Here is a 72,089-nt window from a genome sequence, read left to right on the forward strand (position 1 = left end):
TTTTATTTTTTGTTACAAGCCGTGTTTCGTTAAAGCCTATTTATTTTTGTTACTAGTCGTGTTTCGTTAAAGCCTATTTATTTTTGTTACAAGCCATGTTTCGTTAAAGCCTGTGTAAAGTTCATTTGTTTTAATGTACCGGTAGGCACCTGCGGCTTATAGACATGTGCGGCTTATTTATGTTCAAAATAATACTTTAAAAAAAATTCTGTGGGTGCGGCTTATATTCAGGTGCGCTTAATAGTCCGGAAATTATGGTAGTTAAAGAGACAGTGTTCAACAGGAATCTGTGTGTGGCCTCACCTGGTGTCCACACTAAGTGAGTACTTCATGCTGAAAAACATGCACAGACACACAAGGACAAACAATATAACATAGTTATAGAAATAATGAAGTGTCTTACTATTCTTGAAACTAATCCTTGAAACATCCTGCAGAGCGGCAGACTTCTCCTCTGGCACACAGCGGCGAGCTGCAGATCCAAGTTATGAAGGACACAGGTTAAACAAAAATTCAATATGGGTGACTTAAAATAGCCTGTTTTGTTTTTCTACAGACATCACACCCTTACCTGAACAGCACCCTCACCTGAGAGGTAAAAATTAAAGGGAGAGAAACTAGGTATTGAATAACTGCAGTTAACATAGCTCAGTAAATGGAAAAATACGCTTATTGCAATGTGAATGGCTCTTAAAAGAGCCTTTGGTTGTGTATAGTGTAGTCTATGGTGTTGCCAGGGAACAGCACCCTCTTCGAAGAAGTAGGAGGTGAAGATCTCCCGCACACAGATTGCCTCTCTTGCTGCGTTGTTGGACCCCGTCCTTGAAACATCCTGCAGAGCAGCAGACTCCTCCTCTGGCACACGGCGGCGAGCTGCAGATCTCCTCCTGGTCCTCGTGTCCATCCTCATGAAGTTATGAAGGACACAGGTAGCCTTCACACACCTGAATTCCTCCAGGAGGCAGTCCCAGACGGCCCTGGTCAACCAAACCTTGCAGTGCCCTACACGGTAACTAGGTAATCGTTTTGAAAGAATCTCCATTTACAAGGTATATGTAGGAATATGGAAGATAATGTCATTATTAGACTTTTACATCACCAGGTCATTGTGGATTACTAAAGTATAATATCCCTGATAACAAATCATGATAACATTGGAGTGATAGATGCATGTGGACACACATGTGGATGTGTAGCATGTGACAATAGCAGGATCATATCAAGGATAGCATCACAAATGAATACATAAATACCACTTGAAGCTTGAATCAGCTGTGCAGTCCTAAGGTAAAAACAAAAATGTGCACCCCTTTGAGTCCCCAGGACCAGGACTGAGAACCACTGCTCTTCATTGGGTCCTCTTCATCTGTAGACAGGCTTTCATAGCTCTCTGTATCTGAGGACAGAAAACCTCACAAGAAACAGACTTCCTTATACACCGCACTGAATATTATGTTACTATTATCTCCGTCCTCACTTCTAGGGACTGGAACTACACAAGTACCTGCCCTATACAGAATAGCCTCCTCTCTTACAGTTGGGGGTGCTATCCGTTCACCCTTCTCCATGGCTGTTAGCTACCTGGAAATGCATTTGAAGTTTGTTTTTTACAGAGATAAATACATCAAGATAGCTAGCTAATATGAAGTTAGGTATCTGGTGATATGTAATTAACTTAGCTAGCTTTCTTTCCACAAGTTTCCTGGGGAGGTTACTGGGGAAACGATTATGGGTGGTACTTCCGGAGGAATTAGCGAAGTACTGGGTTGACTGGTGGTATTTTTTGGTTTTAGAAGCTAGCCAACGGGGATAAGCAATAATGAGATATTCACTCGTTAGATGTTAAAATGTTACGGAGCTCGGGGACAACATGTGATGTTCGTGGTTGTACATACAACCAAACAAAACGTAATGATTGGCTTAAATTGCTTCGACCATAAACCTAAAACTAAATCAGAATGTTCCTCAAAGATGGTCGTTTCCATCACCTCCCAAATGACAACGAAGCTTAAAGAAATTGCCTCAAAAACTTAAACAAGCCCCCCCAAAAAGTTTGTTTCACTTTGATGATAAGACACCAACGCAGGATAACCCATACGCCATACCCAACATAGCACAGTGATTACCCTACATTTTAGCCCATTGTTAAGAATGAGAATTGTTCCACTGATCAGACTAAATAAACTATACTGAACAAAAATATGAATGCAACAATTTCAACGATTTTACTGAGTTACAGTTCATAGAAGGAAACCAGTCAAATGAAATAAATCCATTAGACCCTAATAGATGGATTTCACATGACTGAGCAGGGGTGCAGCCATAGGTGGGCCTGGGAGGGCATAGGCCCACCCACTTGGCAGCCAGGCCCACCCACTGGGGAGCCAGGCCCACCCAATCAGAATGAGTTTTTCCCCACAAAAGGGCTTTATTTTACAGACAAAAATACTCAGCCCCTGTGCATGAAACATGGATCAATACTGCATTTATATTTATAGATGTACTATTGTAAAATGGTTGTTCCACTGGATATCATAAGGTGAATGCACCAATTTGTAAGTCTCTCTGGATAAGAGCGTCTGCTAAATGGCGTAAGTGTAAATATGGCTGCAGTCCGGTGCCTTATTGCCAAAAGCAACACAGTCATAACACAGTCACCTGGGGCAGGCAGGCAGTCAATGGCTCAGTGTTCCATAACTGTTCACCTGTTTCTGCATCAAGCCTGGACAATGTTCCATCTATTTTTTGTTGTTGTGTTTTATGGTGTACAGCAGCATATCATGGATTTCATCTTAAATTTCCTACTTGTATGTGCATTTATTGAATTCTAATTCCAGCAGGTTTGGTCCTCCATATGCAGTTACCCATGACCACTTACTGGGAGGGGAAGTTGGGTAGAGAAGAGGGGAGCAGGAAGACCTTTTCTACAGGGTTTAACTAAGGTACAGCCCAGTGATAATGGATAACTACAATGAGGGGAAATAGTTGTAATGAGTAACAGGGTGGTGATATAGGATCATTTAATAAAAAGACAGAACTAATTGTAAGATAGGTGACTTGACAGCTGCTACGGCTTGGGACTGATGTGACAGCGTGCACTAAACCAGAGAATGCAGTTAAAGAGAGAAAGAATGTTGTTGAATTGGGGCTGGAAGAACACTGTAGTTCACTTAAAACAGAGTTTACACTTATACAAAATACACTTATCAGGAGTCGACTGTATATCATTACTTCCTGAAAGATGAAATCAATATAATTTATTAGCAGTATTAGGACAATCTATGATAAATACTCTTGGACAGATGGAAGGAGATATTTTCATAGATTTATTTTTATGAATCAATAACACCAGGTCAGACTTTTCTCGTCACATTTCAAAACAAACAATCAGGAATTTCTCTTTCTAAATGACGTGAAAACATCAAGAGACTTTGAACAGGGAACCTGTGAGTGTTGCAGAGATGGTTGTCCTTCTGGAAGGATCTCTCATCTCCACAGAGGAACTCTGGAGCGCTGTCAGAGTGAGCATCAGGTTGTTGGCCACCTCCTTGACCAAGGAGTCAATGTGTCTTAACTCACCTGTTTAAGCTTTGTCATTATGGAGTATAATGTATAGATAGATTTTTAGAATAAGGCTGTAACATAACAAAATGTGAAAAAGTTTAGGGGTCTGAATACTTTCTGAATGCACTGTATGTGTCTCTTTCAGAGGGGTGGGGATAAAAGGGGAAGTCTGCAATGTTTGATCATTAGTATCATTCAAACCAAATAAATGTGTTTGACAAAAGTAAATCCAGGGCCGGCTCTAGTCTTTTGGGGCCCTAAGAGATTTGGTTGGGGTGCCCCCACCATTTTGCCATGGGGTGGAGATTTTCTTTTGCAGTTTTAAAGCTAATTTCCTACAATTCTACACATTTTGTAATAACTTATTTAATGTTAATGACATCTGAGTGAGAATGACAAACAAAATCAACGTGCCTTGCCCGGTCGCTATTTGGCCATGATTACTACTAAGGTTAGCTGGCTAGACTAACTTCCAATCTAAAAATTGTTAGCTGACATCGCTAACTGAGTGACTGTCACTGACAAACAAACTGCTGATGCACAACCAAATGTCTAAATTGGACCTGGTGTATTCTACTATTCTGAGTCTAAATAGTAAGTTGAGACCCAGACTGAGCTCCTAAGATATTGTCAAACCACGTCAAGAGGCAGTAAATTAACTGGGAGTAGCTGGAGATGGACTTGACCTCCAGGCAAGTAACCAGAGCCATGTCGTCTGCATATTTGATGAGGGCCATATCACTGTTGCTTCCTAAGCCATTAGTCCACATCCTTTACTCACTTAACAGACAATCTCTTTGTCCTAATGCTCTTTCCTCTTTCAGTTTCTGTCCTGTTTTATTCCTTTGTGGACTTTATCCACATGCCTCAGCAGATTATTCTTCTGAGAGAATCTTTTACCAGACTGAGCAGCCATGTTGTTTATCTCTAGTGTGAATCAGTTTGTGCCTCCTTAGGTCCACCGTCTGATTGAAGCTTTTCCCACAGTCACCACAGATAAAAGATTTCTCTCCTGTGTGAGTCATTTTGTGCCTGGTTAGGCTACCCTTCAGATAAAAGTTTTTCCCGCAGTCACCACAGCTAAAAGGTTTCTCTCCTGTGTGAGTCAGTTTGTGCCTGGTTAGGTTACCCTTCAGATTAAAGCTTTTCCCGCAGTCACCACAGCTAAAAGGTTTCTCTCCTGTGTGAGTCAGTTTGTGCTTGGTTAGGTTACCCTTCAGATTAAAGCTTTTCCCGCAGTCACCACAGCAAAAAGGTTTCTCTCCTGTGTGAGTCAGTTTGTGCCTCCTTAGGTTCGCCATCCGATCGAAGCCTTTCCCACAATCACCACAGCTAAATGATTTCTCTCTTGTGTGAATAAGTTTGTGCATGTTTAGGTGCCCCTTCCGATTGAAATTTGTCCCGCAGTCGCCACAGCTAAATGGTTTCTCTCCTGTGTGAATTCTCATGTGCCTGGACAGAACTCCTTTGTGTTTGAAGGTCTTTCCACAAACAGGGCAGGGTTTCCCACCGTGACAGAGTCGGACATGGGCCTTCAGTTTACAGGTGGAGTTGTAGCGTTTTTTGCAGAAGCTGCATTCACTGGGTATCTTCTTGGTGGGAGTCACATGCCTCTGCAGGTCAGCTTTCAGAGCAAATGTTTCACCACAGTCACCGCAGCAGTGAGTTTTTCTAGAGCTGGTGCTGGGTTTGGTCAGGTGTTTCTCCAATGGTGGGCTGGGATCCAATGGTTGGCTGGGATGCAATGGTGGGCTGGGATCCAATGGTTGGCTGGGATGCAATGGTGGGCTGGGATCCAATGGTTGGCTGGGATGCAATGGTGGGCTGGGATCCAATGGTGGGCTGCTATCAAGTCCTACTGTGTCGCTGCTTACAGCTGAGCTGTGGCTGGAGGCATTGTTTTGATTATCTGGAGGGTCACAGGGAATGTAGAGACCCTTAATGTGGGTCACAGTGACAAAAGGTTTGAGATCCACTGGTTTAGAGTCACTCTCTCTGTTCTCCACAGTCTGGGTTTGGGGAAGAGTCAAGAACTGAAGTGGGTCCTCCTGATCACATTCACTTTTTACACAGGAAGTAGTGAATATGGAGTCTTTGGTATCAAAGAGCCCTTGAAGCTGCTCTTCCTCCTGATTGGTCCTGACTTCCTCTTGTTCCTCTTTAATCTGTGTGGTCTCTGGGTCCTCCTGCCCCAGACTGGGGCTCCACTCCTGCTCACAGTGCTGCTGCTCAGGGGGAACTTCCTCTTCAGAGAGAGAAAGAGAGAACTGCAGGGAGTCTGGAGGGAAGGAGAGGAGGAACAGATGTTATTTATATACTACAGAATTAAACAGAACACTTAAATCATACAGGTGAATAAAACATCTCTATGATTTTTTAAATTGCTTTATTGGCTCTCCATGATCTACACCAAGGGTGTCCAAGTCATTTAGTCCCGGGGCCTCATTCGGTCTTCAACGAGGTCCGCAGGGAAAATGTGTTATATTTCCTCGCTGTCAAAATGAGCCAAAAATAGTCTTTGATGCATGTTTTTTTATTTATGTTCGATGTTCCCTGACTGTCTAGCTTTAATTTCGGTGATTAATAGCGAGAGTCAAGAAACTGTACGAATACAAGATATAGGACTGCTTGATGTATGGCACAACTTCCACATGTCAGATAGAGAATATACTTTTTACTCAGGCCCCCCCCCTCACTGAATACCCCAGGTTAGATGACTTTTTCCATGTAAAGTGCAGAAAGGAACAGGCTTAAGGATTGTAGGATCCGGCAGAGCGACTTAATTATAATAGAGTTTACCTAACTCTACACCTCAAATCACAAACCAAGAAATACTATATGGAGGATTAATTCAAGCATGCTGAATGATCCAGCATTCAAGGAATCAATAAAAGACAGAAATGAACGTCTGGAGAAATATCCCCTGCTACATTGTGGGATGCAGCTAATGCGGTTATTAGAGGGAAGAAGATCACAGCCACATCATCTCAAGAAAAATATTAAAGCACAGAAACTGCTTAAATTACAGGAAACATTAGGAAGTTTAGAACGATCTCACAGTCATCTCAAAGACCCTCCTTATATTTATGTGAGAATCAAAAAGGTAAAACAGGAAATTGACCAGATGTGAAGAAGTAGAGAAGAAGCTCAGGTTCCTGAAACTCAGTCAGTAAGACAGCATTGAATGAGCTGTATTCCTCCATAAGCAAACAACAAAACGCTCACCCAGAGGCGGCGCTCCTAGTAGCCGGGGACTTTAATGCAGAGAAACTTAAATCCGTTTTACCAAATTTCTATCAGCATGTCACATGTGCAACCAGAGGGAAAATAATTCTGGACCATCTATACTCCACACACAGAAACGCACACAAAGCTCTCCCTCGCCCTCCATTTGGCAAATCTGACCATAATTCTATCCTTCCGATTCCTGCTTACAAGCAAAAAATAAACTAGGAAGCACCAGTGACTCAGGTACAGGATGGCAACAACAACTGCCTGAGTTACACCAGGAATGCACAATCCCTCCATCAGTGCTCAGACTGTCTTCAATAGGCTGAGAGAGGCTGGACTGAGGGCTTGTAGGCCTGTTGTAAGGCAGGTCCTCACCAGACATCACCGGCAGCAACGTCGCCTATGAACACAAACCCACCGTAACTGGACCAGACAGGACTTGCAAAAGGTGCTCTTCACTGACAAGTCGCGGTTTTGTCTCACCAGGGGTGATGGTCAGATTTGCATTTATCATCTAAGGAATGAGTGTTACACCGAGGCCTGTACTCTGGAGCGGGATCGATTTGGAGTTGGAGGGTCCGTCATGGTCTGGGGCGGTGTGTCACAGCATCATCGGACTGAGCTTGTTGTCACTGCAGGCAATCTCAAATCTGTGCGTTACAGGGAAGACATCCTCCTCCCTCATGTGGTACCCTTCCTGCAGGCTCATCATGACATGACCCTCCAACATGACAATGCCACCAGCCATACTGCTCGTTCTGGGCGTGATTTCCTGCAAGACAGGAATGTCAGTGTTCTGCCATGGCCAGCGAAGAGCCCGGATCTCAATCCCATTGAGCACGTCTGGGACCTGTTGGATCGGAGGGTGAGGGCTAGGTCCATTCCCCCCAGAAATATCCGGGAACTTGCAGGTGCCTTGGTGAAAGAGTGGGGTAACATCTCACAGCAAGAACTGGCAAATCTGGTGCAGTCCATGTGGAGGAGACACACTGCAGTAACTGAACAAGTTCCACAGACATGTGACTAACAGAAATGGAATAATGTTTCCCTGAACAAAGGGGGGGTCAAAATCAAAAGTAACAGTCAGTATCTTGACGTTACCCTAGGATAGGGGGGGCCACAGCGCATTTTGGAAAAAATTCGTGCCCATTTTCAACGGCCTACTAATCAAACTCAGAAGCTAGGATATGCATATAATTAATACCTGTGGATAGAAAACACCCTAAAGTTTCTAAAACTGTTTTAATGGTGTCTGTGAGTATAACAGAACTCATATGGCAGTCAAAACCCCGAGACCGATTGAAACAGGAAGTGGAATTCTGAATTCTGGACTCAACTTCACGTCGTTGCCTATTATTCACACCGTGAACTATCGTTATTTGAGCACATCCTATTGCTTCCACAAGATGTCGCCAGTCTTTACAAAGTGTTTTGAGCCTTCTACTGTCGAAACTCAGTGAATGAGACGCGTTGGAAATTGGTCACAGCGGGAGGGCCATCACCATTATGACGCCGGCGGCCCTGTCTACCCCCACCTTTGGAAACGTTTTGAAACACATTGAAATCGTCCCCGTCGAATCTTATTGGCTCTCTTGTTGAAACAGGCCCTGAAGATTTATGTTATACAACGTTTGACATGTTTGAACGAACCTAAATGGGAAAAAATTGTTTTTTTCTGACACGGCTGTCCCGCGGCCGGCAGAGCTTTTGGATACTGCCTTCAGACGCGCTAACAACAGCAAGCTAATGGAACATAAAGGATGGACTTTTTCGACCGAAAATACATCTGTTGTGGACCTGGGATTCCTGGAAGTGCTTTCTGATGAAGACAACTAAAGGTAAGGGATTATTGACAATATTATACAACATTAGATGTGATATGCGATTGTTCCAAGATGGCGCCGAGCTGTATTTACTAGCTCATTTTCTGAGTATCGCATCCCCTTTTATCGCTAAGTGTGATTACCCAGTAAAGTTATTTTTAAATCTGGTATGACAGGTGCTTTCAAGAGATATTCATCTATAAATCTTAGATTGACAATATTACATTTTAAACATGTTTTCGAATAGTAATTCAGTAAATTGTAGCACTGTTTCATCGGATGCTTTTGACGGGAAAATAGTTAGTCAACGTCAGACGCCGATGTAAAATGCTGTTTTCATATATAAATATGAACTTTATTGAACAAAAGAATGCATGCATTGTGTAACATGATGTCCTAGGTGTGTCATCTGATGAAGTTTGTAAAAGGTTAGTGCTGCATTTAGCTGTTTTTTGGTTATTTGTGATGCTTGTGGTTGGTCGGAAAATGGCTATGTTGCTGCTTTTTACGATGGACTCCTCTAACATAATCTAATGATTTGCTTTTCCTGTAAAACCTTTTTGAAATCGGACGACGTGGGTCGATTCAGGAGAGGTGTATCTATAAAATGAATTTTTTATTTTTATTTTTATTTTTCAAATTATTAAATTTTGTTATGCTAATGGCGATATGATTTTTCGCTGGATTTTGATCCCGCTGACGGGATGAGACGCTGAAGAGGGTTTAATGTCTCAGTTGTTGAATCTTGTTATGTTCATACAAATATTTACACATGTTAAGTTTACTGAAAATAAACGCAGTTGACAGTGAGAGGACGTTTCTTTTTTTGCTGAGTTTATATTAAACAGAAATGGAGGAGGAACTTAACATTAACACCCATTTACGGTAAAAATTCTAAACAACTTCTTAAAAAAGCCTAAGCAGTTTATTAATTGAGTAGAACTATAGCTAACAATCAGTAGATATACGTACTAACCTATTCTACATAGTTTTATCTCCGGTGTGATCCGCAGCAGTCTCCGTAGCAGATCATTCTCTTCCTGGTACTCTACTACAGTTTCCTCAACCGCACCAAGAATCTCCACAGCAGCAGATGCCGTTAAACATTCATTTAACAACACACGAAACAACTGTAGTTTAGACGTTTTCAGTGGACTGAGAGTTGGGTGTTCAGCTAGTATGGCTTCTTGATGTGGGTCCATCTGATCACATTCACTTTTCACACAGGAAGGAGTGAATATGGAGTCTTTGGTATCAAAGAACCCTTGAAGCTGCTCTTCCTGCTGACTGGTCCTGACTTCCTCCTGTTCCTCTTTAATCTGTGTGGTCTCTGCGTCCTTCTGCCCCAGACTGGGACTCCACTCCTGCTGCTCAGGGGGAACCTCCTCTTCAGAGACAGAGAGCTGCAGGGAGTCTGGAGGGAAGGAGAGGATGAGCAGAGGTTACCTATACAGCATAGAATTAAATAGAACACTTGAATGATACTAATATAAAATATCATACTAATGATACTAATACTAATGATAGAATTCTAGATCTCTGTGATCTATATAGTGAAGGAGGAGTCGAACCTCCAGCGCCATAGTTAAAGCCTGTGTCTGAGGTTGAGGGTCCATTGAAAATACGGTAAACAACTTTCAACCAACCTTCGAATTTAGAAGGCACCTGTGTCTTAAAAATCACTTCTTTTTTTTTTATACCCCTTGTTTGCTGCCGGACCTCTCACATTTCCCAGCATCTTTTCTGGTACTAGTCATTCGTTCATCTCGGTTACCCAGAATTAAAATTCTCTAGCGAAAGTTAGTCATTTCGTGTTTTAAGTCTCCTCCCTCGTAAATGTAAACTCTTTTTGCTGTGGAATCCATTTATCATCCACACACACAGCCTTGAAAAATCACAGCATCAGGTTAAGATTTTGCCTCACTGGAACTAAGGGGCCTAGCCCGAACCATGAAAAACAGCCCCAGACCGTTATTCCTCTTCCACCAAACTTTACAGTTGACAGTATGCACTGGGGCAGGTAGCGTTCCCCTGGCATCCGCCAAATGCAGATTTGTCCGTTGGAGTGCTTGATGGTAAAGTGTGATTCATTACTCCAGAGTCCAATTGCGGCGAGATTTACATCACTCCAGCCAACGCTTGGCATTGTGTATGGTGATCTTAGGTTTGTATGCGGCTGCTCGGCCACGGAAACCCATTTCATGAAGCTCCCGACTAACAGTTATTGTGCTGAACTTGCTTCCAGCTTCAGTTTGGAACTCGTAGTGAGTATTGCAACCAACGATTTTTACGCGTTACACACTTCAGCACTCGGAAGTCCCGTTCTGTGAGCTTGTGTGTCCTACCACTTCGAGGCTGAGCCGTTGTTGCTCCTAGAAGTTTTCACTTCACAATAACAGCACTTACACTTGACGCAGGCTAGCAATGTGTTGGCGTCCTATGATGGCGCTACATTGAAAGTCACTGAGCTCTTCAGTAAGGCCATTCTACTGCCAATGTTTGACTATGGAGATTGCTTGATTTTATACACCTGGCAGCAACAGGTGTGCTGAAATAACCAAATCCACTAATTTGAAGGGGTAGGGAAAGGGGATACCTAGTCAGTTGTACAACTGAATGCCTTCAACTGAAATGTGTCTTCCGCATTTAACCCAACCCCTCTGAATCAGAGAGGTGCGGAGGGGCTGCCATAATCGACATCCACGTCTTCGGAGCCCGGGGAACAGTGGGGTTAATTGCCTTACTCAGGGCTAGAAAGACAGATTTTTACCTTGTCAGCTGGGGGATTCGATCCAGCAACCTTTCGGGTTACTGGCCCAACGTTCTAACCACTAGGCTACCTGCCGCCTGTGTCCGCATACTGCTGTATTCATAGTGTACCTTCAGCAATAGACGCTGAAGGTAATTATGGTTTATAACCCTTAGACCCTTATTTAATAAATGACATAACAAAGGTGTCTAGATTTGGGCTAAGCTATGATCTAATACAGCCTGCAGATGACTGTCTGCCATTTCAAATAGTCTTGTGACAAAAACAACTTTTTAAATCCATTCACGGTCAAAATGTTACAGTAGATGGGCTCTCGAGAGGCGTCACTACAGACCCTGGTTCGATCCTGGGCTGTATCACAACCGGCCGTGATTGGGAGTCCCATAGGGCAGCGCACAATTGGCCCAGTGTCGTCGGCGTTAGGCCGTCATTGTAAATAATGATTTGTTCTTAACTGAATTACCTAGTTAAATAAATAAAATAAACTTAACTGTTTTTAAGAAATGGTGATCACTGTTAGCCTAAACGGTATTCATTCAGTATAACTATAGCTAACTATCAGTAGATATTCATACGAACCTGTTCTACATAGTTGAACCTCTGATGTGATCTCCAGCAGTCTCCGTAGCCGATCATTCTCCTCCTGGTATTTCACTACCGTTTTCTCAACTTCCCCGAAAATCTCCACAGCAGCCGCCGTTAAACGCTCATTTAAAAACATATGAAACGACTGTAGATGGGACATGTTTCAGTCGAATGAGAGTTGGGTATTCGGCTAGTATGGTTTCGTCCAAGTGGAAATAATAGTGGCCACAAACAAAAGAAACCCGCTGCTGTTGCATTAGTGGCAAGTAGTTTCACTTCCGCATTGTCTTCTTTTTCTGTAATATCAGCGGGATGAGATCCCATAAGTACAACACAGTGCCCCATGTGGATGGGGTTTTATTACAAGCTACAGACCAGTGAGAGTGGAACGAAATAACTACAATATGGGGAAAACGTTATATTAAGTAATAGGGAGATCTAGGATGATCATTAATTGTATGAACCGAATTAAAAGACAAAACATTGCAACACAGGTGATTCCTGACAACTGCATCCACTTGGGACTGATGTGACAGCTTGCACTAAACCAGAGAAAATTAATAGCAATCATCAATTTCTTGAGGAACAGAATCAGAACCGCAAATAAAAGTGATCGATAATGTTCCGGAACAGAAGCATTATTTTAAAAGCTAGGGAACCGGTTGATAACATTATTTTACATTTTTTCCAGTCCCACACAAAATGCAACAAAGTGCCTATGCAAAGCTCTCACTCTGTCACTCAAAAACGTATTCCAGTGTCTGCCTGCCAGCTGAAAATCTTTGCCAGTGTGTGTCTCAGTGGGGCATGTGTATGTGTAGGTTACCTGCCCCTCCCTTTCCGGAGCATAGGTTACTGCGCCTGCCGTACTGACGTTACAAGCGTGACTAAGAAATTAGGGAGAAAGATTTTTCATTAGAGAATAAAGGATTCCCTTTTTCGATGCTAGTTAAGGATACTATAGTTAACACATTTCACAATGGATTTATTAACTACAAAAGGGTAAGACGTATTTAAATGTTTATTCTGGTGCCGCTCTGCACACACAAGGTCGATAGATAGCTAGCTCTGGTCCAATGCTAAGCCAACTCTCGGAAGATTAATTACATTCAAAGCTCCTTCATAGATGCTGTTCCTCATAGGTATATTTCTGTGGGCTTATTTCAGATAAGCAAGATGCCCAGCACCAGTGGTGGAATAAGTATCCAATTGAGTAAAAGTAAAGATACCTTAATACAAAATGACTGAAGTAAAAGTGAAAGTCACCCAGCATTATACAACTTCAGTAAAAGTCTAAAAGTATTTGGTTTTAAATATACTTAAGTATATTATGAGCATCCTTTCAATCACACCCTTCTCATTAACCTGTGGTGAGTTATTCACCATTTTTGATGAATAAAGAGAAAAATTATTGATTATTATTATATTATTATTTGTGCCCTGGTCCTATAAGAGCTCTTTGTCACTTCCCACGAGCCGGGTTGTGACAAAAACACACTCATTATTGTGTTTAATGAATGTATTGTATAGTGTGTGTGTGTGTGGCAGGCTTACAATGATGGCAAAAAAAAACATTTGAGAGTGCACTGATCCTGGTGCTAGAGGGGGTACGCAGCTGGAGGTTGAATGTTTGAAGCTGTATGGGACTATAAAAAGTTTGGGAACCACTGGATTAGACCATTGATCGAAAATTCAAGCCTGATGCAACCTAAGCCTGATGAGCCATACATTAAATACATCTTGTTTGGACTTGGATTGATAACGTTATATAGGGGTTCTGTCCACCACCACGGGTCATCTCAATTTACAGGTAGTGAGGCATTGAGAGGAGGACCATTCAAAAGGAGAAACCAGAGAACTCTCTGTACAGAGAGACTTGAAGAAACCAGAGAACTCTCAGAGACGGGGAGACTTGGAGAAACCAGAGGACTCTCAGTACAGACAGACTTGAAGAAACCAGAGAACTCTCAGTACAGAGAGACTTGGAGAAACCAGAGGACTCTCAGTACAGAGAGACTTGGAGAAACCAGAGGACTCTCAGTACAGAGAGACTTGAAGAAACCAGAGGTCTCACGGTACAGAGAGACTTGGAGGAACCAGAGAACTCTCAGTAAAGAGAGACTTGGAGAAACCAGAGAACAGCTGGAAGAGGCAGAGAAGAGATAGAAGAAAATAAAAGTTAAATGGGATGATTTCTGAAAATGGGAAAGAGAAGCGGATGTATTGAAGGGCAGAACAGTGACATGATTAATGGTGAAGAAAGTCGACAAAGGAAAGGAAACAGAAGACAAAGGAAAGGAAACAGATGACAAAGGAAAGGAGACAGTAGACAAAGGAAAGGAGACAGTAGACAAAGGAAACAGAAGACAAAGGAAACAGAAGACAAAGGAAAGGAGACAGTAGACAAAGGAAAAGGAGACAGTAGACAAAGGAAAGGAGACAGTAGACAAAGGAAAGGAGACAGTAGACAAAGGAAAGGAGACAGTAGACAAAGGAAAGGAGACAGTAGATAAAGGAAAGGAAACAGTAGAAAGTGAGAGAAGCCCCAAACACTGCAGCCACATCAGGGGCACAGCCTTTACTGCAGCCACATCGGGAGCACAGCCTTTACTGCAGCCCCATCGGGAGCACAGCCTTTACTGCAGCCACATCCACTTGACCGGTGTAGTATGACTCGATCTTAGTCCTGTATTGATGCTTTGCCTGTTTGATGGTTCGTCGGAGGGCATAGCAGGATTTCTTATAAGCTTCCGGGTTAGAGTCCCACTCCTTGAAAGCGGCAGCTCTAGCCTTTAGCTCAGTGCGGATGCTGCCTGTAATCCATGGCTTCTGGTTGGGGTGTGTACGTACGCTCACTGTGAGGACGACGTCATCGATGCACTTATTGATGAAGCCAATGACGGATGTGGTGCACTCCTCAATGCCATCGGAGGAATCCCAGAACATATTCCAGTCTGTACTAGTAAAATAGTCCTGTAGCTTAGCATCTGCTTCATCTGACCACTTTTTTTTATTGATCTAGTCACTGCTGATTCTGGTTTAATTTTTGCTTGTAAGCAGGAATCAGGAGGATGGAATTATGGTCAGAGTTGCCAAATGGAGAGCGAGGGAGAGCTTTGTATGCGTCTCTGTGTGTGGAGTACAGGTGGTCCAGAATTATTTTCCCTCTGGTTGCACATTTAACATGCTGATAGAAATTTGGTTAAACTGATTTAAGTTTCCCTGCATTAAAGTCCCCGGCTACTAGGAGCGCCGCCTCTGGGTGAGCGTTTTGTTGTTTGCTTATGGAGGAATACAACTCATTCAATGCTATCTTAGTGCCAACCTCTGACTGAGTTGATATGTAAACAGCTACGAAGAATACAGATGAGAACTCTCTCAGTAGGCAGTTGTAACGGCCGTCGTTCAAATGAGACCAAGGTGCAGCGGAGGATGTGTTCATCTTCAGGAATTTATTAAAGAAAGAACACGTTAGACAAAAACAAGAAACCGACAGCCAAACAGTCCTGTCAGGTTCAAACACTAAACAGAAACAATTACCCACAAAACCCAAAGGAAAAACATGCTCCTTATGTGTGACTCCCAATCAGCAACAACGAGCTTCAGCTGTGCCTGATTGGGAGCCACACACGGCCCAAAACAAAGAAATACAAAAACATAGAGAAAGGAACATAGAATGCCCACCCAATGTAACACCCTGGCCTAACCAAAATAAAGAACAAAAAACCCCTCTCTATGGCCAGGGCGTTACAGTACCCCCCCCAAAGGTGCGGACTCTGGCCGCAAAACCTGACTCAGAAGGGGAGGGTCCGGGTGGGCCTTCTTACGGGCGCGGGACGTGGCCTCTGCTCCACCCTTGGCGTCGCCCTCTTAGGTGGCGCACCTGGCCGCGCCGAAGGTATGGTGGGCGACCCTGACTGCGCCCGGCTGGCGGGCGGCGATGGCTGCGCCCGGCTGGCGGGCGACCCTGGTTGCGCCCGGCTGATGGGCGGTGATGGTTGCGCCTGGCTGGCGGGCGACCCTGGTTGCGCCCGGCTGGCGACGTTGGCTGCGCCTGGCTGGCGGGCGACCCTGGTTGCGCCCGGCTGGCGACGTTGGCTGCGCCCGGCTGGCGGGCGTCCCTGGCTGCTCCGGCGGCACTGACCCAGGATTCACCAGGCTGGGGAGATATGAAGGAGGCCTGGCCCTGGGCACAGGCACAGGACTCACCAGTCTGTCGGGCGGCTCTGGCGGCTTCGGCGGCTCCGGGCTGGCGGGCGGCTCTGACTGCTCTGGACAGGCGGGCGGCTCTGGCGGCTCCGGACAGGCGGGCGGCTCTGGCGGCTCCTGACTAGCGGGCGGCTCTGACGGCTCCTGACTGGTGGGCAGCTCTGGCGGTTCCTGACTGGCGGGCAGCTCTGGCGGCTCCGGACTGGCGGGCAGCTCTGGCGGCTCCGGACTGGCGGGCAGCTCTGGCGGCTCCGGACTGGCGGGCAGCTCTGGCGGCTCCGGACTGGTGGGCAGCTCTGGCGGCTCTGGCCCCGGATTCACCAGGCTGGGGAGACATGAAGGAGGCCTAGCCCTTGGCACAGGCACAGGACTCACCAGGCTGGGGAGACATGAAGGAGGCCTGGCCCTGGGCGCAGGCACAGGACTCACCAGGCTGGCGGCTCTGGCGGCTCTGGACAGGCGGGCGGCTCTGGCGGCTCCTGACTGGCGGGCGGCTCTGACGGCTCCTGACTGGCGGGCAGTTTTGGCGGCTCCTGACTGGTGGGCAGCTCTGGCGGCTCCGGACTGGCGGGCAGCTCTGGCGGCTCCGGACTGGCGGGCAGCTCTGGCGGCTCCGGACTGGCGGGCAGCTCTGGCGGCTCCGGACTGGTGGGCAGCTCTGGCGGCTCTGGCCCAGGATTCACCAGGCTGGGGAGACATGAAGGAGGCCTGGCCCTGGGCACAGGCACAGGACTCACCAGGATGGGGAGACCCACTGGAGGCCTGGTCCTGGGAGGTGGCACAGGACGGACAAGGATGGGGAGACCCACTGGAGGTCTGGTCCGAGGAGGAGGCACAGGATAAACCGGGCTGTGGGGGAGCACTGGAGTTCTGGTACGGACGCTCTTTACCCACACTCCAGGCTGAATGCCCACTTTGGCCCGGCACGGGCGGAGAGCAGGCATTGGGCAAACTGGACCCTCCCAGCGCTCTGGAGACACAGTGCGCAACGCCGGCGCAGGATAACCTGGACCGAGGAGGCGCACTGGAGACCAGACGCGCTGAGCTGGCACCATCCGCCCTGGCTCGATGCCTGCACTCGCATGGGACTTGCGGGGGGCTAGTATGTAGCGCACCGGGCTTTGAACGCGCACTGGGGACACCGTGCACTCCACAGCTTAACACAGTGTCTTACCAGTACCACGCTGCTTCCGGTAAGCGCGGGGAGTTGGCTCAGGTCTACTGCCTGACTTCGCCAATCTCCCCGTGTGCCCCCCCCCCCCAAAAAATGTGGGGGTTGCCTCTCGTGTCTGCTGTGCTCCCTTTCCTCATACCAATGCCTCTCAGCTCTCGCCGCCTCGATCTCCCACTGCGGGCGGCGATAATCCCCAGCTTGAGCCCATGGTCCTTTCCCGTCCAGGATTTCCTCCCAAGTCCACGAATCCTGAACGCTCCTCTCCTGGCGCTTCTCCTTCCTCCGCTGCTTGGTCCGTTGTTGGTGGGTAATTCTGTAATGGCCGTCGTTCAAATGAGACCAAGGTGCAGCGGAGGATGTGTTCATCTTCAGGAATTTATTAAAGAAAGAACACGTTAGACAAAAACAAGAAACTGACAGCCAAACAGTCCTGTCAGGTTCAAACACTAAACAGAAACAATTACCCACAAAACCCAAAGGAAAAACATGCTCCTTATGTGTGACTCCCAATCAGCAATAACGAGCTTCAGCTGTGCCTGATTGGGAGCCACACACGGCCCAAAACAAAGAAATACAAAAACATAGAGAAAGGAACATAGAACGCCCACCCAATGTAACACCCTGGCCTAACCAAAATAAAGAACAAAAAAACCCTCTCTATGGCCAGGGCGTTACAGCAGTGTGGTCTACAGCTTATCATGATATACTCTACCTCAGGCGAGCAATAGCTCGAGACTTCCTTAGATATAGTGCACCATCTGTTATTTACAAAAATACATAGTCCGCTGCCCCTTGTCTTACCAGACGCAGCTGTTGTATCCTGCCGGTACATCGTATAACCAGCCAGCTGTATGTTGATATTGTCATCATTCAGCCATGACTCCGTGAAGCATAAGATATTACAGTTTTTAATGTCCCGTTGGTAGTTTAATCTTTCATGTAACTCGTCGATTTTATTGTCCAATGATTGCAAGTTTGCTAGCAGAATTGAGGGAAGTGGGGGTTTATTCGATCGCCTACGAATTCTCAGAAGGCAGCCCGCTCACCGGCCCCTCTTTCTCCGTCTCCTCTTCATGCAGATCACGGGGGTTGGGGCCTGTTCCCGAGGGAGCCGTATATCCTCCGCCTCGGGTTCGTCAGAGTCGGGAAAGAAGAAAAAGGATTCTGTTAGTCCGTGGTGTCCTGATGTCCTGATGTCCTGACGTCTAGAAGTTATTTTCAGTCATAAGAGACGGTAGCAGTAACATTATGTACAAAATAAGTAAAACAAATAAGTTACAAACAACGCAGATAAACAAACAAAAAAACACAATCGGTTGGGGGCATGTAAAACGTCTGTCTTCTGCTCTGGCGCCATCTTACTCCGACACCATCTCCAGCGTCATCTTACTTACTTTTTAAATGAGCATTTAACGACGGCTGCTATGGAGATTTTCGTGAAGTTGAGAAAACGGTAGTGGAATACCAGAAGGAGAATGATCAGCTACGGAGACTGCTGCGGATCACACCAGAGATACAACTATGTAGAATAGGTTCGTATGTAAATCTACTGATAGCTAGCAATACTTATAATCAATGAATACTGTTTTGATATAGATTATTCAATTGTTGATATCAATAATTGCCGAATTGCTGATATATTAGCATATGGTTATGATAATTAACACTGAAAACCAATCAGCTTCAAGTGACCACTTTTCCCTGAAATAATGTTACTTGCAGGTGGCAGAAGCCATTAACGTGCTGCACTTTAACACAGATAGAGTAATGAGACAGATATGTACACTACTGGTCACACGTTTTAGAACACCTACACTTTGAAGGGTTTTTCTTCATTTTTACTATTTTCTACATTGAAGAATAATAGTGAAGACATCAAAAATATGAAATAACACATATAGAATCATTTAGTAAACAAAAAAGTGTTATATTTTATATTTGAGATTCTTCAAATAGCCACCCTTTGCTTAATGACAGCTTTGCACACTCTTGGCATTCTCTCAACCAGCTTCACCTGGAATGCTTTTCCAACAGTCTTGAAGGAGTTCCCACATATGCTGAGCACTTGTTGGCTGCTTTTCCATCACTCTGCGGTCCGACTCATTCCAAACCATCTCAATTTGGTTGAGTTATAGGATTATCGAGGCCAGGTCATCTGATGTAGCACTCCATCACTCTCCGCAACCGCAAGGCTCTCCAGAGGGTGGTGCGGTCTGCACAACGCATCACCGGGGGCAAACTACCTGCCCTCCATGACACATACAGCACCCGATGTCACAGGACGGCCAAAAAGATCATCAAGGACAACAACCACCCGAGCCACTGCCTTTTCACACCGCTACAATCCAGAAGGCGAGGTCAGTACAGGTGCATCAAAGCTGGGACCGAGAGACTGAAAAGCAGCTTCTATCTCAAGGAAATCAGTCTGCTAAACAGCAATCACTAACTGAGAGAGGCTGCTGCCTACATTGAGACCCAATCACTGGCCACTTTAATAAATGGATCACTAGTCACTTTAAACAATGCCACTTTAATAATGTTTACATATATTACATTACTCAGATCATATGTACAGTTGAAGTCGGAAGTTTACATACACTTAGGTTGGAGTCATTAAAACTCGTTTTTCAACCACTCCACAAATGTTTTGTTAACAAACTATAGTTTTGGCAAGTCAGTTAGGACATCTACTTTGTGCATGACACAAGTCATGTTCTCCAACAATTAATAACAGACATATTATTTCACTTATAATTCACTGTATCACAATTCCAGTGGGTCAGAAGTTTACATACATTAAGTTGACTGTGCCTTTAAACAGCTTGGGAAATTCCAGAAAATGATGTCATGGCTTTAGAAGCTTCTGATAGGCTAATTGACATCATTTGAGTCAATTGGAGGTGTACCTGTGGATGTATTTCAAGGTCTACCTTCAAACTCAGTGCCTCTTCGCTTGACGTCATGAGAAAATCAGCCAAGTCCTCAAAAAACAAATTGTAGACCTCCACAGGTCTGGTTCATCCTTGGGAGCAATCTCCAAACACCTGAAGGTCCCACGTTCATCTGTACAAACAGTAGTATGCAAGTATAAACACCATGGGACCACACAGCCGTCATACCACTCAGGAAGACGTTCTGTCTTCTAGAGATTAACGTACTTTGGTGCGATAAGTGCAAATCAATCCCAGAACAACAGCAAAGGACCTTGTGAAGATGCTGGAGGCAACAGGTACAAAAGTATCTATATCCACAGTAAAACGAGTCCCATATCGACATAACCTGAAAGGCCACTCAGCAAGGAAGAAGCCACTGCTTCAAAACCGCCATAAAAAATCCAGACTACGGTTTGCAACTGCACATTGGGACAAAGATCGTACCTTTTGGAGAAAAATCCTCTGGTCTGATGAAACAAAAATAGAACTGTTTGGCCATAATGACCATTATTATGTTTGGAGGAAAAAGGGGGAGTCTTGCAAGCCGAAGAACACCATCCCAACCGTGAAGCACGGGGGTGGAAGCATCATGTTGTGGGGGTGCTTTACTGCAGGAGGGACTGGTGCATTTCACAAAATAGATGGCATCATGAGGAGGGAAAATGATGTGGATATATTGAAGCAACATCTCAAGACATCAGTCAGGAAGTTAAAGCTTGGTCGCAAATGGGCCTTCCAAATGGACAATGACCCCTAGCATATTTCCAAAGTTGGCTTCAGGACAACAAAGTCAAGGTATTGGAGTGGCCATCAGAAAGCCCTGACCTCAGTCCTATAAAACATTTGTGGGCAGAACTGAAAAAGCGTGTGCGAGTAAGGAGGCCTACAAATCTGACTCTGTTACACCAGCTCTGTCAGGAGGAATGAGCCAAAATTCACCCAACTTATTGTGGGAAGCTTGTGGAAGGCTACCCGAAACGTTTGACCCAAGTTAAACAATTTAAAGGCAATGCTACCAAATAATAATTTAGTGTATGTAAACTTCTGACCCACTGGGAATGTGATGAAAGAAATAAAAGCTGAAATAAATCTTTCTCTCTACTATTATTCTGACATTTCACATTCTTAAAATAAAGTGGTGATCCCAACTGACAGGGAAGGTTTACTAGGATTAAATGTCAGGAATTGTAAAAAACTGAGTTTAAATGAATTTGCCTAAGGTGTATGTAAACTTCCGACTTCAACTGTATATACTGTATTTTATACCATCCATTGCCGCTCGGCCATCGCTCATCCATATATTGTTATGTACATATTCTCATTCACCCCTTTAGATGTGTGTGTATTAGCTGGTTGTTGGGGAATTGTTAGATTACTTGGTAGATATTACTGCGCTGTCAGGAACTAGAAGCCAATAAAATGTGATTTGATTTGAGAATGAAGTCCCAAGCCGTTGCAGCTTTCAGGAGTCGCCTGTGTTACAATGAGTTGTCTTTCAATTCAGTTCATACAATAAGTTATATAATATATTATAACGTTTTCCCCACATGTAGTTATCTATTTCTATTATCACTACCAGTCTGTACCTTGTAGTTAACGCTCCATCCACACAGAGGCGCTGTGCTGTGTTTATGGTCTTGCCACCCGCTGAAACAAACAGAAGGAAAATGCGCAAGTGAAATGACGAGGGGATTCGTTTTTTTTGTGACCACTATTCTTTCCTCGTCGAAGAAGCTACCAGCTGAATTGCCAACTCGTTATCAGTCAACTTAAAATGTCTAAACAACAGTCGTTTCATATGTTTTTAAATGAGCGCTTAACTTCGGCTGCTGTGGAGATTTTCGGGGAAGTTGAGAAAACGGTAGTGAAATACCAGGAGGAGAATGATCGGCTACGGAGACTGCTGGAGATCACATACATATGTAGAACAGGTACGTATGTACAGAAACTGAAAGGTAAATAATGTGTGACCTATCGAATCCCTGAGCCGACTAGGTGAGAAATATGTCCATGTGCACTTGAGCAAAGCACTTAACCCTGATGTATCCTGTAATTGCTGCAGATAAGAGCGTCTGCTAAATTACACACATTTCAAGTGTAACATATTGTACTTTTGGAGTCTTTAAAAAAAAAATGTAAATAAGAATATAATATGTTTCTGAACACTTATACATTCACGTGGCTGCTACTATGATTATGGATAATCACGAATAAATCATGAATAATGAGCTTCATGTGTGTAAGGAATATGGGATCAAATACTACACTTCTGACTACTGTAATACACTAAGTTCATTTATCCAAACGCTTATGACTTCTTCACATTGGGGGACTAGATACATAAAGTGCTTTGATTTCTAAATGGTAAAACGGATATTATGAACATTTGATCTCAAATCCCAAATTCTGGAATACAGAGACACATTTATAAATGTTAGTTTCACTGTCTAAATAAATACATAGGGGAGTGTAAACCTCTGCTATTCCTCTCCTTCCCTCCAGACTCCCTGCAGCTCTCTGTCTCTGAAGAGGAGGTTCCCCCTGAGCAGCAGGAGTGGAGCCCCAGTCTGGGGCAGGAGGACCCAGAGACCACACAGATTAAAGAGGAACAGGAGGAAGTCAGGACCAGTCAGCAGGAAGAGCAGCTTCAAGGGCTCGTTGATACCAAAGACTCCATATTTACTCCTCCCTGTGTGAGACGTGAATGTGATCAGATGGACCCACATCAAGAAGCCATACGAGCTGAACACCCAACTCTCAGTCCACTGAAAACGTCTAAACTACAGTTGTTTCGTGTGTTGTTAAATGAATGTTTAACGGCATCTGCTGCTGTGGAGATTCTTGGTGCGGTTGAGGAAACTGTAGCAGAGTACCAGGAAGAGAATGATCTGCTACGGAGACTGCTGGGGAGGACACCAGAGATAAAACTATGTAGAATAGGTTTGTACGTAGATCTAATACCTAGCTAGCTACGGTTCTACTTAGTTAATAAACTGTTTCCGGTAACAGGGATCTCCATTGCATCCACAGTTTATAATATAGCTAAGATTCACCGGGCATAATTAAAAAGTTATCTGTCAGGAAAAGATGATTGAAATAGCTTATATAGCACAGCGTTTCTGACTCCAATGCATTTCATTAGAGACAGTGAGTACGTTTACGTTCACACTAGTAATTCAATATTATATTGATGATGGCAGTAGGCAGAGTACGGCTTCAGTCCTGTAGACCCCTGACTCTGCTCATCTTAAACGCCGTGAGGTCATAATAGAAGTAAGCATACGGTGATCAAAACATCTAGTTTTCTGAGAAATATCTCAAATTATTAGGACGTGTACAAGCTTTATTAAAATATCAAGTTTGGGAGCAGTACAACTATTTTTATCTGTATTGCACATTATTTTAGCTTCTGTTATTATTTTGGATCAATGCCAATAAAGACATTTTCAATTAAAAAATCATTGAGATCTATAATTCACATTTGTGATTCAAGTGTTGTATTTAATTCTGTAATATATAAATAACATCTGTTCCTCCTCTCCTTCCCTCCAGACTCCCTGCAGTTCTCTCTTTCTCTCTCTGAAGAGGAAGTTCCCCCTGAGCAGCAGCACTGTGAGCAGGAGTGGAGCCCCAGTCTGGGGCAGGAGGACCCAGAGCCCACACAGATTAAAGAGGAACAGGAGGAAGTCAGGACCAGTCAGGAGGAAGAGCAGCTTCAAGGGCTCTTTGATACCAAAGACTCCACATTCACTCCTTCCTGTGTGAAAAGTGAATGTGATCAGGAGGACCCACTTCAGTCCTTGACTCTTCCCCAAACCCAGACTGTGGAGAACAGAGAGAGTGACTCTAAACCAGTGGATCTGAAACCTTTTGTCACTGTGACCCACATTAAGGGTCTCAACATTCCCTGTGACCCTCCAGATAATCAAAACAATGCCTCCAGCCACAGCTCAGCTGTAAGCAGCGACACAGTAGGACTTGACAGCAGTCCACCATTGGATCCCAGCCCACCATTGGAGAAACACTGTTCCAAACCCAGCACCACGTCTAGAAAAACTCACTGCTGCCGTGACTGTGGAGAAACATTTGCTCTGAAAGCTGACCTGCAGAGACATGTGACTCTCTTCAGTAAGAGACCCAGTGAATGTAGTTCCTGCCAAAAACGCTACAACTCCACCTGTAAACTGAAGGCCCATGTCCGACTCTGTCACGGTGGGAAACCCTATATCTGCCCTGTTTGTGGAAAGACCTTCAAATACAAAGGAGATCTGCCCAGGCACATGAGAATTCACACAGGAGAGAATCCATTTGTCTGTGGTGACTGTGGGAAAAGCTTCAATCGCAAGGATTCCTTAACTAAGCACAAACTGACTCACACAGGAGAGAAACCATTTAGCTGTGGGTGTGGGAAAAACTTCAGTCTCGAAAGGAACCTAGCCAGGCATAAACTGACTCACACAGGAGAGAAGCCATTCACCTGTGGTGACTGTGGGAAAAGCTTTAATCGCAAGGATACCTTAACTATGCATAAATTGACTCACACCAGAGAGAAACTATTTAGCTGTCATGACTGTGGGAAAAGCTTCAATCGGAAGGTGCGCCTAACCAGGCATAAAATTACTCACATAGGAGAGAAACCATTCACCTGTGGTGACTGTGGGAAAAGCTTCAATCGGAAGGTGAGCCTAACCAGGCACAAATTGACTCACACCAGAGAGAAACCATTCAGCTGTGGTGAGTGTGGGAAAAACTTTGGTCTCGAAAGGAACCTAGCCAGGCATAAACTGACTCACACAGGAGAGAAGCCATTCACCTGTGGTGACTGTGGGAAAAGCTTCAATCGCAAGGATACCTTAAATATGCACAAATTGACTCACAGCAGAGAGAAACCATTTAGCTGTGGTGACTGTGGGAAAAGCTTCAATCGGAAACAACATGGCTGCTCAGTCTGATAAAATATTAATTCAGAAGACTAATCTGCTGACACGTGAAAAACATCCACAAAGAAAGTAAATGAGGACACAGAGAGGGGACTAAGAGAGTATTGAGATACACCTGTGGACCAACTCTAACTGGTCCTCCTGATCCTGCTCAGTCCAATGTCACAGTAATGATATAATGGGGCTGTTGTCTGAACCTGACAGGTAATGTTGCTACTCTTTGTGTATGAAATGGACAATCTGCAGTTCAGACAACCACCACTTTTTAGGTGAACAACTGAGGGATGGGGTTGGAGAGTTGTGAACATTCAATGTCGTAGTCAGATATGGATACCAGATGTCCAGATGTAATGTAGGATTCCCAATAGGTGGCCCGTTGGGTGATTTTATTTGGCCCCAAGTTTTCTGATTAAAACAAGATAATATATAGAATTTTTGTATTTTTTATTCGTTGTTTAATTTTTTTTACATGAATTGAGGGAATATGTTCCCAAGTATTCCCATGTGTAAATAGATTTACAGTATCAGTCAAAAGTTTGGATACACCTACTCATTCAAGGGTTTTTCTTTATTTTGACTATTTTCTACATTGTAGAATAATAGTGAAGACAAACTATGAAGTAACATATGGAGTCATGCACTAACCAAAAGTGTTAAATCAAAATATATGTAATATTTTGGATTCTTCAAAGTAGCCACCCAGATGTATCCGATCTCAAGAAATTGTAGAAAACATCCCCCTTATATAATCAATGTGAGCATTACATAACCAGGGGAGTAGTGATTGGATAAGGGAGATGTTTTGTAACCAGGGGAGTAGTGATTGGATAAGGGAGATGTTTTGTAACCAGGGGAGTAGTGATTGGATAAGGGGGGGATGTTTTGTAACTAGGGGAGTAGTGATTGGATAAGGGGGATGTTTTGTAACTAGGGCAGTAGTGATTGGATAAGGGAGATGTTTTGGAACCAGGGGAGTAGTGATTGGATTAGGGGGATGTTTTGTAACTAGTGATTGGATAAGGGAGATGTTTTGGAACCAGGGGGGTAGTGATTGGATAAGGGAGATGTTTTGTAACCAGGGGGGTAGTGATTGGATAAGGGGATGTAACCAGGGGAGTAGTGATTGGATAAGGGGATGTAACCAGGGGAGTAGTGATTGGATAAGGGGATGTAACCAGGGGAGTAGTGATTGGATAAGGGGATGTAACCAGGGGAGTAGTGATTGGATAAGGGGATGTAACCAGGGGAGTAGTGATTGGATAAGGGGATGTAACCAGGGGAGTAGTGATTGGATAAGGGGATGTAACCAGGGGAGTAGTGATTGGATAAGGGGATGTAACCAGGGGAGTAGTGATTGGATAAGGGGATGTAACCAGGGGAGTAGTGATTGGATAAGGGAGATGTTTTGTAACCAGGGGGGTAGTGATTGGATAAGGGGATGTAACCAGGGGAGTAGTGATTGGATAAGGGGATGTAACCAGGGGAGTAGTGATTGGATAAGGGGATGTAACCAGGGGAGTAGTGATTGGATTAGGGGGATGTTTTGTAACTAGTGATTGGATAAGGGGGTATTCCTGTATTGTGTGAATCAGATTTAACTGGTTTATGGAGGAGTTTACAAGTGAGGCTGGACTGTATATAAGTCATTGTTGGCAAGTTATTTTTCTTTGTCTGCAGACGGCCTGTTTTTAGAACCTCTCTCTCTCCGGGGCCTTTTTGTTAAATATTCTACTGCTGTATTTTGTTAACTTTTTATGTATTCTAAGACATCAGTTAGAGGTAAGCTTCTGCTTTTTATCCACACGTGCAGGTTCATATAATTAGTATTTTTCTTTAGGAGGAACAGGATTGTGTTTCCTGGAGGTGGAGAGCTAGAGAATCCATAGGATGAGTAGACTGATTATAAAGGGCTTTGCTTGAATAAATATTGGCTGTGCATTTCCTCTGGAGGGGCCACCGACCCAAATAGACCAGAGGGTTTCCTCTCTTTGTTACTGTGTTGGGTCCATGCTTTGGGGTGTGTATCAAAATGTCTCAGGGTGTTAGGCTAAGTCATGACAAGGTGAGTATACCTCTTTCGTCTCGTGGTACACTAGGTCCCATTACGGTGAGGAACTCCAGGTCCACAGGTGAAGGGTTTGGGGCGCGCTAAGGTATTAAAAACGAAGGTATTTATTTAATAATAAGTTGCAGAGCTGAGAAATTATTCTCACCATGAACTTCTGGTGTTATTGCCCTAGGAGATCCTGATGAACTTCGACCCCTGAGCTGACGTCCCGCTGAGTGGTTGTTAATAGAAAACGTTTCAGAGCTGGTATTTAAGATACTCTTTGAAGAGGCGTTGTTTCAGATGTTTTCCGAAGATGGGCAGGGACTCTGCTGTCCTAGCTTCAGGGGGAAGATGGGCAGGGACTCTGCTGTCCTAGCTTCAGGGGGAAGATGGGCAGGGACTCTGCTGTCCTAGCTTCAGGGGGAAGATGGGCAGGGACTCTGCTGTCCTAGCTTCAGGGGGAAGATGGACATGGACTCTGCTGTCCTAGCTTCAGGGGGAAGATGGGCAGGGACTCTGCTGTCCTAGCTTCAGGGGGAAGATGGGCAGGGACTCTGCTGTCCTAGCTTCAGGGGGAAGATGGACAGGGACTGCTGTCCTAGCTTCAGGGGAAGGTGGACAGGGTCTCTGCTGTCCTAGCTTCAGGGGGAAGCTGGTTCCACCATTGGGGGGCCAGGACAGAGAAGAGCTTGGACTGGGCTGAGCAGGAGCTGCCCTCCCGTAGGGGTAGGAGGGCCAAGAGACCAGAGGTGGCAGAATGGAGGGTTGGAGTGTAGGGTTTGAGCGTAGCCTGGATGTCAGGAGGGACAGTTTCTCTTGCTGCTCTGTAGGTAAGCACCATGGTCTTGTGGTGGATGCAAGCATCGACTGGAAGCCAGTGGAGTGTGCGGAGGAGCGGGGTTACATGAGAGAACTTGGGAAGGTTGAAAACCAGGCGGCTGCCACGTTCTGGATAAGTTGCAGGGGTTTGATGGCACTAGCAGGGAGCCCAGCGAGAGTTGCAGTAGTCCAGACGGGAGAGGACAAGTGCATGGATTAGGACCAGCACTACTTGCTGTGTGGGATAGGGTCTTACTCTATGGATGTTGTAGAGCAGCCGAACTCAACTGGTGGACCGAGGTCTGGGTACGGACCCAGAGAAGGGTCAGTCCGGACCGGACATAACATTTTGTTATATAAAAGTCAATACGTTATTTTTAGACAGCTTTTAAAAAATGACTTTCTTGCTCTCTCTCTAGAATCTACACCCACCTCTACTAGTGCCCAGTATAATCCAATCGCGTGGTTATATGCAAATACAAGAGGCTGTGTCTTACCCAATCATAATTATCATAATATCCTCTACGGAACCTTGGGACAAGCAAAATGAGAGGTCAACCAAAGTCCTTGTCATTTCCCTGACAGCCCACCAATGTACATTTGTGTTGTGTTGACTGAGGATAGCTTGGGTTTTGGGAAAACACAAAAAAAACATTTTTAGACGCTGAGATGGTAAAATAATGCATGTGTGATGTTGCAATGAGGAGAACTGAAATATTAGCTGAAGATTTAATTTCACAATTTGATGAGGCCATTCAGAAAACATCATGCATTTTATTAGAATCTACAGAAGAGGACAGGCCACCCCTCATAGCCTGGTTCCTCTCTAGGTTTCTTCCTAGGTTTTGGCCTTTCTAGGGAGTTTTTCCTAGCCACCGTGCTTCTACACCTGCATTGCTTGCTGTTTGGGGTTTTAGGCTGGGTTTCTGTACAGCACTTTGAGATATCAGCTGATGTAAGAAGGGCTATATAAATACATTTGATTTGATTAGCTGTGGATGAATCAACAGATAACACTGATAATGCCCAGCATCTGGTGTTATTTCAGATTTTATAATGAAACAAAGAAGGAATTCTGTGAGGAGTTGTTGGGCTTAACAAATCTAGAAGCACACACACAGGAAGAGGATATCCATGAGGTCATCAAAGAGATGCTGACGAAGGGGGAGAGATCTGAACTCCGTGGTCTCCATCACCACAGATGTAGCTCCAGCCCCGATAGGAAGAGGGAGGGGACTGATTGCATGTTTGAAAGAGGACCACCCTGACATCACACCACTGCGTCATCCATCAATCTGTCCTGTGTCAGTCTGGGAAAAGAGTATTCTGAGGTCATGACAAAGATGATGAAACTGATCGACTTCGAGAGCAACGTCCTCCCTACAACACCGCTTGCTACGACGTATTCTGACATAGGCCAATGCCAGTTTTGATGACTTACTACTGCACAACAATGTCAGATGGCTCAGCAAAGGCAGGGTTTTGGTACGCTTTTGGACCAAAGCTTTCTTATCAGATCAAAAGAGTGACAAGGCAACTCAGTTTTTTGGAAAATGAGAAGAAGATGGAATCAGTTACATTTTTGACAGACATTACATCACACCTTAATCAAATGAATGTTAAGTTGCAGGGACGGGACAACATAGTGTGAGGGTGAAGATGGCGCCAGAGGCGATGCCTGCTGTTTATGCACTCTTAACCAACTGTGCTATTTAAAAAAAAAAAATTGCGCATTGTTTGTAACTTATTTTGTACATAATGTTGCTGCTACCGTCTCTTATGACTGAAAATAACTTCTGGGCATCAGAACAATGATTACTCACCTTGAACTGGGCGAATAATTTTTCTTTAATGAGTTGGACGAGAGGGATTTACTCCAGACACCCAAACCGGCCCTCATCCCCATCATTCGTAGGAGAAAGAGACGGAGGTTTTGCGGAAGGAGCTCGGGGTGCCTTTTGAGGATCCGGTGACAAGTGGCTACTCTGCCTTTGCCATCGGTACTATTGGCCAACCTACAATTGCTGGATAATAAAGTGGATGAACTACAAGCATGTATGTCCTACCAACGGGACATTACCTGTAATATCTTATGTTTCACTGAGTCGTGGCTGAATGACGACATGAATAACACACAGCTGGCGAGTTATACACTGTATCGGCAGGATAGAACAGCAGCCTCTGGTAAGACAAGGGGTGGCGGCCTATGTATATTTGTAAACAACAGCTGGTGCACAATATCTAAGGAAGTCTCAAGGTTTTTCTCGCCTGAGGTCGAGTATCTCATGATAAGCTGTAGACCACACTAACTACCTAGAGAGTTTGTCTATATTTTTTGTAGCTGTCTATTTACCACCACAATGTCACGTCCTGACCATTGTAAGAGGTTATTTTCTATGGTAGAGTAGGTCAGGGCGTGACGGGGTGTTTTGTGTTTTTCTATGTTTAAGTTCTAGTTTTTCTATTTCTATGTTGGTTTTTTGAGTTGATCTCCAATTGGAGGCAGCTGGTCCTGTCACGTCCTGGCCAGTATAAGGGTTAATTGGTATTGTAGTTTGGTCAGGACGTGGCAGAGGGTATTTGTTTTATGTGGTTAGGGGTGGTGGTTTTCTAAAAAGGGCATTTGATTTAAGTATTCCGGGGTTTTTGGGCACTGTTTGATTTTCATGTATTCTATGTTGAGTCTAGTGTGTCTGTTTCTATGTTTGGGTTCATTGGGGTTGCGACTCTCAATTGAAGGCAGGTGTTGTCTATTTGCCTTTGATTGAGAGTCCCATATATGAGGGTGTGTTTGTGTTTGTCTTTTGTGGGAGATTGTTTTTGCACTGCGTTAGGATAGCCTGCAAAACTGTTGCACTGTCATTGTTTATTGTTTTTTGTATAGTGTTCACGTGAGCGATTAATTAAATTCAAAAATGAACACGACATCCGCTGCGTATTGGTCTACATTTTCAGACGACGATTTCGCTTTATCGTCAGAAGACGAAGACAGCCGTGACAGAATCTCCCACCAAACCAAGACCAAGCAGCGGAGAGAGGAGCAGCACGCTCAGTATACGGACTATGGGGAGAGATGGACATGGGAGCAGGTTATGGCCGGAGAAGGCCCATGGAGTAAGGATGGTATGGACCGGGAATGTTTCCGAGGGACACGACTGGCGTTGAAGCACGAGAGGCACCCTCAATAATTTTTTTGGGGGGGGCACACGGGTAGTTTGGCTAGGCCTAGGAAGAGCCGGAAGCCAGCTACCCGTGGTTTTATGGAGGAGCGTATGAGGTGGAGAGCGCCATGTTTCGCTGAGGAGCGCACTAGCTCACCCATACGCACGCACAGGCCGGTGCGTGTTATTCCAGCCCCTCGCAGGTGCCGTGCTAGAGCGGGCATCCAGCCTGGTAGGAGGATGCCTGCGCAGCGCATCTGGTCGCCGGTACGCCTCCGAGGACCAGGCTACCCAACTCCCGCTCTACGCACGGCTACCATCAGGCCCCTGCACAACCCAGTCCGCCCTGTACAAGCACCCCGCTTGTGCAGGGCTACTAGTTCCATCCGGCCAGGACGGGTTGTGCAGGAGGTAAGATCAAGACCGCCTGTGCGCCTCCATAGCCCTGGGTTTCCAGCTCCTGTCTCTCGTGCGGACCCGGAAGTGCGTCAGCCCAGTCCGAATCGTCCTGTTCCCGCTCCCCGCACTAGCCTGGAGGTGCGTGTTCCCAATCTGGTACGTCCAGTACCAGCACCACGCACCAGGCTTCAAGTGCGTCATTCCAGTCCGACGTCGCCAGAACTGCCTGTCAGTCAAGAGTCGCCAGAGCCGCCCGTCAGTGAGGAATCGCCAGAGCCGCCCGTCAGTGAAGAGTCGCCAGAGTGGCCAGACTGCCCGGAACTGCCAGAGTGGCCAGACTGCCCGGAACTGCCAGAGTGGCCAGACTGCCCGGAACTGCCAGAGTGGCCAGACTGCCCGGAACTGCCAGAGTGGCCAGACTGCCCGGAACTGCCAGAGTGGCCAGACTGCCCGGAACTGCCAGAGTGGCCAGACTGCCCGGAACTGCCAGAGTGGCCAGACTGCCCGGAACTGCCAGAGTGGCCAGACTGCCCGGAACTGCCAGAGTGGCCAGACTGCCCGGAACTGCCAGAGTGGCCCGACTGCCCGGAACTGCCAGAGTGGCCCGACTGCCCGGAACTGCCAGAGTGGCCAGACTGCCCGGAACTGCCAGAGTGGCCCGACTGCCCGGAACTGCCAGAGTGGCCCGACTGCCCGGAACTGCCAGAGTGGCCCGACTGCCCGGGTCTGCCAGAGTGGCCAGACTGCCCGGAACTGTCAGAGTGGCCCGACTGCCTGGAACGGCCAGAACCGGAGCCACCTCCAGATATAGGTGGGTTGGGGAGGGGGGGTGTAGCACAGTGCCGTCGTTGACGGCAGCCATCCTCCCTTCCCTCCCTTTAGTAGGGGGATTTTGTGTTGTTGTTGTTGTTGTTGTTTGGGGTTGTTGTTTTTTCTTAAGGTGCTTCCAGGGTTAGCACCTTTAGGGGGGGGTACTGTCACGTCCTGGCCAGTATAAGGGTTAAATGGTATTGTAGTTTGGTCAGGACGTGGCAGAGGGTATTTGTTTTATGTGGTTAGGGGTGGTGTTTTTCTAAAAAGGGCATTTGATTTAAGTATTCCGGGGTTTTTGGGAACTGTTTGATTTTCATGTATTCTATGTTGAGTCTAGTGTGTCTGTTTCTATGTTTTGGTTCATTGGGGTTGCGACTCTCAATTGAAGGCAGGTGTTGTCTATTTGCCTTTGATTGAGGGTCCCATATATGAGGGTGTGTTTGTGTTTGTCTTTTGTGGGAGATTGTTTTTGCACTGCGTTAGGATAGCCTGCAAAACTGTTGCACTGTCATTGTTTATTGTTTTGTGTATAGTGTTCACGTGAGCGATTAATTAATTTCAAAAATGAACACGACATCCGCTGCGTATTGGTCTACATTTTCAGACGACGATTTCGCTATATCGTCAGAAGACGAAGACAGCCGTGACAGGTCCTCGTTGTCTCTAATTGGAGATCATATTTAAGTAGGGGTTTTTCTTCCTGGGTTTTGTGGGTTATTATATTTTGAGTAGTGTTTGTTTCTCTCTGCGTGACGGTTTGTTGTTTTGTTCATTCAGTTATTTATGTATTTGCAAAGTTTCACAGATTTAATAAAATGTGGAACTACAACCACGCTGCACTTTGGTCTGCTCCTTTGGACAACCGTGACACACAAACAGATGATGGCACTAAGACCGCACTCTGAGCTCTATACAGCCATGAGCAAACAGGAAAACACTCATCTAGGGGCGGCAGTCTTTTTTTAAATGTATTATTATTATTATTATATATTTTTTAAGGGGTGGATCAGCTTAATATTGCGGAAAGATTGTTGCTTCCATCAATGTAATTGTCTGTATCATTTCCAATACCCATATTTTTTTGGTAAACATATATATATCCATATACATACACGTATGCAAACATATATACATACACATACCTATATAGATATACATATATTTTTTGAAGAAAATACCTTTATTATTCCCCGCAAACCCTATCAACCTTCCCCCAATTGGAGTAAACTAATAAACACTTAGGCTTCTACCTCAGTTTATACATCTTATACACATTTTACAGACAATCTATTTTACAATAGTTACATTTTGTTTGTTTTTAGTCCTTCCTCTTCTGATGTCCATCCAGTTTGATTTATATTTGTAACTGTGCTATTTCACAAAATGTCTGAACCTATATACATTTTACAGACCCCGTATGTTTTACATTGGTTATCTTGTTGTTAGTCCCACCCTTACGCTCCATTCAACCCCTCCCATCTATCACTCAACATCATCCATTTTGGATTTCTATTTTCCATATATTTTTCAACTGTGCTGTGATGCTTCACAAAAGTACTGAACCTTTCTGTTCTCATAGCTTCTACAGATTGTAAATAAAAAATAAACATTTTTGCTAAAATAATTATTATATTATTAATTGATTATGGCTTTTCAAATCACCCAGTATTGCTATCTGCAGCGTTAGTTCTAGGCAAATGTTGCAATTCTTCAGCCATTCCTGGACCTGTGACCAAAAACGAGCTACATATGGACAATACCAAAATAAATGATTTAATGACTCTGCCTCCTCACAGCAAAATCTGCAGAGCTGGGAAGATTGTATCTCCCATATATATAACATTCTATTGGTTGCAAGAATTTTGTATAGTAATTTAAATTGAAAAGTTTGAAGTTTTGAATCTGGCGTTGTTTTGCGTATCAGTTCATAAACCATGTGCCATGGAATGGGTACATTGAAAATCTCTTCCCAACTATTTTTCAATTTAAATGACACAGCTGTCAGTTTTTTTGGTCCTTAAATGAAATTAGTAAATGTTTTTATTTATCACACTTTTCTTTAACCATTTATGTTCTTTAACCTCTATGGGCTAGGCGGGACGAATTCGAATCCGCCATACAAGTTCCTTACTTTTTCCCCTTCTACTTGCCTCTTCCATTTTTGTGGTAATGCTGCAATTAATTGGTTGTAATTTTGGGTAGAGCAGACATTTCCATATGTCTGTGTTAGCTGCATGTGTGACAACTCCACCAGTCCTATTTATGATATCATTCACTAAAATTATAAATTTTTTAAACATTTCTTCGAATAAAAAAATAATAATTAATTACTATATTTGAGTTTAACCACAATATTTGTTGTATTATTTGTTCTGTCTTTTCAGGTGGATTAAACTGAAATTGCAACCAACTTTCTAAGACTTGTTTAAAAAATAACGATATTTTGGAGATTATTTTATTTTCTAACAACCAAAAGTGAGCAGGTGTAATCTGAATAAAGGGAAAAAGACCATTCTTGAACATTTACATTTTTTTGTCATTTAGCAGACGCTCTTATCCAGCGCGACTTACAGTAGTGAATGCATACACTTGATACATTATTTATTTTTGTACTGGCCCCCGTGGGAATCAAACCTACAACCCTGGCATTGCAAACTCCATGCTCTACCACCTGAGCCACAGGGAAGACCAAGGATGAACATAGGATGAGACATTCCTACCAATTTACTAGAGAACCCATTTGGATTTAAATAAACTTTTGTATGACTGATGCCTTTAGTGAGAGGTTTAATGCTTTAATCTTTAATCATTTCTGCCCTCTGAATTCATATTCGTTATATAAATAGTCCCTTTTAATTTTGTCTGGCTTGCCGTTCCAAATGAAATGTAATATTTTTTTGTTAATATAATTTAAAAACATGTCACTAGGTGTAGGCAAAACCATAAGCAAATAGGTAAACTGTGATATGACTAAAGAGTTAATCAGGGTGATTTTTCCACATATAGACAGGTATTTTCCTTTCCATGGTAGCAAGATCTTATCTTTTTTTGCTAACTTTCTATAAAAATGTATTGGAGTGAGATCGTTTCTTTCTTTTGGGATTTGTATACCAAGTATGCCCACATCTACGTCAGACCATTTAATTGGTAAACTACACATTAATGTAAAATTTGTGTTTTTTGGTTTTAATCCAGAGAGGATAGCAAAAGTATCTGGATCCTCTATGAGGCCGTGGAGAGATTATAATTGTGGTTTTAGAAGAAAACGTGAATCATCAGCGTACAATGACACCTTAGTTTTTAACAGCTACCATTTTGATGGCAATAATAAATAGATATGCTGATAGTGGACAACCTTGTTTTACTCCTCTAGATAGTTTTACACTTTCTGAGATGTAGCCAGTATTTACTATTTTACACCTAGGGTTACTATACATAACTTTAACCCATTTTATAAGAGATTCCCCAAAATGGAAATATTCTAGGCATTTATATATAAACTCCAGTTGTACTTTATCAAAAGCCTTTTCAAAATCAGCTATGAAAACCAGGCCTGGTGTCCCCGATATTTCATAGTGTTCTATTCTTTCCAGTACTTGTCTTATATTATCTCCAATGTATTGTCCATGTAAAAAAAACCTGTCTGATTAGGATGAATAATATCTGACAATACTTTTTTAATTCTAAGCAGCAAGCATTTTGCTCGGAATTTTGCATCACAACACTGAAGTGTAAGAGGTCTCCAATTGTTTTAATGGACTGGATCTTTATATATACTACTTGGGTCCTGTTTCAGTAATAATGATATCAGACCTTCTTGTTGAGTGTCTGATAATCTACCATTTATATAGGAGTGGTTAAAACATGCTAATAATGGTCCTCTGAGTATATCAAAAAAAGTTTGGTATACTTCCACTGGTATGCCATCCAGCCCTGGAGTTTTCCCAGCCTTAAAGGCACCAATTGCATCAAGAAGTTCCTCCTTTGTAATTTGGCCTTCACATGAGTCTTTTTGTACAGATGTTAATTTTACATTACCATTAGGAGAAAAATCCATACAATTAGTTTCAGTTAGTGGAGATGGAGGAGACTGAAATGAAAACATATTCTTAAAGTACTTTACTTCCTCTTTCAAAATATAATTTGGTGAATCATGCGTGACTCCATCATTTGTAACAAGTTTCAATATTTTTTTTGGTAGCATTTCTATATTGAAGATTGAAAAAGAATTTGGTGCATTTTCCCCCATATTCCATCCAGTTCGCTTTATTTTTATAATATATTACACTGGATCTTTCTTGAATAAGTTCCTCCATTTCTTTTTGTTTTTCCTCTAACTTCTTCTGTGCCTATATGGTACAGTTTTTTATTGCTATCTAACTGCACTGTTAGTCCTTCAATTTCCTTTGTTAATATAGACTCTTGATCTAAATTGCTTTTGTTTTATAGATTGCTTTTGTTTTATAGAGTACTGAATTGTGTCCCATACATTGTGTCCCATAAAATAAGGGGATCTGCTGTACCTGTTATGTCTGAAAAAGTCAGTTATAAATTCTTCTGTCCTTGTTCTAAACAATGTATCATCTAGTAGGCTTTGATTAAATTTCCAATATCCTCGCCCACGTGAAATTCTGTAAGAGTAGTATATATATGCCAATTATGTGATGATCCGACTGCATTCTGTCCCGTCAACACTTTTTTTAAACTTTTGGTGCCAGAGAGAATGGCATAAGAAAGTAGTCAAGACGACTAGCTTGATTAAGCTGTCCATAATTCTATCCTCCTGATTCCTGCTTACAAGCAAAAATTTAAGCAGGAAGCACGAGTGACTCGGTCAAAAACTAGTGGTCAGATGAAGCAGAAGCAAAGCTACAGGACTGTTTTGCTAGCACAGACTGGAATATGTTCTGGGATTCTTCCGATGGCATTGAGGAGTACATCACATCAGTCACTGGCTCCATCAATAAGTGCATCGATGACGTTGTCCCCACAGTGACTGTATGTACATACCCCCAACCAGAAGCCATGGATTACAGGCAACATCCGCGCTGAGCTAAAGGGTAGAGCTGCCGCTTTCAAGGAACGGGACTCTAACCCGGAAGCTTATAAAAATCCTGCTATGCCCTCCGATGAACCATCAAACAGGCAACGTGTCAATACAGGACAAAGATCGAATCGTACTACACCGGCTACGACGCTCATCGGATGTGGCAGGGCTTGCAAACTATTACAGACTACAAAGGGAAGCACAGCCGAGAGCTTCCCAGTGACACGAGCCTACCAGACAAGCTAAATTACTTCTATGCTCGCTTCGATGCAAGTAACATTGAAACATGCATGAGAGAATCAGCTTTTCCGGACGACTGTTTGATCACGCTCTCCGCAGCCGATGTGAGTAAGACCTTTAAACAGGTCAACATTCAAAAGGCCGTAGGGCCAGACAGATTACCAGGACGTGTACTCCAAGCATGCACTGACCAACAGGCCAAGTGTCTTCACTGACATTTTCAACCTCTCCCTGACCCAGTCTGTAATACCAACATGTTTCAAGCAGACCACCATAGTCCTTGTGCCCAAGAACACTAACGTAACCTGCCTAACTGACTACCAACCCATAGCACTCAAGTCTGTAGCCATGAAATTCTTTGAAAGGCTGGTCATGGCTCACATCAACACCATTATCTCAGATACCCTAGACCCACTCCAATTTGCATACCGCCCCAACAGATCCACAGATGATGCAATCTCTTGCACTCCACACTGCCCTTTCACACTTGGACAAAAGGAACACCTATGTGAGAATGCTATTCATAGACTACAGCTCAGTATTCAACACCATAGTGCCTTCGAAACTCATCAATAAGCTAAGGACCCTGGGACTAAACACCTTTCTCTGCAACTGGATCCTGGACTTCCTGACGGGCCGCCCCCAGGTGGTAAGGGTAGGTAACAACACACCCGCCATGCTGATCCTCAACACGGGGGATCCTCAACACGGGGGCTGCTCAGGGGTGCGTGCTCAGTCCCCTCCTGTACTCCCTGTTCACTCATGACTGCACGGCCAGGCACGACTCCAACACCATCATTAAGTTTGCTGATGACGCGACAGTGGTAGGCCTGATCACTGACAACGACGAGACAGCCTATAGGGAGGAGGTCAGAGAACTGTCAGTGTGGTGCAAGGACAACAACCTCTCCCTCAAGACAAAGGAGATGATTGTGGACTACAGGAAAAGGAGTACCGAGCACGCCCCATTCTCATCGACGGGGCTGTAGTGGAGTATGTTCCTTGGTGTCCACATCACCAACAACCTAACATGGTCCAAGCACACCAAGACAGTCGTGAAGAGGGCACAACAAAACCTATTCCCCCTCAGGAGACTGAAAAGATTTGGCATGGGTCCTCAGATCCTCAAAATGTTCTACAGCTGCACCATTGTGAGCATCCTGACCGGTTGCATCACCGCCTGGTATGGCAACTGCTCGGCCTTCGACCGCAAGGCAATACAGAGTGTACTGTGTACGGCCCAGTACATCACTGGGGCCAAGCTTCTTGCCATCCAGGACCTCTATACCAGGCCGTGTCAGAGGAAGGCCCAAAAAATTGTCAAAGACTCCAGCCACCCTAGTCATAGACTGTTCTCTCTGCTACCGCACGGCAAGTGGTACCGGAGCGCCAAGTCTAGGTCCAAGAGGCTTCTAAACAACTTCTACACCAAGCCATAAGACTCCTAAACATCTAATCAAATGGCTACCCAGACTATTTGCATTGCCCCCCACCCTCCCTCTTTTACGTTGCTGCTACTCTCTGTTATTATCAATGCATAGTCACTTTAATAACTCTAACTCTACCTACATGTACATATTACCTCAATTACCTCAACTAACCAGTGCCCCCGCACATTGACTCTGAGGTATTTTTCTTAACTGCATTGTTGGTTAAGAGCTTGTAAGTAAGCATTTAACTGTAAGGTCTACACCTGTTGTGTTCGGCGCATGTGACAAATAAAGTTTGATTTGATAACAGCATTCCGGGCTTTCCCCGAAAGAATTGGAGCTTTTCAAGAATAAGCTCCAGGGACAACCTGTCCACTTCCCCAATATTCTGGTGCAAACGCAGGGAGACCAAGATGTTCCCAAGTATGTTGATTTCATCCAGAAGCTGATGGATAACTTCACTGTTGGAAGAGAGCTGCTGCTGCTCATCCAGAACTCCTTCTTGATCACAAATGTGACAGAGTTGTCAGAAGAAGCAAAACAGATCTTCAGATGGGTAGAAGTTGCATCACTGTAAACGGAGTTGATTGAGCTGCAAGAAAATATGTCTTTGAAGGAGCAGGCTGGTGACTGTGACCCTGTTACTTTCTGGGGAAAGATGGTGCCTGTGGCTGATGTCCCGGTTCTCAAGAAAATGGCACTATACAGCCTGACCATGTTTGGCTCCACATACAGCTCTGAATCAGCCTTCTCCACAATGAACTTACTTACATCTAGACGTTCCGCTAGCGGAACACCTGCTCCAATATCCAATGATAGGCGTGGCGCGAATTACAAATTCCTCAAAAATACAAAGTTTTCAGTTTTTTATTTGTTAAAAAAGTTTGAAATATCCAATAAATTTCGTTCCACTTCATGATTGTGTCCCACTTGTTGTTGATTCTTCACAAAAAAATACAGTTTTATATCTTTATGTTTGAAGCCTTAAATGTGGCAAAAGGTCGAAAAGTTCAAGGGGGCCGAATACTTTCGCAAGGCACTGTATAATAAGTTGTCTTTCAATTCAGTTCATACAATAAGTAATATAACATAGGGGGCGCTAGAGAGCGTGCTATGGAGTAGACGTGCTTTGCTAGAGCTCTGCTCTATTTTGAAACAAATTAATATTTATCTTAACCTCTCAGAAGCTATAACTTCAAACATTGTCTGGCAATATGACAAAGGGAAAAGGCACCAAAAACGGCATGTGCCGATATAGCTTCTGTTCAAATAAAAGACACGCAACACAAAATGTCCCTAATATGCAGACGATGTTCTTTTGTTTTTATCCAAGCCTAAAACTTCTATTCCCCACTTACTTAACTTGATAAATATACTGCTCAAAAAAATAAAGGGAACACTTAAACAACATCCTAGATCTGAATGAAATAAATAAATCTTATTAAATACTTTTTTCTTTACATAGTTGAATGTGCTGACAACAAAATCACACAAAAATAATCAATGGAAATCCAATTTATCAACCCATGGAGGTCTGGATTTGGAGTCACACTCAAAATTAAAGTGGAAAACCACACTACAGGCTGATCCAACTTTGATGTAATGTCCTTAAAACAAGTCAAAATGAGGCTCAGTAGTGTGTGTGGCCTCCACGTGCCTGTATGACCTCCCTACAACGCCTGGGCATGCTCCGGATGAGGTGGCGGATGGTCTCCTGAGGGATCTCATCCTAGACCTGGACTAAAGTATCCGCCAACTCCTGGACAGTCTGTGGTGCAACGTGGCGTTGGTGGATGGAGCGAGACATGATGTCCCAGATGTGCTCAATTGGATTCAGGTCTGGGGAATGGGCGGGCCAGTCCATAGCATCAATGCCTTCCTCTTGCAGGAACTGCTGACACACTCCAGCCACATGAGATCTGGCATTGTCTTGCATTAGGAGGAACCCAGGGCCAACCGCACCAGCATATGGTCTCACAAGCGTTCTGAGGATCTCATCTCGGTACCTAATGGCAGTCAGGCTACCTCTGGCGAGCACATGGAGGGCTGTGCGGCCCCCCAAAGAAATGCCACCCCACACCATGACTGACCCACCGCCAAACCGGTCATGCTGGAGGATGTTGCAGTCAGTAGAGCGTTCTCCACGGCATCTCCAGACTCTGTCACGTCTGTCACGTGCTCAGTGAGAACCTGCTTTCATCTGTGAAGAGCACAGGGCGCCAGTAGCGAATTTGCCAATCTTGGTGTTCTCTGGCAAATGCCAAACGTCCTGCACGGTGTTGGGCTGTAAGCACAACCCCTACCTGTGGACGTCGGGCCCTCATACCACCCTCATGGAGTCTGTTTCTGACCGTTTGAGCAGACACATGCACATTTGTAGCCTGCTGGAGGTCATTTTGCAGGGCTCTGGCAGTGCTTCTCCTGCTCCTCCTTGCACAAAGGCGGAGGTAGCGGTCTTGCTGCTGGGTTGTTGCCCTCCTACGGGCTCCTCCACGTCTCCTGATGTACTGGCCTGTCTCCTGGTAGCGCCTCCATGCTCTGGACACTACGCTGACAGACACAGCAAACCTTCTTGCCACAACTCGCATTGATGTGCCATCCTGGATGAGCTGCACTACCTGAGCCACTTGTGTGGGTTGTAGACTCCGTCTCATGCTACCACTAGCGTGAAAGCACCGCCAGCATTCAAAAGTGACCAAAAGATCAACCAGGAAGCATAGGAACTGAGAAGTGGTCTGTGGTCCCCACCTGCAGAACCACTCCTTTATTGGGGGTGTCTTGCTAATTGCCTATAATGTCCACCTGTTGTCTATTCCATTTGCACAACAGCATGTGAAATGTATTGTCAATCAGTGTTGCTTCCTAAGTGGACAGTTTGATTTCACAGAAGTGTGATTGACTTGGAGTTACATTGTGTTGTTTAAGTGTTCCCTTTTTTTTTTGAGCAGTATACATTCGGCTCATTCTCTGGCTACAAGATAAACTGGCAAAAAAAGCGAATTGATGCCGATATCACGGCCTGTGGATATGCAATTTCTGCAATCTACCCCATTTAGAACGGTGATGGACAAGTTCACAAGCCTTGGCATTGTAGTGACAAGAGATCTTGATCAGCTATTGAAAGGTAATTGGGACATGAACATTTATCGGCTTAAACAAAATTTAGATTTTTGGAAAACTCTGCCTATCTCCTTGGTTGGTCATATAAACGCTATTAAAATGGTTGTCCTACACAGGTTTCTTTATCTCTAGGTATTTTCTTCACATACCCACTGTATACATTGACAGCCCGATTAGCCTGAATCATGCTTTCCACCCTGCATTGGATGATATGGTGTTTTCACAGTGGAGGGAGAAGGGGCTTACAGCAATTGGTAATTTAGACATGGATGGTCAGTTAGCTTCATTTCAACAATTACAGGGAAAGGTCAACATGCCAACAACACATTTTTTCAGATACCTCCAAATCAGGAATTTCTTAAGGACACATATCCCACAGTATGGCATTAAGCCAAATAATCCTACATTAGACAGCCTGATCCTTGTCAAACCCCATTCAAAAGGGCCGGTCTCTAGACTGTAGGATGTGCTACAGGCCCACATAGAGGTATCGACAGACACTATTAAAAGGGCTTGGGAACAAGAATTTAGGGAATGTAATTCAGGATTTAGGGAATGTAATACATATGGAAAAGATACAATACAATACCTCCAATAGAAGTCCATTGTTTTACTAAATATGGCAGCCGATACTGGATAAATGGTCTAGTCCCGCTTCATAACTGGGTTGACGATCTGCTGCTACTTTGTGCTGTACTCGATTCAATATTTATTTTTGGCTTAACTACACTGCTTGTAATGACTATATGCGGTCTTCTTATACATGTACAACCTAATAGGATTTTGTTTTATTTTGTGTATGTGTGAGTTAAGTTTTGTTTTGTCCTCTAAATTGGCCACCCCATTCAACAGTACAATGAATGTCAATGTTAAATAGTTAAATAAAGGTTACGTTTAAATAAAAATGTTCTGTACGTTGTAGTTAACTCTCCATCCACATAGAGGCGCTGTGGTATTGTCTTGCCACCCGCTGATACAGGCGGAAGTGAGCTTGCGAGTGGACTTTTCTTTCTTGTGAACATCGTTCTTTCCTCGTGGAAGAAGCTAGCAGCTGAATAGCTAACTAGCTACCAGTCAACTTAAAATGTCGAAACAACAGTCGTTTCATGTGTTTTTAAATGAGCGCTTAACTTCGGCTGCTGTGGAGATTTTCGGGGAAGTTGAGAAAACGGTAGTGAAATACCAGGAGGAGAATGATCGGCTACGGAGACTGCTGGAGATCACATCAGAGGTTCAACTATGTAGAACAGGTACGTATGTACAGTGCATTCGGAAAGTATTCAGACCCCTTCACTATTTCCACATTAGGTTAAAAATCTGTCCATGTGCACTTGAGCAAAGCACTTAACCCTGATGTATCCTGTAATTGCTGCAGATAAGAGCGTCTGCTAAATTACACACATTTCAAGTGTAACATATTGTACTTTTGGAGTCTTTTTTTTTTTATGTAAATAAGAATATAATATGTTTCTTAACACTTATACATTCATGTGGCTGCTACTATGATTATGGATAATCACAAATAAATCATGAATAATGAAGATCATATCCGTCAAAATCAGGAGTGAAGGTCATACACCCCCCTCCTTACCAATAACAGGGGAGGTCAGCATTTTGGGGGGTGATGATCTCTGATTCTTTTAACTTTCTTTTAACTTTCTCACTTGTCGTCATTGAAGATTCATTCATTATTATCCAGAACAGATTATATTGTATTTACAATAAAAGGGACTCCAAACTTACACAATACATTATTCACCATTCACTTCCTATTGGGCAAAACCCACAACACAACCAAAACAAACTGCAACTGCATTCAACAAGTTTGTGGTTTCACAAGCTTAATGTGTGTAAGGAATATGGGATCAAATACTACACTTCTGACTACTGTAATACACTAAGTTAATTTATCCAAACACTTATGACTTCTTCACATTGGGGGACTAGATACATAAAGTGCTTTGATTTCTAAATGGTAAAACAGATATAATGAAAATTCCCTCAAATAAAAGGTGACATTCTGTACTGTCACCTCATATAAACATTTGATCTCAAATCCCAAATTCTGGAATATAGAGCCACATTTGTAAATGTTAGTTTCACTGTCTAAATAAATACATAGGGGAGTGTAAACCTCTGCTATTCCTTCCCTCCAGACTCCCTGCAGCTCTCTGTCTCTGAAGAGGAGGTTCCCCCTGAGCAGCAGGATTGGAGCCCCAGTCTGGGGCAGAAGGACCCAGAGACCAGAAAGATGAAAGAGGGTCAAGAGGAAGTCAGGACCAGTCAGCAGGAAGAGCAGCTTCAAGGGCTCGTTGATACCAGAGACTCCATATTCACTCCTTCCTGTGTGAGAAGTGAATGTGATCAGATGGACCCACATCAAGAAGCCATACTAGCTGAACACCCAACTCTCAGTCCACTGAAAACGTCTAAACTACAGTCGTTTCGTGTGTTGTTAAATGAATGTTTAACGGCATCTGCTGCTGTGGAGATTCTTGGTGCGGTTGAGGAAACTGTAGCAGAGTACCAGGAAGAGAATGATCTGCTACGGAGACTGCTGGGGAGGACACCAGAGATAAAACTATGTAGAATAGGTTAGTACGTAGATCTAATACCTAGCTAGCTACGGTTCTACTTAGTTAATAAACTGTTTCCGATAACAGGGATCTCCATTGCATCCATTTTTAAAGAACAGTTTATAATATAGCTAAGATTCACCGGGCATAATTAAAAAGTTATCTGTCAGGAAAAGTTGATTGAAATAGCTTATATAGCACAGCCTTTCTGACTCCAATGCATTTCATTAGAGACTGTGAGTACGTTTATGTTCACACTAGTAATTCAATATTATATTGATGATGGCAGTAGGCAGAGTACGGCTTCCGTCCTGTAGACCCCTGACTCTGCTCATCTTAAACGCCGTGAGGTCATAATAGAAGTAAACATTAGAGGTCGACCGATTATGGTTTTTCAACGCCGATACCGATTATTGGAGGCCCCCCCGCCAAAAAAAACCGCTACCGATTATTGGAGGGCCGAAAAAGGCTGATACCGATTAATCGGCCGATCTTTCTTCCTATATTTGTTAAAAATGACAATTACAACAATACTGAATGAACAATGAACACTTTTATTTTAACTTAATATCATACATCAATACAATCAATTTAGTCTCAAATAAATAATGAAACGTTCAATTTGGTTTAAATAATGCAAAAACAATGTGTTGGAGAAGAAAGTAAAAGTGCAATATGTGCCATGTAAAAAAGCTAAGTTTAAGTTCCTTGCTCAGAACATGAGAACAAATGAAAGCTGGTGGTTCCTTTTAACATGAGTCTTCAATATTCCCAGGTAAGAAGTTTTAGGTTGTAGTTATTATTTGACTATATACCTTTGACTATTGGATGTTCTAATAGGTACTTTAGTATTGCCAGCCTAATCTCGGGAGTTGATAGGCTTGAAGTCATAAGCGGTTATCAGCTATCCATTAGCTCGAAAAGCTGTCGCCAGTTTTGTACAGCGCGACTCAGACCAGAGCATATCGGACCTATTCTCTCTCCATATCCCTGGTTTTCTACCGCAGGCTCTGGACATTTACACCTGGATCTTGCAGCTAGTTAGCTGCTATCCGAGTGACTATTGGCTAACATCGGTCCCGGAGCTAACACCAATTATTCCGGAGGTAGCCAGCTGAAGAGTTCGATCAGCCACTCCTGGGCTACAATCACCTATCCGGACCCGTTTTACTGCCGATGTGGAGCCCCATCGGGCCCTCACGACTGGACTACCGACGTTATCTGCCCGAGGGAGTTATCCAACTGGCCCCTCCGTCGCGACGTTACCCCAACGCCGATCTGCGGCCCGCTAATCGTTAGCTGTCTTATCGGCTGCTATCTGAATAGGTCTATCGGAGAATTTTCTTGGGCCACTATAACTATAACTATTTTGCCAATTGGACTGGTCCCCCCTACCACACGGAACCCCACTAATCTACAGACGGTAAACGCACGAGGTGGCTAAAAACAGACCTCCCTCCATCTTCCACCAGCTTGCTACCTATGGCCCGGCTAGCTGTCTGAATCTCACTGGACCCTTTGATCACTCGGCTAAGCATGCCTCTCCTTAATGTCAATATGCCTTGTCCATTGCTGTTCTGGTTAGTGTTTATTGGCTTATTTCACTGTAGAGCCTCTAGCCCTGCTCATTATACCTTATCCAACCTTTCAGTTCCTCCACCCACACATGCTATGACATCTTCTGGTTTCAATGATGTTTCTAGACAATATCTCTCTCATCATCACTCAATGCCTAGGTTCACCTCCACTGTATTCACATCCTACCATACCTTTGTCTGAACATTATACCTTGAAGCTATTTTATCGCCCCCAGAAACCTGCTCCTTTTACTCTCTATTCCGGACGTCACAGACGACCAATCCTCATAGCTTTTAGCCGTACCCTTGTCCTCCTGTTCCTCTGGTGATGAAGAGGTGAATCCAGGCCCTGCAGTGCCTAGCTCCACTCCTATTCCCCAGGCGCTCTCTTTTGATGACTTCTGTAACCGTAATAGCCTTGGTTTCATGCATGTTAACATTAGAAGCCTCCTCCCTAAGTTTGTTTTATTAATTGCTTTAGCACACTCTGCCCACCCGGATGTCCTAGCCATGTCTGAATCCTGGCTTAGGAAGTCCACCAAAAACTCTGAAATCTTCATCCTAACTACAACATTTTCAGACAAGATAGAACGGCCAAAGGGGGCGGTGTGGCAATCTACTGCAGAGATAGCCTGTAGAGTTCTGTCCTACTATCCAGGTCTGTACCCAAACAATTTGAACTTCTACTTTTAAAAATCCATCTCTCTAAAAACAAGTCTCTCACCGTTGCCGCCTGCTATAGACCACCCTCGGCCCCCAGCTGTGCTCTGGACACCATATGTGAACTGATTGCCCCCCCATCTATCTTCAGAGCTCGTGCTACTAGGTGACCTAAACTGGGACATGCTTAACACCCCAGCCATCCTACAATCCAAGCTTGATGCCCTCAATCTCACACAAATTATTAATGAACCCACCAGGTACCACCCCAAAGCCGTAAACACTTGTACCCTCATAGATATCATCCTAACCAACTTGCCCTCTAAATACACCACTGCTGTTTTCAACCAAGATCTCAGCGATCATTGCCTGCATCCGTAATGGGTCAGCGGTCAAACGACCTCCACTCATCACTGTCAAACGCTCCCTGAAACATTTCAGCGAGCAAGCCTTTCTAATCGACCTGGCCCGGGTATCCTGGAAGGCTATTGACCTCATCCCGTCAGTAGAGGATGCCTGGTTATTTTTTTTAAATGCCTTCCTCTCCATCTTAAATAAGCATGCCCCATTCAAGAAATTTAGAACCAGGAACAGATATAGCCCTTGGTTCTCTCCAGACCTGACTGCCCTTAACCAACACAAAAACATCCTGTGGCGTTCTGCATTAGCATCGAACAGCCCCCGTGATATGCAACTTTTCAAGGAAGTTAGGAACAAATATACACAGGCAGTTAGAAAAGCCAAGGCTAGCTTTTTCAAGCAGAAATTTGCTTCCTGCAACACAAACTCAAAAAAGTTCTGGGACACTGTAAAGTCCATGGAGAATAAGAACACCTCCTCCCAGCTACCCACTGCACTGAGGATAGGAAACTCTATCACCGCCGATAAACCCACTATAATTGAGAATTTCAAGAAGCATTTTTCTACGGCTGGCCATGCTTTCCACCTGGCTACCCCTACCGCAGTCAACAGCACTGCAGCCCCCACAGCTACTCGCCCAAGCCTTCCCCATTTCTCCTTCACCCAAATCCATTCAGCTGATGTTCTGAAAGAGCTGCAAAATCTGGACCCCTACAAATCAGCCGGGCTAGACAATCTGGACCCTTTCTTTTTAAAATGATCTGCTGAAATTGTTGCAACCCCTATTACTAGCCTGTTCAACCTCTCTTTCGTGTCGTCTGAGATTCCCAAAGATTGAAAAGCAGCTGCTGTCATCCCCCTCTTCAAAGGAGGGGACACTCTTGACCAAAACTGCTACAGACCTATATCTATCCTACCCTGCCTTTCTAAGGTCTTCGAAAGCCAAGTCAACAAACAGATTACCGACCATTTTGAATCCCACCGCACCTTCTCCGCTATGCAATCTGGTTTCAGAGCTGGTCATGGGTGCACCTCAGCCACGCTCAAGGTCCTAAACGATATCGTAACCGCCATCGATAAGAAACAATACTGTGCTGCCGTATTCATTGACCTGGCCAAAGCTTTCGACTCTGTCAATCACCACATCCTCATCGGCAGACTCAATAGCCTTGGTTTCTCAAATGATTGCCTCGCCTGGTTCACCAACTACTTCTCTGATAGAGTTCAGTGTGTCAAATCGGAGGGCCTGTTGCCCGGACCTCTGGCAGTCTCTATGGGGGTGCCACAGGGTTCAATTCTTGGGCCAACTCTTTTCTCTGTATACATCAATGATGTCGCTCTTGCTGTTGGTGAGTCTCTAATCCACCTCTACGCAGACGACACCATTCTGTATACTTCTGGGCCTTCTTTGGACACTGTGTTAACTTCTTTGGGATAGGTGGCAGAATTTTCACGGACGGATAAAAAACGTACCCGATTTAATCTGGTTACTACTCCTGCCCAGAAACTAGAATATGCATATTATTAGTAGATTTGGATAGAAAACAAGCTAGATAAACTAGTAATATCATCAACCATGTGTAGTTAACTAGTGATTATGTTAAGATTGATTGTTTTTTATAAGATACGTTTAATGCTAGCTAGCACCTTACCTTGGCTCCTTGCTGCACTCGCATAACAGGTAGTCAGCCTGCCACGCAGTCTCCTCGTGGAGTGCAATGTAATCGGCCATGATCGGTGTCCAAAAATGCAGATTGCCGATTGTTTTGAAAACTTGAAATCGGCCCTAATTAATCGGCCATTCCGATTAATCAGTCGACCTCTAGTAAGCATACGGTGATGAAAACATCTAGTTTTCTGAGCAATCTTTCAAATTATTAGGACGTGTACAAGCTTTATTAAAATATCAAGTTTGGGAGCAGTAAAACTATTTATTATCTGTATTGCACTTTATTTTAGCTACTGTTATTATTTTGGATCAATGCCAATAAAGACATTTTCAATTAAAAAATCATTGAGATCTATAATTCACATTTGTGATTCAAGTGTTGTATTTAATTCTGTGGTATATAAATAACATCTGCTATTCCTCTCCTTCCCTCCAGACTCCCTGAAGTTCTCTGTCTCTGAAGAGGAGGTTCCCCCTGAGCAGCAGCACTGTGAGCGGGAGTGGAGCCCCAGTCTGGGACAGAAGGACCCAGAGACCATACAGATTAATGAGGAACAGGAGGAAGTCAGGACCAGTCAGCAGGAAGAGCAGCTTCAAGGGCTCTTTGATACCAAAGACTCCATATTCACTCCTTCCTGTGTGATAAATGAATGTGATCCGGAGGACCCACTTCAGTCCTTGACTCTTCCCCAAACCCAGACTGTGGAGAACAGAGAGAGTGACTCTAAACTAGTGGATCTGAAACCTTCTGTCAATGTGACCCACCTAAATGTGACCCACCTAAAGGGTCTCTACATTCCCTGTGACCCTCCCGATAATCAAAACAATGCCTCCAGCCACAAGTCAGCTGTAAGCAGCGACACAGTAGGACTTGACAGCAGCCCAGCATTGGATCCCAGTTCACTATTGGAGAAACACTGTTCCAAACCCAGCACCACATCTAGAAAAACTCACTGCTGCCGTGACTGTGGAGAAACATTTGCTCTGAAAGCTGACCTGCAGAGACATGTGACTCTCTTCAGTAAGATACCCAGTGAATGTAGTTCCTGCCAAAAACGCTACAACTCCACCTGTAAACTGAAGGCCCATGTCCGACTCTGTCACGGTGGGAAACCCTATATCTGCCCTGTTTGTGGAAAGACCTTCAAATACAAAAGAGATCTGCCCAGGCACATGAGGACTCACACAGGAGAGAATCCATTTGTCTGTGGTGACTGTGGGAAAAGCTTCAATCGCACGGATTTCCTAAACAGGCATAAACTGACTCACACAGGAGAGAAACCATTCACCTGTGGTGACTGTGGGAAAAGCTTAATTCGGAAAGAGCACTTAACCATGCATAAACTGACTCACACAAAAGAGAAACCATTTAGCTGTGGTGACTGTGGGAAAATCTTCATTTGTAAGGAGCTTTTAACTATGCACAAACTGACTCACACTGGAGAGAAACCATTCACCTGTGGAAACTGTAAGAAGAGCTTTTTTCAGAAGAGGAGCCTAAGTAGACATATCCTGATTCACACAGGAGAGAAACCATTTAGCTGTGGTGACTGTGGGAAAAGCTTCAATCGGAAGGAACCTTTAACTATCCACAAACTGAAGGCCCATGTCCGACTCTGTCATCGTGGGAAACCCTGCACCTGCCCTGTTTGTGGAAAGACCTTCAAATACAAAGGAGTTCTGCCCAGGCACATGAGGATTCACACAGGAGAGAAACCATTTAGCTGTGGTGACTGTGGGAAAAACTTTAATAACAAGAAGCACCTAACCAGGCATAAAGTGACTCACACAGGAGAGAAACCATTTAGCTGTGGTGACTGTGGGAAAAGCTTCAATCGGAAGGAGTCTTTAACTATGCATAAACTGATTCACACAGGAGAGAAACCATTCACCTGTGGAAACTGTGAGAAGAGCTTTATTCAGAAGAGGAGCCTAAGTAGACATATCCTGACTCACACAGGAGAGAAATCATTTAGCTGTGGTGATTGTGGGAAGAGTTTTATTAAGAAGTGGGACCTAAGGAGACATATGCTGATTCACACAGGAGAGAAACCATTTAAATGTGGTGACTGCGGGAAGAGCTTTATTCTGAAGGGGGACCTAAGGAGACATATGCTGATTCACACCGGAGAGAAACCATTTAGCTGTGGTGACTGCGGGAAAAGCTTCAGTCGGAAGTTGAGCCTAACTGAACATAAAATGAGTCACACAGGAGAGAAACCATTTAGCTGTGGTGACTGCGGGAAAAGCTTCAGTCGGAAGTTGAGCCTAACTGAACATAAACTGACTCACACTGGAGAGAAACCATTTAGCTGTGGTGACTGCGGGAAAAGCTTCAATCGGAAGAGGTACCTAAACAATCATAAAGTGACTCACACAAGAGAGAAACCATTTAGCTGTGGTGACGGGAAAAGCTTCAATCGAAAGGGGCACCTAACCATTCATAAACTGATCATAAACTGACTCGCACAGGAGAGAATCCATTTAGCTGTGGTGACTGAGGGAAAAGCTTCAATCGGAAACAACATGGCTGCTCAGTCTGATAAAATATTAATTCAGAAGACTTATCTGCTGACGTGAAAAACATCCACAAAGAAAGTAAATGAGGACACAGAGAGGGGACTAAGAGAGTATTGAGATACACCTGTGGACCAACTCTAACTGGTCCTCCTGATCCTGCTCAGTCCAATGTCACAGTAATGATATAATGGGGCTGTTGTCTGAACCTGACAGGTAATGTTGCTACTCTTTGTGTATGAAATGGACAATCTGCAGTTCAGACAACCACCACTTTTTAGGTGAACAACTGAGGGATGGGGTTGGAGAGTTGTGAACATTCAATGTCGTAGTCAGATATGGATACCAGATGTCCAGATGTAATGTAGGATTCCCAATAGGTTATTTTATTTGGCCCCCAAGTTTTCTGAGCAAAACAAGATTTCATTAAAAAAAAAAAAAGTTTATTCATTGTTAGGCATTTTTTAAATGAATTAAGGGAATCTGTTCTATGAAATAACACATAGAATCATGTAGTAGCGAAAAGTGTTAAATCAAAATATATTTCATATTTTACGTACTCAATTAGATGCAACACATAAGTGTTTGATTACACATACGGACTTATCACACACACACACCTGATCTCGCTCTCTTCTCTCCCCCTCTCTATTGTCAAACTGTTTTATAATTGAATGTGTTTATCTATCTTTTTTATGTATTTGTCTACAAGTTTATATATGTTTACAACAAACAAGGGGAAGATATCAGAATAGGGGCATTGGGGAATAATAACATATTGTACGGAATACATTTGTACTGTAGTGAAGCCGTCTCTAGAGTAATGCAAGGTCTCTTTCATGATCAGGTGAAACGTCAATTGCTATGGAAATGCTGGGATGTGTTTTTCAATGATGTTAAAGGTAATTATGATGCAACTATGACGGTGATACGATATGGATTACAATTATGAATATTAAGGCTATACGCACTACATGTTACACACAAAGACACTCAAACATGCAAATTGGCAGAGTTATTATTTATTTGGACATCACACATTATAGTCTTACTCTTATACAGACATCGTACACAGTCATTATATCACATCCAATATCATACACATCAACCTACTCAGATTTGTTACACACATCATTTGTCTCAATTTTCTAACATCTGTGGCATTGGCTCACAGGCGAACAGGCAAGGGAATAAAACAAATACTGCTATAACCTATTTCTTGAATTCTAAATATCAGACATTTGAAAGCTCTAGTTTTGACCTTCATAATACCTCTGATGGCAGTAACTTTACAAGCACTAATTATGGTCAGTTTAGACTGAGAATAGTATCTAGTTATGGTAAGAGGTGAAATAAGTATAGCCAGTTATAATTGTAATGGTTTAGCAGATTATTAAAAATATATCAGTCTTTACATGGCTAAAAGAAAAGGAATATAACAGACTGTTTACAGGAAACTCACTCTACATCCTTAGATGAAGTTGCGTGGGAAAAGGAATGGGGTGGTGAAATAATTTTCTGTCATGGACAAAGGAAGTCAAAGGGTGTGATGATATTAAATTACCAAAAATGTAGATCTGAATGTGCAAATAATCAGGAATGATTTGCAAGGAAGGTGGATCCTTTTGAATATGAAAGTGGACGAAAAAGAGATTTGGCTCATTAATCTATATGGTCTAAATCAGGATGATCCACACTTCTTCGAAAACATTTATACCAATTTATTGAACTTACAGGCAACAAATGATCTAATCATTATGGTAGGAGACTATAACACAGTGTTAAGTACCGCAATGGACCGTAAAGGTAATCACTCTACAAACTATCATCACCGTGCCCTTAAGGAAATCACAAGTATTATGGACACATTAGAAATAGTGGATATTTGGAGACTAAAAAACCCCAACCTAGTGAGATACACATGGAGGAGACTTAATCAAGCTAGTCGTCTTGACTACTTTCTTGTCTCTTTCTCTCTTACATCAAAGATTAAAAAAGTTTTAATAGGTGCCAGAATGTGATCAGATCATCATCTAATTGGCATTCACATAAACTCTTATAGATTTTCCACGTGGACGGGGATATTGGAAATTTAATCAAAGTTTACTGGAGGACAACTTATTTTTAACTAAGACGAAAGAATTTATAACTGAATTTTTCCACTATAATATCGGTTCAGCAAATCCCCTTATTGTTTGGGATACCTTTAAATGTACCTTTAGGAGTCATTCAATTCAATATTCATCAATAATAGAAAAGCAGTTTCTGGCTAAAGAAACAAGACTAACGAGGGAAATCCATGAACTAATAGTACAGGTAGATAGCAATAAAAACAATACTACAGAGATACAAAATAAGTTAGAGGAAAAACAAAAAGAACTTGAGGAACTTATTCAAGAACGATCTAATGTAATCTATTACAAAAATAAAGCAAACTGGATGGAATATGGAGAAAAATGCACAAAATTCTTCCTAAATCTCCAATGCAGGAACGTTAACAAAAAGAATTAGCAGAATCTCGTTACTGAAGACGGAGTCATCTATGATTCTCCAAATGATGTTTTAAAAGAGGAAGCTAATTATTTTAGGCAGATGTTCTCTTTTCCGTCTCATCCGCTCCCACTGAATGAAGATTACGGTAAGGAGTTCTTTCCAAATAATATAAACAAATGTACAGAAAGATCAGCGCGAAGGCCAAATTACAGAGGAAGAACTTTGAGGCTATTAAATCCTTTCAGTCTGGAAAAACCCCAGGGCTTGATGGCATACCGGTAGAGGTATATTAAGTATTTTTTGATATACTAAAAGCTCCATTGTTAGATTGTTTTAACTACTCCTATAGAAATGTTAGTCTGTCAGGTACTCAGCCGGAAGGTCTGATTTCTCTATTATTAAAACAAGACCCAGGTCTATCTAAAAAACTGGAGGCCCCTTACACGTCAATGTTGTGATGCAGAAATACTAGCAAAATGCATAGCACTCAGAATTAAAAGGGTTTTACCAGGTATTGTTCATCCTGATCAGACAGGTTTTTTACATGGACGATACATTGGAGATAATATACAACTACTACAAATAATAGAACATCATGAAACATATAAGAAGCCAGGAATAGTATTTAATGAGGATTTTGAAAAGGCATTTGATAAAGTAAGACTGGATTTTATTTATAAATGCCTGGATTTTTTTAATTTCATTAATTCTATTATAAAATGGGTAAAAAATAATGTATAGCAACCCCAGGTGTAAAATAGTAAATAACGGCTACTTCTCAGAGAGTTTTGAATTGTCAAGAGGAGTTAAACAAGGGTGTCCACTGTCACCATATCTATTCGTTATGGCCATCGAAATGCTAGCTATTAAAATCAGATCCAATAACAACATTAGAGAATTAGAAATCCAAGGCTTAAAAACAAGTGTCCATGTATGCCGATGACTCAAGTTTTATGTTAAGTCCGCAAGCTAGATCCCTGCAATGTCTCATTAAAGATCTAGATAACTTTTCTGTACTCTGGACTAAAACCTAATTATGATAAGTGTACAATATTATGTATTGGATCCTTAAAAAATCTAAATTTTACATTATCCTGCAGTTTACCTATAAAATGGGCTGATGGTGAAGTAGACATACTCGGTATTCATATCACAAAATATATAAATAAGCTCTCCACAATTAATTTCAATAGAAAACTTGTAAAAATAGACAAGATTCTGCAACCATGGAGAGGTAAATACCTGTCTGTTTATGGAAAAATTGCCCTGATTAACTCCTTAGTCATATCTCAGTTTACTCACTTACTTATGGCGCTGCCTACTCCTGATGATTCGTTTTTCAAATCATATTAGCAAAATATATTTTGCTTTATCTGGGACGCATTAACCAGACAAAATAAAACGTGCCTATCTATATAATGAATAGGTTGGGTTGAGATTATTAACTATAAAAGCACTAAACCTCTCTCTAAAAGCTTCACTCATTCAAAAGTTTTACTTGAACCCTAAATGGCTCTCAAGTAGATTAATAAGAAAAGCTCATCCATTGTTTAAAAATTGCCTTTTTGCCTTTGTGCAGATTGCATGTCTCATTTTCGATTAATTGAAAATTATACTTTTTTCAAAGTATCTCTTTTTTTTCAAACAAGCATTGCAGTGCTGGCTACAATTTCAATTTCATCCCCCTGAAAAGATAGAACAAATATTATGGCTGAACTCAAATGTGCTGGTTGATAAAATACCTGTATTTATGGGAAAGATGTTTGAAAAGCGTATTTTGTTCTTAAATGATATTGTAATGGTAGAGTTATGTCCTTCATGGAGTTATCAGAATTGTAAGGAAAGGTCTGCTCAATCCAAGAGTACAACCAATTGATTACAGCATTACCCCAGAAATGGAGGAGGCAGGTGGCAGCGGGAGGAGGTAGGGAACTGGTCTGTCTGCCCAATATAAAGGATCAAAACTGGCGGAGGAATAAATATATCATAAATAGGAACGTATACCAGTTTCATTTGAGGACCAGGATGCTGACAACTGTGCCATACAGATTGCAAAATAGTTGGGAAGAGATTTTTGGTCCATGGTACAGGGTGTATGAGTTGATATATAAAACAATGCAAGATTCAAGACTTCGTGCTTTTCAGCTAAAATTATTATATAGAATTCTTGCCACCAACAAATTGTTGAATATTTGGGGCATAAAATCATCGAAGCTCTGCAGATTTTGTTGTGAGGATACAGAATCAATAGACCATTTATTTTGGTATTGCCCTCAGGTAGCCTGTTTCTGGTCTCAGGTTCAGGAATGGCTGAAAATGCAGAACATTGATCTAAAATTGAAAATTGATTGGAGTTGCTGTGTGAGAGATAGTATGATGGTCAAAAGATAAAGGAGAAAAAATCTTTTGTTTAAAAAGTCAAAATAAAACATAATAAAAGTACACTCTAATGACACTAAGAGGCAGTGTTTTTACAACTAATGCCGGTTTGCCTGAGGCTGATGCCATGCAGGTGTTTGTACACATGCATATACACACACTCTCATTCAAATAAACACATACAAGAACACACACATACATGTAATAGTGCCAGACATGCACACAAACATATACAGTTGGCATTGCTGTTATAATTTCAGTCGTCCTTTGTTTTAAATGTATTATTATTTTTTTTAAAGTGCATTGTTGTTTGCTGGTTTCTTCTGTCTTTTCCTTTTTTCTCTTTAGTTCTCTTGGGTGTTGGTGCAGTGGGGGTTTCATGGGGAATGGAATGAATTCAATTTAAAAAAAATAATCTTCAGGGGGGTAGGACTGTGGGAGGGGTCTCGAATGGTTGAGGGACAGCTATTGGGGAACTGTGGGGGGGGATCTTGGAGGGTTCGGGTTTCACAAGATTGTGATCATGAAAAAGTTAACTATGACATATGTTTTATATCACTATCATGCACACGCACCCTCACACATAAGGATGGCTCTGTTGCAGAAAGACTGATAGTGTCTTGATGCTGTAGTGTTTGTCCTTCATGTTCTAATACTTTAATGTTACCCCTTCCTTGTGTTTTTTGTAATAAATAATTATTTTAAAAAAAGCTGTCACATCAGTCATTTACATTCAAGTCATTTAGCAGACACTCTACATAGTGACCAGTTACTGCATTCATCTTTAGTTAGCTAGGTGGGACAACCACATATCACAGGCAAAGAAAGTATATTTTTCCTCAATAACAAGGACCTAAAGTAGATGGCCCTAGCTAGCAAAAAGACAGTACTATACCACAACAGTAAAGACAACAAAAAATGATACTTCTCACTCCTGGAGATATCAGGAGTCCTCCAGCTATAGAATGAAGTCCCAAGCCGTTGCAGCTTTCAGGAGTTGCCTGTGTTACAATGAGTTGTCTTTCAATTCAGTTCATACAATAAGTTATATAACATATTATAACGTTTTCCCCACATGTAGTTATCTATTTCTATTATCACTGCTAGTCTTGGGTGGCAGGTAGCCTTGTGGTTAGAGCATTGGGCCAGTAACCGCAAGGTTGCTGGATCGAATCCCTGAGCTGACAAGGTTAAAATCTGTCGTTCTACCCCTGAACAAGGCAGTTAACCCACTGTTCACCAGGATGCCGTCATTGAACATAAGAATTTGTTCTTAATGTAACTGCACTGTTATCAGATACGAAGGTAAGACCCAGATGCAGACCACGTCGGACAACCAATAGTTTAATAATCCCAAATGGGGCAGGCAAATAGACAGGTCAAGGCAGGCAGGGGTCAACAGTCCAGAGAAGTGGGGCAAAGGTACAGGACGACAGGCAAAGGTCGGTAGGGCAAAGGTACAGGACGACAGGCAAAGGTCGGTAGGGCAAAGGTACAGGACGACAGGCAAAGGTCGGTAGGGCAAAGGTACAGGACGACAGGCAAAGGTACAGGACGACAGGCAGGCGTGCTCAGAGACAGGACAGGCAAGGGTCAAAACCAGGAGCGTGAGAAAACAAGAAACTGGGGAAAAGCAGGAGCTGAGACAAAATGCTGGTTGGCTTGAACAAACAAGACCAACTGGCACAGACAGAAAAGACAGGCATGAATACACAGGGGATAATAGGGAAGATGGGTGACACCTGTAAAGGGTGATGTAGACAATCACAAAGGCAGGTGAAACAGATCAGGGTGTGAAAACTGTCCAATTTACAGTAGCTATTACAGTGAAAGAATTATTGTTTGAGGAGAGTGCCCAGTTTTGAACTTGAAAATGTATTCATAAACCGATTAGGCACATTTGGGCAGTCTTGATACAGAATTTTGAACAGAAACGCAATGGTTCATTGGATCAGTCTAAAACTTTGCACATACACTGCTGCCATCTAGTTGCCAAAGTCTAAATTGCGCCTGGGCTGGAATAATACATTGTGGCCTTTCTCTTGCATTTCAAAGATGGTACATTAAAAATACAAAAAAAAACAGATGGTTATTTCTTTGTATTATCATTTACCAGATCTGTGTTATATTCTTATACATTCATTTCACATTTCCACAAACTTGAAAGTGTTTCCTTTTAAATAGTATCAAGAATATGCATATCCTTCCTTCAATGCCTGAGCTACAGGCAGTTAGATTTGGGTGTCATTTTAGGCGAAAATTGTACAAAAGGGTCAGATCCTTGAGGTAAATAATTTTCCACACACTTTGTCTGTGCCTCTATTTAGTTTTCATGCTAGTGAGGGCCGAGAATCCACTCTTACATAGGTACGTAATTGCAAAGGGCATCAGTGTCTTTTAACAGCGCGATTTGCCAAGGCAAGAAACTCTGAGTGCAGCCCAATCCAGAAATCTGGCAGTGGCTTCTGATTAAATTCAATTTTCACAAAACCGCTTCTTGCAATTTCAATGAGGATCTCTTGTTTAGATATCGGTAAGTGGACTGGAGGCATGAAAGGGATAACGAATCCAGCTGTTTGTGTCATCCGTTTCGGGTAAGTACCTGCATAATTTCCACCCAGCTCACTCAAGTGCTTCGCCATATCACATTTGACATTATCCGTAAACTTGAGTTAATTTGCACACAAAAAATCATACAATAATGGAAAGACCTGTGTGTTGTCCTTGTTAATGCAGACAGAAAAGAGCTCCAACTTCTTAATCACAGCCTGAATTTTATCCCGCACATTGAATATAGTTGCGAAGAGTCTCTGTAATCCTAGATTCAGATCATTCAGGCGAGAAAAAACATCACCCAGATAGGCCAGTCGTGTGAGAAACTCGTCATCATGCAAGCAGTGAGACAAGTGAAAATTATAGTCAGTAAAGAAAACTTTAAGCTTGTTTCTCAATTAAAAAAAAGTGTCAATACTTTTCCCCTTGATAACCAGCACACTTCTGCATGTTGTAAAAGTGTTACATGGTCACTGCCCATATCATTACATAATGCAGAAAATACACAAGAGTTTAGGGGCCTTCCTTTAACAAAGTTAACCATTTTCACTGTCCAAAACGTCTTTCAAGCTGTCCGGCATTCCCTTGGCAGCAAGAGCCTCTCGGTGGATGCTGCAGTGAACCCAAGTGGCGTCGGGAGCAACTGCTTGCACGCACGTTACCACTCCACTATGTCTCCCTGTCATGGCTTTTGCACCATCAGTACAGATACCAACACATCTTGACCACCAAAGTCCATTTGATGTCACAAAGCTGTCCAGTACTTTAAAAATATCCTCTCCTGTTGTCCTGGTTTCCAGTGATTTGCAGAATAGGATGTCTTCCTTAACTGACCACCCCATAAACGTTACGGACATATACCAGGAGCTGTGCCAGGCCCGCCACGTCTGTTGACCCATCATCCAGCTGTAACGCATATAATTCACTGGCTTGTATGCGAAGCAGCAATTGTTTCAAAACATCTCCATGTCACTGATGCGTCGTGAAACAGTGTTGTTTGATGAAGACATTGTCTGTATAGTTTTGTGGGCCTTTTCCCCCAGCATTGTCCCAGCCATATCCGCGGCAGCAGGAAGAATTAAGTCCTCCACAATAGTATGGGGCTTGTCTGTCCTAGCCACTCGGTAGCTCACCATATAAGACACTTCTAGCCCCTTCTTATTAATGGTATCTGTTGCTTTTATACATCTTACTACTCGAAAGTCATCTTTATTCTCGCTCAAAAAACTCCTGTAGCTTATTTTTGGCAGTGAAACAAGGATACTCAGGTGAGAAAAAAACCTCACCTAAATGTATAGCCCCATTGTAAAATATAAATTGTACTGTTTGAAAATGTGAAGGGAAAAAAAGATAAAAATTATACATTTTTTTAAAAATAATAATAAAATAAAAAAAGTGAATCACATTTTTATTTGGCGTACCCCCGACGGCATTGTGCGTACCCAAGTTTGAGAATACCTGTAAGAGGTCGTAGTTCATCAGGATCTCCTAGGGCAATAAGACCAGGAGAACTTGAGGGTGAGTATAATTTCTCCACTGCAACTGATTATTATTAAATAAATACCTTTGTTTTACATCCAGGGATGCGCGTCAAACCCTTCACCTGTGGACCTGGAGTTCCTCACCGTAATGGGACCTAGTGTCCCACGAGACGAAAGAGGTATACTCACCTTGTCATGACTTAGCCTAACACCCTGAGACATTTTGATACACACCCCAAAGCATGGACCCAACACAGTAACAAAGAGAGGAAACCCTCTGGTCTATTTGGGTCGGTGGCCCCTCCAGAGGAAATGCACAGCCAATATTTATTCAAGCAAAGCCCTTTATAATCAGTCTACTCATCCTATGGATTCTCCAGCTCTCCACCTCCAGGAAACACAATCCTGTTCCTCCTAAAGAAAAATACTAATTATATGAACCTGCACGTGTGGATAAAAAGCAGATGCTTACCTCTAACTGATGTCTTAGAATACATAAAAAGTTAACAAAATACAGCAGTAGAATATTTAACAAAAAGGCCCCGGAGAGAGAGAGGTTCTAAAAACAGGCCGTCTGCAGACAAAGAAAAATAACTTGCCAACAATGACTTATATACAGTCCAGCCTCACTTGTAAACTCCTCCCTAAACCAGTTAAATCAGATTCACACAATACAGGAATACCCCCTTATCCAATCACTACTCCCCTGGTTACATCCCCTTATCCAATCACTACTCCCCTGGTTACATCCCCTTATCCAATCACTACTCTCCTAGTTACAAAACATCCCCCTTATCCAATCACTACTCCCCTAGTTACAAAACATCCCCCTTATCCAATCACTACTCCCCTAGTTACAAAACATCCCCCTTATCCAATCACTACTCCCCTGGTTACAAAACATCCCCCTTATCCAATCACTACTCCCCTGGTTACATCCCCTTATCCAATCACTACCCCCCTGGTTACAAAACATCCCCCTTATCCAATCACTACCCCCCTGGTTATGTAATGCTCACATTGATTATATAAGGGAGATGTTTTCTACAATTTCTTCGGATAGGATACATCTGGTTAATACATGACTCCATATGTGTTATTTCATAGTTTGTCTTCACTGTTATTCTACAATGTAGAAAACAGTAAAAATAAAGAAAAACCCTTGAATGAGCAGGTGTATCCAAACTTTTGACTGATACTGTAAATCTATTTACATGTGCGAATACTTGGGAACATATTCCCTAAATACATTTTTAAAATGTCCAACAATGAATAAAAAACGAATACAAATATTCTATAGATGATCTTGTTTTGCTCAGAAAACTTGGGGCCAAATAAAATCACCCAACGGGCCACCTATTGGGAATCCTACATTACATCTGGACATCTGGTATCCATATCTGACTACGACATTGAATGTTCACAACTCTCCAACCCCATCCCTCAGTTGTTCACCTAAAAAGTGGTGGTTGTCTGAACTGCAGATTGTCCATTTCATACACAAAGAGTAGCAACATTACCTGTCAGGTTCAGACAACAGCCCCATTATATCATTACTGTGACATTGGACTGAGCAGGATCAGGAGGACCAGTTAGAGTTGGTCCACAGGTGCATCTCAATACTCTCTTAGTCCCCTCTCTGTGTCCTCATTTACTTTCTTTGTGGATGTTTTTCACGTCAGCAGATTAGTCTTCTGAATTAATAGTTTATCAGACTGAGCAGCCATGTTGTTTCCGATTGAAGCTTTTCCCGCAGTCCCAACAGCTACATGATTTCTCTCTGGTGTGAGTCAGTTTGTGCGTAGTTAAGGTCTGCTTGCGATTGAAGCTTTTCCCACAGTCACCACAGCTAAATGGTTTCTCTCCTGTGTGAATCAGTATATGTCTCCTTAGGTCCCTCTTCTGAATAAAGCTCTTCCCGCAGTCACCGCAGCTAAATGGTTTCTCTCCTGTGTGAATCAGCATATGTCTCCTTAGGTCCCCCCTCTGAATAAAGCTCTTCCCGCAGTCACCACAGCTAAATGGTTTCTCTCCTGTGTGAGTCAGTTGATGTTCAGTTAGGTGCCCCTTCAGTTTATGTTCATTTAGGCTCACCTTCCGATTGAAGCTTATCCCACAGTCATCACAGCTATATGGTTTCTCTCTGCTGTGAGTCAGTTTGTGCATAGTTAAGGTCTCCTTCCGACTGAAGCTTCTCCCACAGTCACCACAGCTAAATGGTTTCTCTCCTGTGTGAGTCAGTTTATGCCTGTTTAGGAAATCCGTGCGATTGAAGCTTTTCCCACAGTCACCACAGATAAATGGTTTCTCTCCTGTGTGAATCCTCATGTGCCTGGACAGAACTCCTTTGTGTTTGAAGGTCTTTCCACAAACAGTGCAGGGTTTCCCACCGTGACAGAGTCGGACATGGGCCTTCAGTTTACAGGTGGAGTTGTAGCGTTTTTGGCAGGAACTACATTCACTGGGTATCTTACTGAAGAGAGTCACATGTCTCTGCAGGTCAGCTTTCAGAGCAAACGTTTCTCCACAGTCACAGCAGTAGTGAATTTTTCTAGCTGTAGTGCTGGGATTGGAACAGTGTTTCTCCAATAGTGGACTGGGATCCAATGGTGGGCTGCTGTCAAGTCCTACTGTGTCAGCTGCTTACAGCTGAGCTGTGGCTGGAGGCATTGTTTTGATTATCTGAATGGTCACAGGGAATGTAGAGACCCTTTAGGTTGGTCACAGTGACAAAAGGTTTGAGATCCACTGGTTTAAAGTCTCTCTCTCTGTTCTCCACAGTCTGGGTTTGGGGAAGAGTCAAGGACTGAAGTGGGTCCTCCAGATCACATTCACTTTTCACACAGGAAGTAGTCAATATGGAGTCTTTGGTATCAATGAGCCCTTGAAGCTGCTCTTCCTCCTGACTGGTCCTGACTTCCTCCTGTTCCTCTTTAATCTGTGTGGGCTCTGGGTCCTCCTGCCCCAGACTGGGGCTCCAGTCCTGCTCACAGTGCTGCTGCTCAGGGGGAACCTCCTCTTCAGAGACAAAAAGCTGCAGGGAGTCTGGAGGGAAGGAGAGGAAGAGCAGATGTTATTTATATACCACAGAATTAAATACAACACTTGAATCACAAATGTGAATTATAGATCTCAATGATTTTTTTAATTGAAAATGTCTTTATTGGCATTGATCCAAAATAACAACAAGAGCTAAAATAATGTGCAATACAGATAATAAATAGTTTTACTGCTCCCAAACTTGATATTTTAATAAAGCTTGTACACGTCCTAATAATTTGAAAGAGTGCTCAGAAAACCAGATGTTTTGATCACTAATCGGAATGGCCGATTAATTAGGGCCGATTTCAAGTTTTCATAACAATCGGTAATCGGCATTTTTGGACACTGATCATGGCCGATTACATTGCACTCCACGAGGAGACTGCGTGGCAGGCTGACTACCTGTTATGCGAGCACAGCAAGGAGCCAAGGTAAGGTGCTAGCTAGCATTAAACGTATCATATAAAAAACAATCAATCTTAACATAATCACTAGTTAACTACACATGGTTGATGATATTACTAGTTTATCTAGCTTGTCCTGCATCGCATATAATCGATGCGGTGCCTGTTCATTTATCATTGAATCACAGCCTACTTCGCCAAACGGGTGATTTAACAAAAGCGCATTTGTGAAAAAAGTACTGTCGTTGCACCAATGTGTACCTAACCATAAACATCAACGCCTTTCTTAAAAGCAATACACAAGTATATATTTTTAAACCTGCATATTTAGTTAATATTGCCTGCTAACATTAATTTATTTTAACTAGGGAAATTGTGTCACTTCTCTTGCATTCTGTGCAACAGAGTCAGGGTATATGCAACAGTTTGGGCCGCCTGGCTCGTTGCATTGCAAGCTATTTCAATCATCTTTTCCTGACAGATAACTTTTTAATTATGCCCGGTGAATCTTAGCTATATTATAAACTGTTCTTTAAAAATGGATGCAATGGAGATCCCTGTTACCGGAAACAGTTTATTAACTAAGTAGAACCGTAGCTAGCTAGGTATTAGATCTACGTACAAACCTATTCTACGTAGTTTTATCTCTGGTGTCCTCCGCAGCAGTCTCCGTAACAGATCATTCTCTTCCTGGTACTCTGCTACAGTTTCCTCAACCGCACCAAGAATCTCCACAGCAGCAGATGCCGTTAAACATTCATTTAACAACACACGAAACGACTGTAGTTTAGACGTTTTCAGTGGACTGAGAGTTGGGTGTTCAGCTAGTATGGCTTCTTGATGTGGGTCCATCTGATCACATTCACTTTTCACACAGGAAGGAGTGAATGTGGAGTCTCTGGTATCAACGAGCCCTTGAAGCTGCTCTTCCTGCTGACTGGTCCTGACTTCCTCCTGTTCCTCTTTAATCTGTGTGGGCTCTGGGTCCTCCTGCCCCAGACTGGGACTCCACTCCTGCTGCTCAGGGGGAACCTCCTCTTCAGAGACAGAGAGCTGCAGGGAGTCTGGAGGGAAGGAATAGCAGAGGTTTACACTCCCCTATGTATTTATTTAGACAGTGAAACTAACATTTACAAATGTGGCTCTATATTCCAGAATTTGGGATTTGAGATCAAATGTTTATATGAGGTGACAATACAGAATGTCACCTTTTATTTGAGGGAATTTTCATTATATCTGTTTTACCATTTAGAAATCAAAGCACTTTATGTATCTAGTCCCCCAATGTGAAGAAGTCATAAGTGTTTGGATAAATTAACTTAGTGTATTACAGTAGTCAGAAGTGTAGTATTTGATCCCATATTCCTTCCACACATTAAGCTTGTGAAACCACAAACTTGTTGAATGCATTTGCAGTTTGTTTTGGTTGTGTTGTGGGTTTTGCCCAATAGGAAGTGAATGGTGAATAATGTATTGTGTAAGTTTGGAGTCCCTTTTATTGTAAATACAATATAATCTGTTCTGGATAATAATGAATGAATCTTCAATGACGACAAGTGAGAAAGTTAAAAGAAAGTTAAAAGAATCAAAGATCATCACCCCCCAAAATGCTGACCTCCCCTGTTATTGGTAAGGAGGGGGGTGTATGATTTTCACTCCTGATTTTGACAAATATGATCTTCATTATTCATCATTTATTTGTGATTATCCATAATCATAGTAGCAGCCACATGAATGTACAAGTGTTCAGAAACATATTATATTCTTATTTACAGTAAAAAAATAATAAAAAAATACTCCAAAAGTACAATACGTTACACTTGAAATGTGTGTAATATAGCAGACGCTCTTATCTGCAGCAATTACAGGATACATCAGGGTTAAGTGCTTTGCTCAAGTGCACATGGACCGATTTTTAACCTAATGTGGAAATAGTGAAGGGGTCTGAATACTTTCCGAATGCACTGTACATACGTACCTGTTCTACATAGTTGAACCTCTGATGTGATCTCCAGCAGCCTCCGTAGCCGATCATTCTCCTCCTGGTATTTCACTACCGTTTTCTCAACTTCCCCGAAAATCTCCACAGCAGCCGAAGTTAAGCGCTCATTTAAAAACACATGAAACGACTGTTGTTTAGACATTTTAAGTTGACTGGTAGCTAGTTAGCTATTCAGCTGCTAGCTTCTTCGACGAGGAAAGAACGATGTTCACAAGAAAGAAAAGTCCACTCGCAAGCTGACTTCCGCCTTTATCAGCGGGTGGCAAGACAATACCACAGCGCCTCTATGTGGATGGAGAGTTAACTACAAGGTACAGACTATTTTTATTTCATTTATTCAGGCAAGTCAGTTAAGAACTAATTCACAGTGACGGCATCCTGGGGAACATTGGATTAATTGGCTTGTTGAGAATTACAGATTTTAACCTTGTCTGCTCTGGGATTTGATCCAGCAACCTTTCGGTTACTGGCCCAACATTCTAACCACAAGGCTACTGGCCACCCAAGACTAATAGTGATAATGGAAATAGAAAACTAAATGTGGGGAAAACGTTATAATAGGTTATATTACTTATTTTTTATATATTTATTATTTTCCCCCCCAAAAAACATTAAAAAAGACAACAATACCAACATTGACATTCATTGTACTGTTGAATGGGATGGCCAATTTAGAGGACAAAACAAAACTTAACTCACACATACACAAAATAAAACAAAATCCTATTAGGTTGTACATGTATAAGAAGACAGCATATAGTCATTACAAGCAGTGTAGTTAAGCCAAAAATAAATATTGAATCGAGTACAGCACAAAGTAGCAGCAGATCGTCAACCCAGTTATGAAGCGGGACTAGACCATTTATCCAGTATCGGCTGCCATATTTAGTAAAACAATGGACTTCTATTGGAGGTATTGTATTGTATCTTTTCCATATGTATTACATTCCCTAAATCCTGAATTACATTCCCTAAATTCTTGTTCCCAAGCCCTTTTAATAGTGTCTGTGGATACCTCCATGTTTTTAATAGTGTCTGTGGATACCTCCATGTTTTTAATAGTGTCTGTGGATACCTCCATGTTTTTAATAGTGTCTGTGGATGCTCTATGTGGGCGTGTAGCACATCCTACAGTCTAGAGACCGGCCCTTTTGAATGGGGTTTGACAAGGATCAGGCTGTCTAATGTAGGATTATTTGGCTTAATGCCATACTGTGGGAGATGTGTCGTTAAGAAATTCATGATTGGGACGTATCTGAAAAAATGTGTTGTTGGCATGTTGAACTTTCCCTGTAATTGTTGAAATGAAGCTAACTGACCATCCATGTATAAATTACCAATTGCTGTAAGCCACTTCTCCCTCCACCGTGAAAACACCATATCATCCAATGCAGGGTGGAAAGCATGATTCAGGCAAATCGGGATGTCAATGTATACAGTGGGTATGTGAAGAAAATACCTAGAGATAAAGAAACCTGTGTAGGACAACCATTTTAATCGTGTTTATACGACCAACCAAGGAGATAGGCAGAGTTTTCCAAAAATCTATATTTTGTTTAAGCTGATAAATGTTCATGTCCCAATTCGCTTTCAATAGCTGATCAAGATCTCTTGTCACTACAATGCCAAGGCTTGTGAACTTGTCTATCACTGTTCTAAATGGGGTAGATTGCAGAAATTGCATATCCACAGGCCGTGATATCGGCATCAATTCGCTTTTTTTGCCAGTTTATCTTGTAGCCAGAGAATGAGCCGAATGTATTTATCAAGTTAAGTAAGGGGGGGAAATAAGTTTTAGGCTTGGATAAAAACAAAAGAACATCGTCTGCATATAGGGACATTTTGTGTTGCGTGTCTTTTATTTGAACAGAAGCTATATCGGCACATGCCCGAATGCGAGTAGCAAGGTGTTCCATGGCTATAGCAAAGAGAGCAGCCGAAATAGGGCACCCCTGTCCGCAGCCCTTGAACAGGCAGAATGACTGCGACATATCCTGATTGGTTACCACGGACGCCATTGGGTGTGCATAAATCATTCTTATCCAATTAATAAATTCCTTTCCAAACCCGAAATGCTCCAGAACCGACATCATATACTTCCACTCAATCTGATCAAATGCCTTCTCTGCGTCAAGAGCAATTACCACTGTTATTACCACTGCTATTACCACTGATGGTATTGTATTCACTTTGAGTAGAATCTGTGGTGAACTCTTGGGAGCTAGCATCTTCAGCTAACTCCTCTTGAGTCGGCAATGTTGAAATTGGTTCATTGTGTATCTCATTCAAATGATCTTGTTTAGCGCCCCCATTTTTTGGTGCCTTTTCCCTTTGTCATATTGCCAGACAATGTTTGAAGTTACAGCTTGTGAGTGGTTAAGATAAATATTAATTTGTTTCAAAATAGAGCAGAGCTCTAGCAAAGCACGTCTACTCCATAGCACGCTCTCTAGCGCCCCCTATGTTATATTACTTATTGTATGAACTGAATTGAAAGACAACTTATTATATGTATTATAACACAGGCAACTCCTGAAAGCTGCAACGGCTTGGGACTTCATTCTATAGCTAGAGAACTCCTGACATCTCCAGGAGTGAGAAGTATCATTTTTTGTTGTCTTTACTGTTGTGGTAAAGTACTGTCTTTTTGCGAACGAGGGCCATCTACTTTAGGTGCTTCCTGTCTTCCCAGCAGCCTACTTGGTGTGTGTGAGCTGCTGACTGCTCATTATTTGCAGATAGTTGCTGACACATCATCTAGGATCAAGGGGCAGGGATATTTGTGACTAGTTTTGGTAATCAGTGGCTGTATTGGAGAGGAAGTGGTTTCACCTCTCCAAGGCAATCAGCAATTAGTACAGGGAGGTGTGCTCTCCACCTCTGTGAGGCAATTATCAATTAGTGTTAGTACTTCAGTCTCCCCTGGTTTCTCAGCAGCAGCTGTAAGCAGCAGCGGTCGTGTCAGTGGTGGTTTTGTGGCAAAACTAAGACCGTCACCGAAACAAAGATGGTTCTGCCAAGTTATTCGAGGAACGCTCCACACCACTCTCTCATCTTACCTAGTTATTTACAGATTCGCACTTTGCTCTTTTGTAGCTTTGTCAACTATGTGTTTAAAATATATATATATATATATATATATATATATATATATATATATATTACACCCATTTTCTTCTCAAATTCCTGATCTCCAATTACGATCTTGTCTCATCGCTGCCACTCCTCAACGGGCCGGGGAGATGCGAAGGTTGAGTCATGCGTCCTCTGAAACAAGAGCCGCCAAACCGCGCTTCTTAACACCCACCTGATTAATCCGGAAGCCAGCTGCACCAATGTGTCAACTGTTCAACTGACTACCGAAGTCAGCCTGCAGACGCCCAGCCCGCCACAAGGAGTCGCTAGAGCGCGATGAGCAAAGTAAAGCCCCCCCGACCAAACCCTCCCCTAACCTGGACGACGCTCGGCCAATTGTGCGCCTCCTTATGGGACTCCCGGTCACGGCCGGTTGTGACACAGCCTGGGATCGAACCCAGGTTTGTAGTGACACCTCAAGCACTGCGATGCAGTGCCTTAGACCGCTGCACCACTCTGGAGGCCCTATGTGTCTGTTTTTTGTACCTGTTCACACCTCTCCCTGTAGGCTTTACAGACGCTCCCCACCCCTTGGCTGCAACCCTTTTAATTTAATGTACCCTACGCGCTCAACCCATGTGAAATTCCGGTATCTGGCAGCCTGTGGAACTGCCGATCTGCGGCCAAGAACTCCAAGTTCATCTCAGCCTATGCTTACCTTCAATCCCCTTTACCTTTTGTCCCTGACAGAGACATGGATCACCCCAGAGAACACTGCTACTCCAGCTGCCCTTCATCTGACTACTTTTTCTCTGAGAGTCAGAGATAATCTGGTCATCGCGTTGGTGATACAGGTCTACACATTTCTCCTAAGTGGATAATTTCACCTGTCCAGCTCCTCATTTGAATTCCATGCTGTCACTGTCACTTGTCGACTCAAGATTAACATTATTGTCATCTATCACCCACCAGGTGTCCTTGGAGAGTTGCTCAATGAGCTTGACAAGCTCATTTCCTGACGATGGCTCACTGCTCTTCGTACTTGGGAGTTCAACCTCTGCATTCAATTAATTTCTTTCCAACTCTCTCTTTCCCCTCCTTGCTTCTTTTGACCTCACTCTTTCCCAATCCCCTCCAACTCACAACGCAGGCAATACGCTTGACCTCATCTTTACTAGAGCCTGCTCGCCTACTAATCTCACTGCAACCCCCCTCCAGATCTCTGTTCTCCTACTAACCTCACTGCAACCCCCCTCCAGATCTCTGTTCTCCTACTAACCTCACTGCAACCCCCCTCCAGATCTTTGTTCTCCTACTAACCTCACTGCAACCCCCCTCCAGGTCTCTGCTCACCTACTAATCTCACTGCAACCCCCCTCCAGGTGTCTGTTCTCCTACTAATCTCTCTGCAACCCCCCTTCAGGTCTCTGTTCTCCTACTAATCTCACTGCAACCCCCCTCCAGGTGTCTGTTCTCCTACTAATCTCACTGCAACCCCCCTCCAGGTCTCTGTTCTCCTACTAACCTCTCTGCAACCCCCTCCAGGTCTCTGCTCGCCTACTAATCTCACTGCAACCCCCCTCCAGGTGTCTGTTCTTCTACTAATCTCTCTGCAACCCCCCTCCAGATCTCTGATCACTACTTTGTTTCCTTTTCTGTATCCATCTCTCCTCCAACCCTAACCACTCAGCCCCTACCCAGATGGTCATGCGCCGTCACAATCTTTGCTCTCTCTTATCCTAACAGCGTTCCCTTCTGCTAAATCCTTCTCCCTCCTGATTCTGCCTCTTATTTATATTTAACTAGGCATTTTAGTTAAGAGAGAATTCTTTTTTTACAATGACGGCCTACCCCGGGTCAATTTTGCGCCGCCCTAAGGGACTCCCAACCACGGCCGGATGTGATGCAGCCTGGATTCCAACCAGGTACTACAGTGACGCCTCTTGGACCGCCGCGCCAATGCTACCTCTCTTAGACTGCCGCGCCACTCGGGAGCCTCCTCGACCCTACTCTCCACCCTTCCTGCATCCTATGACTCGCACTGTCCCCTTTCCTCCCGGCCGGCTTGGCCCTCCTGCTCAGTTGCTGTGACTCATTGCAAGCTTACAGAACAAGGCTACGGGTAGCTGAGTGAAAAATTGAGGAAAACTAAACTACTGGAGGTCCTATCATCCTTTCACTTCCTCCTCTCGACCTCTGTATCTACTGCTAAAGCCACTTTCCTCCAGCCTATTGATTCCAAAACACTTGAGTGTGCTATCTCTGATCAACTCTCTCGTTATCTCTCTCAGAAAAATCTTCTTGATCCTAACCAGTCAGGCTTCAAGACAGGTCACTCAACCGAGACTGCTCTTCTCTGTGTCATGGAGGCTCTCCGGCACTGCCAAAGCTGACTCTCCCTCCTCTGTCCTCATCCTCCTCGGTCTATCCGCTGCCTTCGCCACCAAGAACCATCAGATCCTCCTCTCCAGCCTCTCAGGGCTGGGCGTCTCCGGCTCTGCACGCTCTTGGATTGCATCCTACCTGGCAGGCCGCTCCTACCAGGTGACGTGTAGAGGACCTTTGTCTGCACCACGTACTCTCACTACTGGTGTCCCCCAAGGGCTTGGTTCTAGGCCCTCTCATCTTCTCTCTATACACCAAGTCACTCGGCTCCATCATATCCTCACATGGTCTCTCCTATTGCTATAAGGATGACACTCAACTACTTTTCTCCTTCCTCCCCTTCTGACACCCAGGTGGCGACACGCATCTCTGCATGCCTGGCAGATATCTCAACTTGGATGTCGGCCCACCACCTCAAGCTCAACCTCGACAAGATGGAACTTCTCTTCATCCCGGGGAAGGCCTGCCCACTCAAAGACTTCTCCATCACGGTGACCCTGGACAACACCCTGTCATTCTCTGCGAACATCAAAGCAGTGACCCGCTCCTGCAGGTTCATGCTCTACAACAAGGGAACTCAACTACTTTTTGAGAAGGACCAGTGACAC

General features: G+C 43.3%; 4 protein-coding genes across 5 annotated transcripts; 2 read left to right on the top strand and 2 right to left on the bottom strand.

Annotated features, from left to right (window-relative positions):
- Positions 1-3,305: 3,305 nt before the first annotated feature.
- LOC106578120 (uncharacterized) lies at positions 3,306-12,251 on the bottom strand. The gene is given in 4 exon segments (XM_014156739.3): positions 3,306-4,466; positions 4,468-5,842; positions 9,595-10,032; positions 11,968-12,251. Coding segments are annotated over 4 exon segments (2,061 nt in total). The 5' UTR covers positions 12,134-12,251; the 3' UTR covers positions 3,306-4,384.
- A 9,812-nt stretch (positions 12,252-22,063) lies between these two features.
- On the top strand, positions 22,064-25,661 carry LOC145861705 (uncharacterized). The gene is made up of 3 exons (XM_082964595.1): positions 22,064-22,220; positions 22,792-23,229; positions 23,842-25,661. The coding sequence occupies exons 1-3, from the start codon at positions 22,064-22,066 to the stop codon at positions 25,239-25,241; spliced, it is 1,995 nt and encodes a 664-aa protein (XP_082820721.1). The 3' UTR covers positions 25,242-25,661.
- Positions 25,662-43,322: 17,661 nt separating this feature from the next.
- Positions 43,323-56,940, top strand: LOC145861798 (uncharacterized). The gene is made up of 3 exons (XM_082965324.1): positions 43,323-43,558; positions 44,465-44,902; positions 49,587-56,940. Exons 1-3 carry the CDS (start codon positions 43,393-43,395, stop codon positions 51,611-51,613), a joined length of 2,631 nt encoding a protein of 876 aa, XP_082821450.1. The 5' UTR covers positions 43,323-43,392; the 3' UTR covers positions 51,614-56,940.
- A 3,914-nt stretch (positions 56,941-60,854) lies between these two features.
- LOC145861800 (uncharacterized) lies at positions 60,855-66,237 on the bottom strand. Of its 2 annotated transcripts, none has more exons than XM_082965330.1 (3): positions 65,998-66,237; positions 64,646-65,083; positions 60,855-63,618 (listed from the first exon to the last, which is right to left on the bottom strand). In XM_082965330.1, exon 3 carries the CDS (start codon positions 62,899-62,901, stop codon positions 62,284-62,286), a length of 618 nt encoding a protein of 205 aa, XP_082821456.1. In that variant the 5' UTR covers positions 62,902-63,618; positions 64,646-65,083; positions 65,998-66,237; the 3' UTR covers positions 60,855-62,283. The 2 variants fall into 2 exon arrangements, with proteins under 2 accessions (XP_082821456.1, XP_082821455.1); XM_082965329.1 differs by having other exon boundaries at positions 62,900-63,618.
- Between the last annotated feature and the right edge of the window lie 5,852 nt (positions 66,238-72,089).

The sequence above is a fragment of the Salmo salar genome, chromosome 18, assembly GCF_965601325.2.
Source record: "Salmo salar chromosome 18, fSalSal1, whole genome shotgun sequence".
NCBI classification, from domain to species: domain Eukaryota; kingdom Metazoa; phylum Chordata; class Actinopteri; order Salmoniformes; family Salmonidae; genus Salmo; species Salmo salar.

What these genes read in the sequence shown, in the direction of transcription:
- LOC145861705 (XM_082964595.1), top strand. Translation starts at nt 22,064, where the DNA reads ATGTCTAAACAACAGTCGTTTCATATGTTTTTAAATGAGCGCTTAACT. An exon ending in CACATACATATGTAGAACAG is followed by an intron (nt 22,221 to 22,791) that starts GTACGTATGTAC and finishes CCTTCCCTCCAG; the next exon opens with ACTCCCTGCAGCTCTCTGTC. An exon ending in GATAAAACTATGTAGAATAG is followed by an intron (nt 23,230 to 23,841) that starts GTTTGTACGTAG and finishes CCTTCCCTCCAG; the next exon opens with ACTCCCTGCAGTTCTCTCTT.
- LOC145861798 (XM_082965324.1), top strand. Translation starts at nt 43,393, where the DNA reads ATGTCGAAACAACAGTCGTTTCATGTGTTTTTAAATGAGCGCTTAACT. An exon ending in GGTTCAACTATGTAGAACAG is followed by an intron (nt 43,559 to 44,464) that starts GTACGTATGTAC and finishes CCTTCCCTCCAG; the next exon opens with ACTCCCTGCAGCTCTCTGTC. An exon ending in GATAAAACTATGTAGAATAG is followed by an intron (nt 44,903 to 49,586) that starts GTTAGTACGTAG and finishes CCTTCCCTCCAG; the next exon opens with ACTCCCTGAAGTTCTCTGTC.
- LOC145861800 (XM_082965329.1), bottom strand. Translation starts at nt 66,163, where the DNA reads ATGTCTAAACAACAGTCGTTTCATGTGTTTTTAAATGAGCGCTTAACT. An exon ending in GGTTCAACTATGTAGAACAG is followed by an intron (nt 65,084 to 65,997) that starts GTACGTATGTAC and finishes CCTTCCCTCCAG; the next exon opens with ACTCCCTGCAGCTCTCTGTC. An exon ending in GATAAAACTACGTAGAATAG is followed by an intron (nt 63,619 to 64,645) that starts GTTTGTACGTAG and finishes CCTTCCCTCCAG; the next exon opens with ACTCCCTGCAGCTTTTTGTC.